The sequence below is a fragment of the Oncorhynchus mykiss genome, chromosome 13 (assembly GCF_057628025.1).
Source record: "Oncorhynchus mykiss isolate SJ-2025 chromosome 13, ASM5762802v1, whole genome shotgun sequence".
NCBI classification, from domain to species: Eukaryota; Metazoa; Chordata; class Actinopteri; order Salmoniformes; family Salmonidae; genus Oncorhynchus; species Oncorhynchus mykiss.
Window position 1 is genome coordinate 10,746,202 of NC_143034.1, and position 71,127 is coordinate 10,817,328.

General features: G+C 43.0%; 2 protein-coding genes across 2 annotated transcripts in view; both read right to left on the bottom strand.

Moving 5' to 3' along the window:
- Positions 1–4,362: 4,362 nt before the first annotated feature.
- Positions 4,363–27,026, bottom strand: LOC110495033 (myosin heavy chain, fast skeletal muscle). The gene is made up of 41 exons (XM_090195009.1): positions 26,850–27,026; positions 25,361–25,406; positions 25,000–25,227; positions 24,552–24,698; positions 24,200–24,356; positions 23,086–23,113; positions 22,713–22,821; positions 22,454–22,546; positions 22,230–22,290; positions 21,897–21,995; positions 21,459–21,562; positions 20,915–21,053; positions 18,906–19,024; positions 18,588–18,737; positions 18,323–18,493; positions 17,800–18,103; positions 17,376–17,440; positions 17,195–17,282; positions 16,961–17,078; positions 16,722–16,845; positions 16,088–16,224; positions 14,684–14,939; positions 14,203–14,445; positions 13,686–13,862; positions 13,444–13,589; positions 13,181–13,271; positions 12,489–12,878; positions 12,241–12,367; positions 11,935–12,053; positions 11,086–11,282; positions 10,767–10,950; positions 10,491–10,656; positions 10,060–10,184; positions 9,590–9,898; positions 9,165–9,368; positions 8,907–9,032; positions 6,756–6,926; positions 5,662–5,766; positions 5,470–5,565; positions 4,969–5,100; positions 4,363–4,495 (listed from the first exon to the last, which is right to left on the bottom strand). The coding sequence occupies exons 3-41, from the start codon at positions 25,213–25,215 to the stop codon at positions 4,475–4,477; spliced, it is 5,814 nt and encodes a 1,937-aa protein (XP_090051135.1). The 5' UTR covers positions 25,216–25,227; positions 25,361–25,406; positions 26,850–27,026; the 3' UTR covers positions 4,363–4,474.
- Positions 27,027–57,717: 30,691 nt separating this feature from the next.
- The window catches only part of LOC149978693 (myosin heavy chain, fast skeletal muscle-like), a 22,769-nt gene continuing 9,359 nt past the window's right edge, over positions 57,718–71,127 (bottom strand). The window contains exons 16-41 of the mRNA XM_090195008.1: positions 70,997–71,127; positions 70,573–70,637; positions 70,392–70,479; positions 70,158–70,275; positions 69,919–70,042; positions 69,285–69,421; positions 67,883–68,138; positions 67,402–67,644; positions 66,897–67,073; positions 66,655–66,800; positions 66,392–66,482; positions 65,700–66,089; positions 65,452–65,578; positions 65,146–65,264; positions 64,297–64,493; positions 63,978–64,161; positions 63,702–63,867; positions 63,271–63,395; positions 62,801–63,109; positions 62,376–62,579; positions 62,118–62,243; positions 59,967–60,137; positions 58,873–58,977; positions 58,681–58,776; positions 58,180–58,311; positions 57,718–57,850 (exon numbers count right to left, since the gene is read on the bottom strand). The exon at positions 70,997–71,127 is cut by the window's right edge and continues 173 nt beyond it. Of these exons, the coding sequence (XP_090051134.1) occupies positions 57,830–57,850; positions 58,180–58,311; positions 58,681–58,776; positions 58,873–58,977; positions 59,967–60,137; positions 62,118–62,243; positions 62,376–62,579; positions 62,801–63,109; positions 63,271–63,395; positions 63,702–63,867; positions 63,978–64,161; positions 64,297–64,493; positions 65,146–65,264; positions 65,452–65,578; positions 65,700–66,089; positions 66,392–66,482; positions 66,655–66,800; positions 66,897–67,073; positions 67,402–67,644; positions 67,883–68,138; positions 69,285–69,421; positions 69,919–70,042; positions 70,158–70,275; positions 70,392–70,479; positions 70,573–70,637; positions 70,997–71,127 (4,048 nt within the window). The 3' untranslated portion in view covers positions 57,718–57,829. The remainder of the gene's footprint in view (positions 57,851–58,179; positions 58,312–58,680; positions 58,777–58,872; positions 58,978–59,966; positions 60,138–62,117; positions 62,244–62,375; positions 62,580–62,800; positions 63,110–63,270; positions 63,396–63,701; positions 63,868–63,977; positions 64,162–64,296; positions 64,494–65,145; positions 65,265–65,451; positions 65,579–65,699; positions 66,090–66,391; positions 66,483–66,654; positions 66,801–66,896; positions 67,074–67,401; positions 67,645–67,882; positions 68,139–69,284; positions 69,422–69,918; positions 70,043–70,157; positions 70,276–70,391; positions 70,480–70,572; positions 70,638–70,996) is intronic.

Sequence of the window (71,127 nt, forward strand, 5' to 3'; positions counted from 1 at the left end):
ACAGATGATGCAATCGCAATCACACTGCACACTGCCCTAACCCATCTGGACATGAGGAATACCTATGTAAGAATGCTGTTCATCATCTACAGCTCAGCATTTAACACCATAGTACCCTCCAAACTCATCATTAAGCTCAAGACCCTGGGTCTTGACCCCGCCCTGTGCAACAGGGGTCCTGGACTTCCTGCCGGGCCGCCCCCAGGTGGGGAGTATTGGTAACAAAATCTCCACCCCGCTGATCCTCAACACTGGGACCCAACAAGGGTGCGTTCTCAGCCCCCTCCTGTACTCCCTGTTCACCCATGACTGCGTGGCCATGCACGCCATCATCTCAATCATCAAGTTTGCAGACGACATTACAGTGGTAGTCTTGATTACCAACAACGACAAGACAGCCTACAGGGAGGAGGTGAGTGCCCTCAGAGTGTGGTGTCAGGAAAATAACCTAACACTCAATGTCAACAAAACAAAGGAGATGATCGTGGACATCAGGAAACAGCAGATGGAGCAGCCCCCTATCAACATCGACGGGACAGTAGTGGAGAGGGTGGAAAGTTTAAGTTCCTCGGCGTACACATCACGGACAAACTGAATTTGTCCAACCACACAGACAGATTGGTGAAGAAGGCGCAGCGGCGCCTCTTCAACCTGAGGAGGCTGAAGAAATTCGGCTTGTCACCAAAAACACTCACAAACTTTTACAGATGCACAATCGAGAGCGTCCTTTCGGCCTGTATCACCGCCTGGTACGGCAACTGCTCCGCCCACTACCGTAAGGCTCTCCAGAGGGTAGTGAGGTCTGCGCAATGCATCACCGGGGGCAAACTACCTGCCCTCCAGGACACCTACACCACCCAATGTCACAGGAAGGCCAAAAAGATCATCAAGGACAACAACCACCCGAGCCACTGCCCGTTCACCCCGCTATCATCCAGAAGGCGAGGTCAGTACAGGAGCATCAAAGCGGGGACCGAGAGACTGAAAAACAGCTTCTATCTCAAGGCCATCAGACTGTTAAACAGCCATCACTAACATTGAGTGTGTCATGCCCTTTCCTTAGGGAGCCATTTTATTTCTCTATTTGGTTAGGTCAGGGTGTGATGTGGGGTGGGCATTCTATGTTTTGTTTTCTAGGTTTCTGTATTTCTATGTTTTGGCCGGGTATGGTTCTCAATCAGGGACAGCTGTCTATCGTTGTCTCTGATTGAGAATCATACTTAGGCTGCCTTTTTTCCCACCTAATGTGTGGGTAATTATTATTTTCCGTGTGTGTTTGTGTACACCTCGGTTGCGTCACGTTGATTGCTGTTTACCTGTTTGTTTTTGTTTGTTAAGGTTTCACTCCTATTAAAAGCTGTGGAACGACATGCACACTGCGCCTTGGTTGATTTATGCCTGGGAGTTTGAGGATAGTGAGCGTGACAGAGTGGCTGCTGCCAACATACTGACTCAACTCTAGCCACATTAATAATGGGAAAATTGATGTAATAAATGTATCACTAGCCTAGTCCTAGTCCATGGAGAATAAGAGCACCTCCTCCCAGCTGCCCACTGCACCGAGGCGAGGAAACACTGTCACCACCGATAAATCCATGATAATTGAGAATTTCAATAAGCTTTTTTCTACGGCTGGCCATGCATTCCACCTGGCTACCCCTATCCCGGTCAACTGCCCTCTACCCCCCACAGCAACTCGCCCAAGCCTCCCCATTTGTCCGTCACCCAAATCCAGATGGCTGATGTTCTGAAAGAGCTGCAAAATTTGGACCCCTACAAATCAGCCGAGCTAGACAATCTGGACCCTCTCTTTCTAAAATGATCTGCCAAAATTGTTGCAACCCCTACTACTAGCCTGTTCAACCTCTCTTTCATATTATCTGAGATCCCCAAAGATTGGAAAGCTGCTGCGATCATTCCCCTCTTCAAAGGGGGAGACACTCTAGACCCAAACTGCCACAGACCTATATCTATCCAACCCTGCCTTTCTAAGGTCATCGAAAGCCAAGTTAACAAACAGATCACCGACTATTTTGAATCCCACCGTACCTTCTCGGCTATGCAATCTGGTGTCCGAGCTGGTCATGGGATGCACCTCAGCCACGCTCAAGGTCCTAAACGATATCATAACCTCCATCGATAAGAGACTATACTGTGCAGCCGTATTCATCGACCTGGCCAAGGCTTTCGACTCTGTCAATCACCACATTCTTATCGGCAGACTCAACGGCCTTGGTTTCTCCAATGACTGCCTCACCTGGTTCACCAAGTACTTCTCTGATAGAGTTCAGTGTGTCAAATCGGAGGGCCTGTTGTCTGGACCTCTGGCAGTCTCTATGGGAGTCTCTTCTCTGTATACATCAATGATGTCGCTCTTGCTGATGGTGATTCTCTGATCCACCTCTACGCAGACGACACCATTCTGTATACTTCTGGCCCTTCTTTGGACACTGTATTAACTAACCTCCAGAAGAGCTTCAATGCCATACAACTCTCCTTCTGTGGCCTCCAACTGCTCTTAAATGCAAGTAAAACTAAATGCATGCTCTTCAACCGATCAGTGCCCACACCCGCCCGCCAGCATCACTACACTGGATGGTTCTGACTTAGAATATGTGGACAACTACAAATACCTCGGTGTCAGGCTAGACTGTAAAGTCTCCTTCTAGACCCACATTAAGCATCGCCAATCCAAAATGAAATCTGTAACCGGCTTCCTATTTCGCAACAAAGCATTTTTCTTCAAACATACCGTAGTAAAACTGACCATCCTACCGATCCTCGACTTCGGCGATGTCATTTACAAAATAGCCTCCAACACTCTACTCAACATATTGGATGCAATCAATCACAGTGCCTTCCGTTTTGTCACCAAAGCCCCATATACTACCCACCACTGCGACCTGTATGCTCTCGTTGGCTGGCCCTCGCTTCAAACTCGTCGCCAAATCCACTGGCTCCAGGTCATCTACAAGTCTCTGCTAGGTAAAGCCCTGCCTTATCTCAGCTCACTGGTCACCATAGCAGCACCCACCCATAGCACGCACTTCAGCAGGTATATTTCACTGGTCACCCCTAAAGCCAATTCCTCCTTAGGCCGCCTTTCCTTCCAGTTCTCTGTTGCGAATGACTGGAACGAACTGCAAAAATCATTGAAGCTGGAGACTCATATCTCCCTCACTAACGTCAAGCACCAACTGTCAGAGCAGCTCACAGATTATTGCACCTGTGCATAGCCCATCTGTAAATAGCCCATCCAACTACCTCATCCCCATGCTGTATTTATTTATTTATTTGGCTCCTTTGCACGTCAGTATCTCTACTTGCACATTCATCTTCTGCACATCTATCACTCCAGTGTTTAATTGCTATATCGTAATTACCTTGCCACTATGGCCTATTTAATTGCCTTACCTCCCTTAATATACCTAATTTGTATATAGACTGATTATATGTATGTTTTGTTTATTCCATGTGTATTATTGACTGTATGTTTTGTTTACTCCATGTGTAATTCTGTGGTATTGACTGTATGTTTGTTTTACTCCATGTGTAACTCTGTGGTATTGACTGTATGTTTGTTTTATTCCATGTGTAATTCTGTGGTATTGACTGTATGTTTGTTTTACTCCATGTGTAACTCTGTGGTATTGACTGTATGTTTGTTTTACTCCATGTGTAACTCTGTGTTGTTGTACGTGTCGAACTGCTTTGCTTTATCTTGGCCAGGTCGCAGTTGTCAATGAGAACTTGTTCTCCACTAGCCTACCTGGTTAAATAAAGGTGAAATAAAATTGCATTTAAAAAAAATTCAATACTCTGGTTTGTTGTTTTCTGAGAACATAGTTCTGAGAATATCCCTACAATTCCAGTGTAAAGAATGTAAAGAGTTAAAACTATAATGTTTATGTTATGGATGGTCAGTCCTTACATCCATAGCTCAGTCTGAGAATTTGATAGAGGTTACATTTCCCTAGCCTCATCCCTCATCCTTCATCCCTCATCCCTCATCCTTCATCCCTCATCCTTCATCCCTCATCCCTCATCCCTCATCCCTCATCCTTCATCCCTCATCCCTCATCCTTCATCCTTCATCCCTCATCCTTCATCCCTCATCCTTCATCCCTCATCCTTAGGCCCTCATCCCTCATCCTTTATCCCTCATCCTTCATCCCTCATCCTTCATCCCTCATCCTTCATCCCTCATCCCTCATCCTTCATCCCTCATCCCTCATCCTTCATCCCTCATCCCTCATCCCTCAAGAAAAGTTACCTCTTTGCTCGCTCCTTTAATTAAAGTACAATATATTATGGTATTAAAAAGTTGTTTGCTGAGTAATAAGTCCACAGTCACAAAGGAAGTGTATGTAGATCCACATGTTTTTAATCAATGCTCAACATTTCACCATGAAAATCATATTTTATGCAACACAGGAAAATGGTAAGACTTTGATCTTCAATACTTTGGTCTTGTTTATTCAGCAACTTCTTTTCCCTGTAAGAAGAAATAAATAATATAATGGATCAGTAATAATAATGAACATGATAAATATATGGATAGAATATAATGGATCAGTAATAATAATGAACATGATAAATATATGGATAGAATATAATGGATCAGTAATAATAATGAACATGATAAATATATGGATAGAATATAATGGATCAGTAATAATAATGAACATGATAAATATATGGATAGAATATAATGGATCAGTAATAACAATGAACATGATAAATATATGGATAGAATATAATGGATCAGTAATAATAATGAACATGATAAATATATGGATAGATCTAACCTTCCTTTTTAGCCTTACCTGGAATGTTATTCTTAGAGATCTTAAATACATTTGTGTGTAAAAGGTCTGTATTGACGTCTGAGAAGACTGAATCATAGGTAGTGTTGATGTGGTCATATCTGAACATGAGTCAGGTACAGGTTTAGCAGCAGTTCTGTACCTTTCCAGAGTCACGGGTCTTGGCTCTGAGCTTGTTGACCTGAGTCTCAGCGATGTCAGCACGCTCCTCAGCCTCCTCCAGCTCATGCTGAACCTTCCTGAACTTAGACATGTGCTGGTTTGCTGCTTCCTCCTGGGTGAGGAAAAGAGAGGGAGAGCAGAAAATCAGCATTTAAAGTTTGAAGCTTCAGGCAACAAATTAATGTTCTGTTTTTAAAGATATTTAAAAAATAAAATACAAGATTTAGGATAACAATGTATACAGGGAGCTAGATGATACAGCAGAGGAAGTGAGTGGCAGAACAGGGGATCAAACCACTGCCTCCAGCACGATCACTAGACCAGCCCCTGGTGCAGCAAATTCATATTCAACTCCACCTCCTTTAAGTTGGTAACGAATAGGAGGCATTACTTGCACTGTCAATTGTCATTGTTGACTCATGTGTTGTTGCTGTAGCAACCCGTCAAACTGTATGGATATGAAGTTTTGTCAGTGACTCACCGCCTCCTCAGAATGCCTCTTGTAGGCCTTCACTTTCATCTGCAGCTTATCTACCAGGTCCTGAAGTCTGCCAACGTTCTTCTTATCCTCCTCAGTCTTTGGGAAAACATCAAAGAATCAGTGTCAGTATAGTTTTATACACAAACCTCTCTGTGTTAGTGTCAAGAGTGTAAAGAATGCACTTTCTCTTACCTGGTAAGTGAGCTCCTTGACTCTGCGCTCATACTTCCGGACTCCCTTGACTGCGTCTACACCTCTTCTCTGCTCAGCCTCCACCTCAGTCTCGAGCTCACGCACCTTTGTGGAACAAATACATGTAGGCATTTGAGGTGGTGAAATAAATCTTTGTAAAACAGAGGTAGAGTCTTTTACCCAGTCAAGGAGGCACAATTGTTGTCTTTCATTATGTTCTTTTCCAAGTGGTTCCCAAAGTGGAATTTACATTTAAATTTGTTCATGAATATTGCTAGCAACAACAGATTTAAACTACCAAGGATCTGTGGAACAAGATTAGAAGGTCCAATACAATGTAATATTATTCATCCACTGTTTATGTTCCTAACCCTTAGATGTACAACAAGGGCCTGGGAGGCTCACAGGGATACTGGTAGGCACATTATTCCAACAATTGTTTAAAAAAAATATATATAATAATAATAATTCTTCTTGTAGTTATAATATATAGGACTCTTTTTTTATTTGACCGATTTTGTCGTGCATGTTGCAGTACCAGTATGGCCAATAGAGGCCGCCACTCGCCTGTTTTAATATTACGAGTTTGCTTGTTTTATTGGGGCTCGCGAAGTTCGCCAAGCTTAAATGAAACAACTAGATAAATACATTTGTATATCTTGACTTTATTTGAAGGTCTTGGCTCCAATTCTTCTCAATTCCATAACATAAGAGTAACATGTTCCCAATGTTTTTGTTTTGAACATAATTGCACTGTAATTTATGCTTTAAAACGGGAAAATATTCCCTCTGATGCCAAGAGAGGGGACTGTCAAATGTTCTTTCCCAGGGGCCAAGACCTGATTATTCCGACCATGCACTGCTGAAGTCATAGTAAATCTGTGTGGATAATATTTATATCTCACTCTAAAGTACGAGTTGGGTTCTGATATTATAAAGGGGTCCCTGATGCTAAAACATTTGGGAACTCCTGATCTAGGTGGGTTAAATGAGAGAAAGTCATTACATAATTCTCCTGTGTATTTTACATTATCAAATACTTTTCCAGCAAACTGTCTTTCAATCCACCCTAATCCACCCTGCTGGTAACTCACCCTGGACTCCAGTTTCTGGAGCTGCTTCTTGCCTCCCTTCATGGCCAGATTCTCAGCCTCATCCAGACGGTGCTGCAGGTCCTTGACTGTGACCTCCAGGTTCTTCTTCATCCTCTCCAGGTGAGAACTGGTGTCCTGCTCCTTCTTCAGCTCCTCAGCCATCATGGCTGCCTGGAAAATTATTTTTTATTTTTTATTTCACATTTATTGAACCAGTTAGGCGAGTTGAGAGTCCTCATTTACAAGTTCTCATTTACAACTGCGACCTGGCCAAGATAAAGCATAGCTGTGCGACACAAACAACACAGAGTTACACATGGGAAAAACAATCGTACAGTCAATAACACAATAGAAAAGTCTTTATACCGTGTGTGCAAATGTAGTAAGATTTAGAAGGTAAAGCAATAAATTGGCCATAGGGGCGAAATATTTACAATTTAGCAATTAAACACTGGAGTGATAGATGTTCAGAAGATGAATATTCAAGTCGAGATACTGGGGTGCAAAGGAGCAAAAAATAAACAACAATATGGGAATGAGGTAGTTGGGTGGGCTATTTACAGATGGGCTGTGTACAGGTGCAGTGTTTGGTAAGCTGCTATGACAGCTGATGCTTAAAGTTAGTGAGGGAGATATAAGACTTCAGCTTCAGTGAATTTTTACAATTCGTTCCAGTCATTGGCAGCAGAGAACTGGAAGGAAAGGCGGCCAAAGGAGGAGTTGGCTTTGGGGATGACCGGTGAAATAACCCTTCTGGAGCGCGTGCTACGGGTGGGTGCTGCAATGGTAACCAGTGAGCTGAGTTAAGGCGGGGCTTTACCTAGCGAAGACTTATAGATGACCTGGAGCCAACCTCTTCGGTTGAAGAGCATGCATTTAGTTTTACTTGCATTTAAGAGCAGTTGGAGGCCACGGAAGGAGAGTTGTATGGCATTGAAGCTCGTCTGGAGGTTTGTTAACACAGTGTCCAAAGAAGGGCCAGAAGTATACAGAATGGTATTGTCTGCGTAGAGGTGGATCAGAGAATCACCAGCAGAAAGAGCGACATCATTGATGTATACAGAGAAAAGAGTCGGCCTGAGAATTGTGGCACCCCCATAGAGACTGCCATAGGTCCGGACAACAGGCCCTCCGATCTGACACACTGAACTCTATCTGAGAAGTAGTTGGTGACCCAGGCGAGGCAGTCATTAGAGAAACCCAGGCTGTTGAGTCTGCCGATAAGAATGTGGTGATTGACAGAGTTGAAAGCCTTGGCCAGGTCGATGAATACGGCTGCACAGTATTGTCTCTTATCGATGGCAGTTATGATATCGTTTAGGACCTTGAGCGTGGCTGAGGTGCACCCATGGCCAGCTCGGAAACCAGATTGTATAGCGGAGAAGGTGCTGTGGGATTCAAAATGGTCGGTGAACTGTTTGTTAACTTGGCTTATGAAGTCCTTAGAAAGGCAGGGTAGAATAGATATAGGTCTGTAGCAGTTTGGGTCTAGAGTGTCTCCCCCTTTGAAGAGGGGGATGACCGTGGGAGCTTTCCAATCTTTAGGCATCTCAGACGATACAAAAGAGAGGTTGAACAGGCCAGTAATAGGGGTTGCAACAATTGTGGCATATAATTTAGAAAGATAGGGTCCAGATTGTCTAGCCCGGGTAATTTGTAGGGGTCCAGATTTTGCAGCTCTTTCAGAACATCAGAAATCTGGATTTGGGTGAAGGAGAAATGGGGGAGGATTGGGCAAGTTGCTGTTGGGGGTGCAGGGCTATAGAATAGGGTAGGGTTAGAAAAATGCTTATTGAAATTCTCGATTATCGTATATTTATCGGTGGTGACATTGTTTTCTAGCCTCAGTGCAGTGGGTAGCTGGGAGGAGAGGCCCTTATTCTCCATGGACTTTACAGTGTCCCAGAACATTTTGGAGTTTGTGCTACAGGATGAAAATTTCTGTTTGAAAAAGCTAGCCTTTGCTTTCCTAACTGCCTGTGTATATTGGTTCCTAACTGGTCGTTTCAACGTGATGCATAAATTGGTGTTTAATTTATGCACCAATTGGCACCAATCATGACATCCCTCTAAGATCTTTGTTGTTCTTAACCAGTTCAGCTACCATTGGACCTTAGGAACAAATCAAGATGATGTAATTCAAGGACTCACGTCAGTGATAGCTTTCTTGGCCTTCTCTTCTGCATTCCTGGCCTCCTGGACGATGTCATCCACCTCTCCCTGCACCTGCACCAGGTCAGTCTCCAGCTTCTTCTTGGTGTTCAGAAGGCTGGTGTTCTGGAAGATTAAACAAGATGATTTGTTTGACTCTCAAGAGAACTTACAATGCTGAAATAAGGAAACTCTTAAAGCAAGATGTGTTGAAACTTGTTGTTTGGTTGAGTTTCATTAGAAATGGCTTTCAGATACCTGGGAGTGCAGCAGTCCAACACGCTCGCTGGCGTCTACCAGCTCAGTCTCAGCCACTTTGCGGCCTCTCTCTGTCTGCTCCAGAGCAACTCTCAGCTCCTCGATTTCAGCCACCATCAGACCGTTTCTGCGCTCCACCATGGCTGCCTGCTCCTTCATGTCTTCTGCGACACGGACGGCGTCATCAAGGTGCAATTGGGCATCCTGGGGTTCACAATGACATACGTTCATTAGGACTTGTGGAAGTAGAGGTGATAGGATGGGTGATAGAAATGTTCAATGGGAAGAATTTACCCAGTATCCCTAACTTTCTACAGCACATTGTTCACTCTATTCAATTCCTCTGTTCTATTATTTTCCACAGATTCACAAACAAATCCCTCTCCATGTTCATGTATTTGAACCTGATGTCCCAGTCCCTTTACCTTGAGCTGTCCCTGGACATTCCTCAGCTGTTTCTGGGCCTCAGCGGCCTGCCTGTTGGAGTGGCTCAGCTGGATCTCCATCTCGTTCAGGTCTCCCTCCATCTTCTTCTTCACCCTCAGGGCATCATTCCTGCTCCTGACCTCAGAGTCCAGGGTGCTCTGCATGGAGTCAACCACCCTCTGGCTGTTCCTCTTGATCTGCTCCATCTCCTCGTCCTTCTCAGCGATTTTCCTGTCCACCTCACCCTTGATCTGGTTCAGCTCCAGCTGCACACGCAGAATCTTGGATTCCTCGTGCTCCAGTGTTCCCTTGACAAACAGAAGCAGTCAGGCCAATTGTGTTCAATACATGTAGGATGTAGGAATTAAATATATATGACTACAAAGAACTCCATTACAGAGAGTATTTCACTATAGCTGGCATTGGTTAGTTAACACTGCTTTCCCCATCAAACAGCTGTAGTTTGTACCTCAGCCTCCTCCAGAGCGGTCTGGATTTCAGACTTCTCTGTCTCCACGGTCTTCTTGGCCTTCTCCAGCTCATGGATGCTCTTGCCAGTCTCTCCGATCTGCTCAGTCAGGTCAGAGATCTCCTCTGCACACACACACGAGAAGATTAGACTTGGGGGGTTTCAGTGGATATTCCAATGTGCTGAATTTGACATTAAATCATATTAACAGTAAATTAATTAATAGCTCTTCATTGGATCTTGCAAATCGAATCGCCGACCACTTATTTGGAATGTTCAAAGGAATACCGATTACAAGTAAAATATATACAAATTACACTGTATATAACAATTCTGAAATGTTGTAAAACTAAAGTTGATGATTACAGTTCCCTCCATTTTCAAAACACTAGTCAAATATGAGCCAAATAGAACTGTTCTCAAATGCTCACGTTGCAGGTTCTTGTTCTCTCTCTTCAGAGTCTCCAGATGATCCAGAGCCTCCTCGTAGGAGTTCTTCATCTTGAAGAGTTCAGTGCTCATAGAGCGAGCCTCCTTCTGAGCTCCTTCCAGCTCAGCCTGGCCCTCCTCATACTTCTGCTTCCACTCTGCCAGAACCTAGGAGAATCCATGGAATTTTCATGAGAAGTCATAGATGAAGCGTTATTAAATTAGAAATAAGAAAGAATTATACAATTGATAAAAAATATAGGTTAATTCATTTTCACCTTGTCAAAGTTCCTCTGCTTCTTGTCGAGGTTGGCGGCCAATGCGTTGGCTCTCTCAACATCAATCATGAGGTCCTCCACCTCTCCCTGCAGCCTCTGCTTGGTCTTCTCCAGGGAGGCGCACTTGGAGTTGGTCGCCTCAATGGTCTCCTCAGCATCCTGCAGACGCTGGGCCAGCTTCTTCCTATAGGACAACAGAGGTCGGTTTTATGGTGTGAAAGATATGTTACAATACATATTGATGTAACATTTTGTCAGAGCCCCCTACCACCCTCACCATCCACACCATATCTGAGTTTTTCTGTTGCGTGCGACTCACTTGGCCTCCTCCAGCTCCTCTGTGCGCTGGATGGCATCAGTTTCATACTTAGTCCTCCACTGAGCCACCTCACTGTTGGCCTTGGACATGCCGCGTTGCAGCTCTGCCTTGGCCTCCTGCTCCTCCTCAAACTGCTCCCTCAGGAGGTCACAGTCATGGCGGGCAGACTGAACACCGTGGGCCAGTGCGTTTTTAGCCTGTGAGAGAGAAAGGCAAAGAATAATTAGCGAGATTGTCAAACAAATTATGGAAAAAAGTCTCTGAGGGTGGAGAGACATTAGGAGTCTCTGAGGGTTGAGAGACAGTAGAAGTCTCTGAGGGTGGAGAGACAGTAGAATTCTCTGAGGGTTGAGAGACAGTAGAAGTCTCTGAGGGTGGAGAGACAGTAGAAGTCTCTGAGGGTGGAGAGACAGTAGGAGTCTCTGAGGGTGGAGAGACAGTAGAAGTCTCTGAGGGTGGAGAGACAGTATAATTCTCTGAGGGTGGAGAGACAGTAGAATTCTCTGAGGGTTGAGAGACAGTAGAAGTCTCTGAGGGTGGAGAGACAGTAGAATTCTCTGAGGGTTGAGAGAGTAGAAGTCTCTGAGGGTGGAGAGACAGTAGAAGTCTCTGAGGGTGGAGAGACAGTAGGAGTCTGAGGGTGGAGAGACAGTAGAAGTCTCTGAGGGTGGAGAGACAGTAGAATTCTCTGAGGGTGGAGAGACAGTAGAAGTCTCTGAGGGTGGAGAGACAGTAGAATTCTCTCAGGGTGGTGAGACGGTTGGAGTCTCAGAGGGTGGCATAGTCACAGTCTATATGAAGATATAGGTATAAACTCTGTGGACTTGGAGTCCTTTTTGGGTCCCTTACCTTGACCTCCTCCTCAACCGCCCTCTTCAGCTCCTCCACCTGCTGGGTGAAGGCCTGTTTGCCTCTGGTCAGCTGAGACACCAGTGCTTCCTTCTCCTCCAACTGGCGACCAAACTCACCTGCAGGGACAGAGGGACATCTTGTTAATAGGGTCACTGTTTTCTAAGATTGAAAATATATTCTGAGGTATCATAGGGCAATGTTAGGTGGTGAATTGTGCAGTATAAATTATGTTGATACAGCCCCCAACACGGTATTGTATTTGCTGAAGGAAAGCATTGGCTTGTTGTTCATTGTTGATGGTACCATTTTCTGTCAGGAGTCTGGCCCTCTGTCCGCTCATGTCGTTGACCTGGCGAACATTCTCATCATTCTTGGTCTTGAGCTCACTCAGCTGGTCCTCAAGAGTACGGCATATCTTCTCCAGATTGCCCTGTTAGTGAAACATGTTCCATCATTACGTTATATATGTGACTCCTGTCAACTTCAGGTCACTTGAATGGTAATGTAGTTGACCCCCCTCAACACTGCTTGATCAAAACATCACTACTCACCTTAGCCTTGGCGACGGCCTCCATGTTGCTAGAGAGGTCATCAATCTCCATCTTGTACTCGCTCTTCTCCTTCTCCAGCTTCTGCTTGACGCGCTGCAGGTTGTCGATCTGCTCCCCGAGCTCAGCCACACTGTCGGCCTGCTTCTTGCGCAGAGCGGCGGCTGTGGCCTCATGCTGCAGGGTGGACTCTTCAAGATCACGACGCAGCTTCTGGAACTCAGCCTCACGCTTCTTGTTCATCTCAATCTGAGCAGCAGTGGCGCCTCCGGCCTCCTCCAGCCTCTCGCTGATCTCCTCAAGTTCCCTGGAGAGATCGGCCCTCTGCTTCTCAACCTTAGCCCTGGCAGCACGCTCAGCCTCAATTTCCTCCTCCAGCTCCTCAATACGGGCCTAGAACAGGGGTAGGAGCAGGGGGATGAACACTACAATACAGTTGAAACAATTGAACCTCACAAAATAATAATAGTATGTATATTTTGCATAAATGTGTTTAATAAAAACCCAGTTACACTAATATATTCAGTAGACAGTGTCCCATGCAGGAACCAGAACCACAATGTTCAGAACCACCATCTTCCAACCTACTCAGCTGTCAGAAGCCACCTGGAAATGTGTGCTACCAGAAGAATGTTTTTCAGGAAATGATTCAAGTCTGTGCTTTTCTGTACTGGAGCTTATATCCTGTACTGTACCTGGAGTTCCTTGATCTTCTTCTGCAGCTGAGCTCCCAGAGACTGCTCATCCTCAACCTTGCTGAGGAGCTGGGTGGTCTCAAACTCCTTCCTAAGAAACACAAACAGGTAAATTGCAGAGTTGGTTTTGGTTCGATAGTGTAAAGGGAGAGTATTATACCATTCACTTTCCTTACTGAATAGAATGCTAATTCATAATTACAATAATTAGTCAAGAACAACCATTATAGCAGGTAATACTGTAGTCATTTGTTTGTGTTTACTTCTTGATTTTCTCATCAGCTTGCTGCTTGTCATTCTCCAGGTCCATTATGGACTCCTGGGCCAGTTTCAGATCTCCCTCCAGCTTTCTCTTGGATCTCTCAAGGTCCATACGGAGCTTCTTCTCTTGCTCCAGAGAACCCTCAAGCTAGAAGATAAAAACACATATATTGTTAAAATCTAAACAACTGAAGATAATTTAATCTTACATACTATCATGGCCAAAATGTCAAACTCCACTCACGTCGTCCACTTGCTGTTCCAGCTTGGTCTTGGCCTTGGTCAGAGTGTTGACTTTGTCCTCCTCTGCCTGCAGGTCATCCAGTGTCTGCTGGTGGGCCTCTTGGAGGGCTTTCTTCTCCTTGGTCAGCTTGGCAACACTCTCATCCATAGACGCCATCTCCTCTGTCAGGTTTTTAACCTGTCAATGGCCACAACATAAATACACTTCACCATAATGGGGAGATTTAGTTTGTTTTATATTGCATTCATTTCATTTAGATAAAAAAATTCATCAAAATTGACTGTACTATAGATTCAACACTAGATGTCAGTGTTCACCCTGCCAGTCTACTGAATGTAAGTCATGAATGAAGGGGAGCAGAACATACAATGAATGTGGGGAGTACCCCACAACTGAAATTCTACTATTGTGTCTTCATTTTTCCTGCTCCCACAATACAACTTGAATTCCAATGCTGTTAAGCTATGTTTTGAGTTGATTATTGTTTGGTTAGACTGTCTATGGCAAGACACAAGACCTTGTTTTCAGTGGCGTGCTTCTCCTTCTCCACTTTGGCCAGGGTGAGCTCCAGGTCATCAATGTCCTTCTTCAGCTCAGAGCACTCATCCTCCAGCTTCCTCTTCTTGGCAGTCAACTCAGCATTGATCTCCTCCTCATCCTCCAGCCTCTCGGTCGTCTCTTTGAGTTTGGCCTCCTGCTGGATCTTGCTCTTGATGAGCCCCTCACACCTTTCCTCAGCATCGTTCAGACTCTCTCCTTCCTGATTTCAGAACAGGAGAAAAAAATTCAGCGACCAAACTTCCTGTATCAAAATATACACTTTAGTCAAAAAGGTCAGAGCAAATTAATAGACATTCATGAAATATATACAATATATAACATGGGCATTAAACATGTGTGAGCCAGCAACATACTTTACAGTGTGTTCATATGTGTGTGTGTGTGTGTGTATTCATGTGTATGTAAATGTGTCCATATGAGGGTAGTTGTTCACTCACAGATGCGACTTGGAGTGACAGGTCGTTCTTCTCCTGTGTCAGGGACACCAACTTCTCCTCCATTTGCTTCTTTGTGGCCAGAGCCTTGGCCAGATCTGTCTTCATCTTCTCATAGTTCTCCTTCATGTTGGCCAGCTCCTTCTCAGTCTCAGCGCTCTGCAGCAGGGGCTTGATCTTGAAGTACAACTTCATCCATGGCCAGGTTTTGACATTCATGAATGAGCGGATGTTGTACTGGATGGCGTAAATTGATTCTCTGGTCGACAGAAAGGATGGAGTGGCATGGTGAGTGACATGGTGAGTGACATGCTTAAAGCTACACTCTGTGACCTGAAGAACAACAAAATGCCCCCCCCCCCACCAATGTTTGTTTACACAGTGAGTGATTAGATGATGGGATTAGATGAACAACAAAACAGAACCACCTGCCACTGTTTGTTTACACGGTGAGTGATTAGATGATGGGATTAGATGAACAACAAAACAGAACCACCTGCCACTGTTTGTTTACACAGTGAGTGATTAGATGATGGGATTAGATGAACAACAAAACAGAACCACCTGCCACTGTTTGTTTACATGGTGAGTGATTAGATGATGGGATTAGATGAACAACAAAACAGAACCACCTGTCACTGTTTGTTTACATGGTGAGTGATTAGATGATGGGATTAGATGAACATCAAAACAGAACCACCTGCCACTGTTTGTTTACATGGTGAGTGATTAGATGATGGGATTAGATGAACAACAAAACAGAACCACCTGCCACTGTTTGTTTACATGGTGAGTGATTAGATGATGGGATTAGATGAACAACAAAACAGAACCACCTGTCTTTGTTTGTTTACACGGTGAGTGATTAGATGATGGGATTAGATGAACAACAAAACAGAACCACCTGCCACTGTTTGTTTACACGGTGAGTGATTAGATGATGGGATTAGATGAACAACAAAACAGAACCACCTGCCACTGTTTGTTTACACGGTGAGTGATTAGATGATGGGATTAGATGAACAACAAAACAGAACCACCTGCCACTGTTTGTTTACAGCTGAGGAAGGGGGCTTCCTAAATTCACAGATAGCGGACTAGATGCTAGGACTGACAGGTTATGCTAAGCTCATGATGCATTTTATATTCTTCAAGAATTAAAAGGTAAATACCACACATTTAAATGACAATTGAACAGCCAAATCCCAAACTGCAGCTATAAAGCTAGAATCCTTAGTTGCTACATCCATTTCTGGACTAAATTAATTAACCCATAAGCTTTAGTAGACCATTAGAAGATGTACTTTCTCATTCTGAACAACTCACAGCATATATAGTATGTAATCATAATGCATTAGATACAGGTGGTTGACAGAAAGCTTTGCCAAGATGTCTACTATTCCTCACCTCCTCTCCATCATCTTGCTAAACTCTCTCCTCATGAGGAATCCACGACTGAGAGCCTGGACCATGCCGACCAGAGAGGCCAGCTTCTCATCTCTCATCTCCTCCAGGACACCCAGCAGACCGGCTTTGAAGAACACCTGAGACACAGGTTAACATGGTCAATGGAACCACAGATAGAAAGGCTTGAATCAAAAGAGGGGAACAACACCACTAGATTGATTTAAACATAAGCTTTGCAACTGTTACAAACAAACCATGGGATAGGTTGTTTCTAAGTTGTTAGTTATTGTACAGTTGTATATTAATAATGTACACAGATGCAGATAACTGCAGCCATACCACTCTAACACAATGTACATGATAATGAGTTTAGATTCTCTTCTATACTTGTGATGAAGGACTGAAGAAAAACACTACAATGTTTTTCCACCTTTTCCATTAGTTAAATGAAGAAGAAAGAACAAAAGGATGGATAGATCACCTGGAGAGATTTTATATGGTAAAGTTGAGAGGTTTAACATTTTAAACATAGTTGACAACATAGTTGTCAAAACACAACTTCTATGATAATTTAAACCCATTAAACCATATAAAATCTCTCCAGTCAGAAGTTGCTGGGGGGTATTTGACTGACCTTGGTGTGTCCAAACTTGTAATCCTCGTGATTCACATCAATGGACCCAAGCAGCTTCTCAGAAGCCTTCTTGTTGTCCATGAACTGGCCCTCAGGGATGACACTGGCATTCAGTACTTTGTACCTGAATAAAGATAGATTATTTACATATGTGCAGTTGTAGGTTGGTTATATTACGTAAAAGGTAAGCTTATCCTTGGAGCAGATCTGTGAGCTTGTGTGCATTTATGTTTGTGTACCTCTGCTTGAAATCAGCATAGATGATTCTGCTGGGGAAGCCCTTTCTGCAGATCCTGATACCCTCCAGTACACCATTACACCTGAGCTGGTGGATAACCAGGAAGTTCTCCATCAGACCTGGTAAAACAAAACAAGTCTCTTTTAATACTAATAAACAGGTTAAAGATTGGGATTGTTGAGGTTACTGATACTGTACTGATAAGATGACATATTTAACTCAATATTTCTTGTACCTGGAGTCTTTGACTCGTTGGGGATCAGGCAGCGCACAAAGTGAGGATGAGTGCTCCTCAAGTTGGTCATCAGCTTATGTAAGTTCTCCTGTAAGAGGGTTACAAACCATTTTCTCAGACATCATTTATGTTAATCAATGCACCTTTTAAAGGACTGAATATGCAGATTTCAAAAGCTCACCCTGAACTGGGAGGACACAGTCTGCATGGAACCACCCTTCTTCTTGCCTCCTTTCTTGGCTTTATCTGTTAAAATGGGGAAAAGTTAAAGATGACTAGAAAAGTACATTTCCTAGAGCGGGTGGAATAAATAGAATAATAAAAAGAGTATGTAAGAAATCTAGAGTGGTCTTGTCTTCAGCAAACACACTAATTATAAACCAGAGAATCTCTGGTTAACTTCACACTTATCTAGAGGCAAATGCTGCCAATGAGATTATGTTAAATAAGACCTACTACATGATTAAATTAACCAAGTCTATGAGTAAATCAACCTAGTAATAAACGTTGAGAAATTGTGATACATTCTAAGACCTGTAAAGAACATTTGGGTCTGAGTTGTAACTAGCGCTTAATTAAATATTGTGACGTGATGCTAGTCTTACCCTCAGGAGGGGGAGGTGGATACAGGGCAGCCAAAATTTTGACTCCTGACTTCCCGTACAGCTGACAAACTGAGTCGTTCAGGGGGTCCTTGTTCTTCTCCAGCCAGCCAGTGATGTTGTAGTCCACAGTTCCGGCGTAGTGCACCAGGGAGAAGTGGGCCTCTGCCTTGCCTTTGGCAGGCTTGGGCTTCTCAAACGCCTTTGTTTTGCCAAGATGCTGGGCGTACAGCTTGTCCTTGAAGGTAGTGTCTGAAGACTTGGGGAACATGCACTCCTCTTCAAGGATGGAGAAGATGCCCAATGGCTTTAAGAAAAGAGATGTATATCAAATTAGTGATATTTCCATTTAGGATCACATTCATTCCTTTAGTAAACATTCTATTTGCAGATTACAGATCAAATAATAGGAAACATATTAAGTTCTCAACAGTCAGATACGTTGTACCACTGTGATAATGTCTCACACAGGGCTCACTATGATCTTTGCTTTTGCGGTCCATTACAATCTTCACAGACATCTTACCTTCTCAATAAGCTCAATGCAGGCAGCCAAGTCCATGCCGAAGTCAATGAAGGCCCAGACAATTCCCTCCTTCTTGTACTCCTCTTGCTCCAGGACGAACATGGTGTGGTTGAAAAACTGTTGCAGTTTCTCATTGGTGAAGTTGATGCACAGCTGCTCCATGCTGTTGTACTGTTGATGAAATTTTAAAAGGGATCATTTCATCATACAAGGTTGTAATCCATCTCAATCAGAACTAATTGTCTTGTTCTGGTCTCATACTCACATCAAAGATCTCAAACCCGGCAATGTCAAGCACACCGATATAGAACTGCCTTGGATTCTTGGTGTCCAACATCTCATTGATACGGATGACCATCCACAAGAACATCCTCTCATAGATGGACTTGGCCAGAGCACTGACTGAGTTATTAACCTGCAATGAAAATACCTCAAATTAATACATTAGCTATTGACCATGTCTGGTGATAAGGTGATAAGACCTTGGGATAAACAGCATCACAATTTTAAAAAAGCAATGCACTCATCCCCAAAATAATTTCGGTGCTCAGAACATTTTAGATGCTGTGTTTGGCAGTCTTACCTGAGCCACAGTCTGTCCTTTGGTCACATACTCGTTGCCAACCTTCACTCTGGGGTAGCACAGAGCTTTCAACATCTCAGCTGAGTTCAGGCCCAGCAGGTAGGCGATTTTATCAGCCACTGGAGAGAGAACCAACAACAACAGACTCAGGGACACTAGATCGCTTGTTTCTGATGTCACACTGACAAAATAGTCTGGATAACTTTTTTTGTGAGTTTTGATTTTCTCCCATATTCATCATTTGAAATAATTTCTGGAGTTTGGAATTTGGTTTCCAAAAACTCTCCTGCATGACTTTTGTAATGGAAATTCTCCACTAAAGGCGAACACTCAATGTAAACTAATCCTTCTTTATTAAGAGTAACATTGTTAGACTAAAATGAAAACAATGCCTTCCAATGAGGAGAAAGTTATCATGTTTGTTTTGTTTCTCAACCTTACAATAGGGGTAAAAGCAGAACATTGTTTGAGAGTGATCCATGTGTATTAGCAGTAGTGATTGAGAGGGTTTTCCTACTAGGAAAGATGTCCTAGTTGAAGGAAACTGATAACTCGTGTTCTTCTGAAAGGCGAAAGAACACTCACTTAATGATGTTGAATGACCTTTGCTCTGACTTTCTGGTGAGGCCTGATCACTCAAAGGCTAGAGACACTGGGTGAGATTTCAGTATAATATGTAAATGCTGGTAAATGCTAGTAAGTAGTGTATTGCTGTTGTTGTTTGACTTCAATACACATCTCACCAGATTTGGTCTGCTGTTCTCTGACTCCCTGACCTTGTAACTCTGCCATGAGGTTGCCGATATGATAGGGGGAGCATAAGCCAATTTGCAAACAGTTGTAATTCTCTTTGACATTTCAAATGGTTTGAACAGTTGTGATTCTCAGGTGAGAGTTTCATCTGCTTGGGGATATTGAAATCGGGACATTATCAAGGGCCATCCACATTGACAGGCATGAGTTCCATGTGTACCATCGTGAGGATAAACTGCTACGCTATCTTAAGAAGAAAACAAAGAGACGCCAGAAGAATGAGTGCTGGGAGGGAGAAGGGGGCGGTCAACCGTTACCTGCAACTGATTTAGGATTGTCCAAAATGGTTTATTTGGGGGTATTAGGTTGATTGTGGGGGTCTGCACACTTTGAAATGTTATTTAGTAATTTAGACTAGAAATTGAGATACTGATGTGTCACTAACATGCCACTGGCGACAGTATAAGACAACAACAAAGTTAATGCTAGAAATATCATATGAATATACTATATAAAGCTCCAGTTCTGCCCTGTCGTGTATTATGTTTCCATAAATGAACTTATGTAATGAAGCATGTGTGTACCTGTATGAAAAGGAAGGTCTTAAGTTAAACCATTCAACTACAATGGTTTTAAAAGTTTTAGACCTTTGGAATAAGGATAAGTTAGATTGTACAACCCAGAATGAAGGGTTTGAAAGGAAAGTGTCATAAAGTGTCAAAGTGTCATAAAGTGTCATAAAGTGTCATAAAGTGTCATAAAGTTAAAGTGTCATAAAGTGTCATAAAGTGTCATAAAGTGTCATAAAGTGTCATAAAGTGTCATAAAGTGTAATTTTATGTGTTGATTGCACTTACTTTTATAGAAGTATTTTGATACAACCTCCTTTCCTAGTTTAAAACCATAATCGAATGCTCACCTTAACATGTTACAATAATTATAACGGAAGTGATAAAAGGAGGGAATGTGCTGGAACGTTTTATGTTTGTGTGTTTTCAGATCAATGCCGCTTTTTCTTATTACCAATTCTGTTGGGTTCGTGCGAGTGACTGATTGTACTCACTATCACTGTATAAGCAATTTGGCAGTACGCCTAAAACGTTGCTCCGGGAACCAAGAGGAGTATCTCAGTTTCAAGGTCTCAGGCTTTGAGAGAAGTAAACCTTGTGAAGGTATTGGTTACATGCAGGAACCACCGTTAATAATGATCATTTACATTACACTTTCATGTGGCACTGTCTATGAGTGGGACTCACCCTCTGTGCCGTCTGGCTCGGCCTGCTCCTCACGTTGCTTCTGCTTGAATTTCAAGTTTCCATGGTGCACTACAGCTCCTGTCAGCTTGTAGATTCCAAGCTTCTCCTCATTAGTGAAGCCCAGGATGGTAATGGCATCCTGGCATTAAAGAGGAAGTACAACAGAGATGAACTGAACGGTAGTTTGGTCAGTTACACTACAGTTCTGTGCTGCTCACTGCAGAACAAATGGGATGGATAGATTTGACTCTTGGCCAACACATTAGTAGATGGCAGCACAAAATGAGTTTTACACAGTTCCACAGGGCACTTAGTGGCGCTCTCTTGTGAATGTCTTACATGTATGTGCCTCAAGGCGAAGTGTGAAGGCATGAAGAGTTCCTTGAGGCACATGCTTAACTAACACAAGGCATTTAGAATCAAACTTAAACATACATGAACATTCCCAGCTGCCACCAAGTTGGAATTTCACACCACATTCAGTGTGTATGGTGGTCCTACCCATTCCCTATCTAGAGATTGGTTAACCCTTTGTTTGACTCACATCTGTGGCATCCAGCTCTTCATTGTCATTAATGCTGGCCACAGTGATCTGACCCTGGCTGCACATGGGGAAGTCGTAGGGGTTGGTGGTGATGAGCGCCAATTCTGTGGACAACAGAGAACAGCTTGTCAGGTAAATCTCTTAGAATTCTTCTGTTCTAACTTTACAGTATCTCTCCCTCCTTGACTCAATAGATGGACTCAATGATACATGTAGTATATAATGAATAGCATAAAGAGGAGACTGAGACTTGTGGACTAGTGCATCACAGTGATTTACTTGATAGATATTTCCCAGAGACCTGACCCGTGTCTAGATGCCTTGTTACCTTGGATGTAATCATTGTAATGGTATTATTAGTGTGGACTATGAATATTTTTAACAAGTTCCACAGATGGGGGTGGGAATAATTTCCCCTAAAACTCTACTTTGTCGTACCAACTATCTCAGGTTTGTGGCCTGTCATCATCTGGAAGAAGATGTGGTAGCCTCTCTCATCAGGCAGCTGGAAGGACACTCTGGACTTCTCCAGCAGGTCTGAGGGTGAAAGAGAGAGTGCGAGTGCGAGTGAGAGAGAGAGAGAGAGAGGGAGAGGGAGAGGGAGAGAGGGAGGGAGAGAGAGAGAGAGAGAGAGAGAGAGAGAGAGAGAGAGAGAGAGAGAGAGAGAGAGAAAAAAAAACACAAGATGAAATCAAATTTGATGATTTGATCTCCTAAAAATAATCTGTGTACATTTACTAAAGCATTGAGAAACAATCAAAACCAACTCACAGGTCTCAATGTCAGCTTTAGCCAGTTTGCCAGCTTGGAAGTGAATCCTGATAAATTTACCCTGTAGTAGAGCATGGGGGTTAGAAATAGGTCAACAAATAAATAAACATTTTACTTTGATAGACCTCTTTAAATGTTACAGTTTGTTGGACAGTTGTTAACATCACTATAGGGAATATTTTTCCAATATAAGGTAACTTCCACAGTATGCCCTTCATACTTACAAAGCGAGACGAGTTGTCGTTCCTCACTGTCTTGGCATTACCGTAAGACTCCAGCAGAGGGTTAGCTGCAATGATCTGATCCTCAAGAGACCCCTGATTGAGACAAACACACGTTTCTCAGAAACTGGAAAAGTGGTAAAGTTTGTTTTTCTCTATGACTTGAACAAATTTCTTGAAACATGATTCACAGCTGGAAAAAAAGTTTGCTCAGAAAACCAAACTGAAATGTGATTAAAAGTCAAACATAAGAACAACCTACCTGCATTTTGTTGGGGTCTGCTTCCTTCTTGCCCCCAGACACTGCAATGGTGGCAAAGTACTGGATGACACGCTTGGTGTTGACAGTCTTTCCTGCACCGGATTCTCCGCTGGTTTATATGACAGAGAAAGAGGGATTTTAGTTACATGTTTGAGTGTCAGATTGGCTTTCACTAAGAAATAGTATAGAAAAATACACTGTTAACCTGTTTTCTGACATAAGTCATTAACAAATAATCCCTTTCATCGACTCGTTATTACACATAACCTGATGCTCTAATCTCTCCATAATGTCATGTATTTCATCACATTAAGTGACACAACTTATTACAATAGAAACACTTTCTCAAGTGACATTTTAGTAAACAACTTACGTAATCAGGACGGACTGGTTCTCCTTATCTGGAACCAAAAAACATATTGCTTATCATACTCAAGCAACATTATGGGTATTATTGCATGCGCATGAATTTAATTTTGGAACATTTTCCATTCATGGAAACTGAAATCTGACATTCCCAGCAAACTGTTCTAACCTAGATGAGAAAACTCTGAAGCATATTTGAATTGGATTTGATTTGATTTTACACCCAACCATCCATCCATCCATCCATCCATCCATCCATCCATCCATCCATCCATTAGCACTTATGGACTTTGAGATCTATGTACACTTATGGACATCCATAGAGCTCAATTTTTATGGATTGTCTATCCACGTGAAAGACGACGACTCGGTCTCGACCTTTAAGTCCAGTGAAATTCTAGTCTTAGTTCCTGGTTCCTGTATGAACTTAAGCATTCTCTCTCTCTCTCTCTCTCTCTCTCTCTCTCTCTCTCTCTCTCTCTCTCTCGGAGGAGGACCTGAGCCCTAGGACCGTGCCTCGGGACTATCTGGCTTGATGACTCCTTGCTGTCCCCAGTCCACCTGGTCGTGCTGCTGCTCCAGTTTCAACTGTTCTGCCTGCGGCTATGGAAACCTGATCTGTTCATCTGATGTGCTACATGCTGTTTTTTGACTCTCCCTATCTCTCTCTCTCTCTACCGCACCTGCTGTCTCGACCTCTGAATGCTCGGCTATGAAAAGCCAACTGACATTTACTCCTGAGGTGCTGACCTATGGCACACTCTACAGCCACTGTGATAATTATTGACCCTGCATGTCATCTATGAACATTTGAACATCTTGTATGGCCTTAATGGCCATATACTCCTATAATCTCCAGCCAGAAAATGACTGGCCACCCCTCAGAGCATGGTTCCTCTCTAGGTTTTTTCTTAGGGTGTCTTGGGTTTCAGGCTTTTCCTTCTACATCTGCATTGCTTGCTGTTTGGGGTTTTAGGCTGCGTTTCTGTATAAGCACTTTCTGACATCTGCTTATGTAAAAATGGCTTTATAAATAAATGTGATTGATTGATCCAACCATCCATCCATCCATCCATCCATCCATCACAACCATCCATCCATCCATCCATGAGATATCGTACCAATCATCATGAACTGAAAGGCGTTGTCAGAGACAGAGAAGATATGGGGTGGAGCCTCCACCCTCTTCTTCCCTCTGTAGGCATTGACAACCTCTTCGTCGTACACAGGGAGCCACTTGTAGGGGTTCACCGTGGCACAGAAGAGCCCAGAGTAGGTCTGGATGAAAGTGATTAAATTAGGGTATTAGTAAAGTCATTATGGACTTTTACCTGGATTTATGTGAGGATGTGGGTGTACTTTGGTATACTGATGTGGGTCTACTGTATTGATATGTTTTGGTTTCTACCATTCATGTATGTGTGTATTTATTATCTTCATGTGTGTGTGTGTTTGTATGTGCAGGTTTCTTACATAGATCATCCATGCTGCATAACGCTCTTTGAGGTTATACAACACAGAGGCTTCATTCAGGTAGGTCATCATGGCCATGTCCTCAATCTTGTCGTACTTAGGGGGGTTCATCTCATAGATGTCTGCATCTTTGAACTCTTTTCCTTCCTGAAACAGTCAGAAATCTAGATTACACACAGATCAAAGTGGACATGACTGAATGATTTTTGCTCATTAAATACATGTTAAATCTTTAAAAAAATGCATATCCACATTTAATCCAACTACTTAGTTATCACCCACTGAAATTACATATCATTTTTAAATAGCAGCATTAAAATGTATGTCTTTGAAGTTTATATTCTGCTTACAAAAAACATTGGAAGTTGGTTTTTGCATTTAGTTGACTTTTCAAGAATTAGAGTGATTGCACAAACTTGAACTTGAATACTTTTCAGATCAGACTTACCTCCTTACTGCCGTCAGGGTTCGTGACTGTTACAGTACACTTCCCGTCGGCCCTGGCAGTGACCAGACCCTTAAGGTACAGCTCCACCTTGTCTGTCACATAGCACGCGTTCTTTGAATCAAAGGGTGCGGCTTGTGCCTCCATCCTCTCCTTCTCAGACTTACGAAGGTATATGGCAGCCTTGCCGTAGACTTGCATCTCAGCGTCCGTACTCATGGTGACGGATAACTAGGAAAGAGATGAAACAAGAAACATGATTGACTCTGTGGTGCTTCCTCCCCAGTCAACAGAGTTAGGTGAGCGGTATCTCTAACAGAATATTCTCATCACTTTTTATGTGAAGACTGAAACCATGTCTCACCTTCTTTTCCCCCTCCTACAGATGAATGTGTACTTCTTGGAGGACCCTGTGAAACATGAGAGTGTTGTGAAAACCCACAAGTCTAAAGCCTTGTCATTGAACCCCTAAAGAAATAGAAAACATTTAACTCAATCATTACATGTCAAATTCAACTACAGGTGCAACTGGTAACTTTCATTTTCTACACATCCAGACATTCTGTCAGGAATTCAAATAAATTCCCCTGAAACCCAGTTACATTCTAGAACACCACCTCACTTTACTACACATTCTGTCAGGAATTCAAATAAATTCCCCTGAAACTCAATTACATTCTAGAACACCAACTCAATTTACTACACATTCTGTCAGGAATTCAAATAAATTCCCCTGAAACCCAGTTACATTCTAGAACACCAACTCAATTTACTACACATTCTGTCAGGAATTCAAATAAATTCCCCTGAAACCCAGTTACATTCTAGAACACCAACTCAATTTACTACACATTCTGTCAGGAATTCAAATAAATTCCCCTGAAACCCAGTTACATTCTAGAACACCAACTCAATTTACTACACATTCTGTCAGGAATTCAAATAAATTCCCCTGAAACCCAGTTACATCTTAGAACACCAACTCAATTTACTACACATTCTGTCCGGAATTCAAATAAATTCCCCTGAAACCCAGTTACATTCTAGAACACCAACTCAATTTACTACACATTCTGTCAGGAATTCAAATAAATTCCCGTGAAACTCAATTACATTCTAGAACACCAACTCAATTTACTACACATTCTGTCAGGAATTCAAATAAATTCCCATAAAACCCAGTTACATTCTAGAACACCAACTCAATTTACTACACATTCTGTCAGGAATTCAAATAAATTCCCCTGAAAACCCAGTTACATTCTAGAACACCAACTCAATTTACTACACATTCTGTCAGGAATTCAAATAAATTCCCATAAAACCCAGTTACATTCTAGAACACCAACTCAATTTACTACACATTCTGTCAGGAATTCAAATAAATTCCCATAAAACCCAGTTACATTCTAGAACACCAACTCAATTTACTACACATTCTGTCAGGAATTCAAATAAATTCCCATAAAACCCAGTTACATTCTAGAACACCAACTCAATTTACTACACATTCTGTCAGGAATTCAAATAAATTCCCATAAAACCCAGTTACATTCTAGAACACCAACTCAATTTACTACACATTCTGTCAGGAATTCAAATAAATTCCCATAAAACCCAGTTACATTCTAGAACACCCTTTCAAGTGCAGGAGCACCACTTCTGACTGTAAATGAAAGTCTCAGATTTTATGTAAAACACATAAATAAAACAACATTATTTGTAATGCCACTTGATTTAATATTGTTAAATCTTACAGAAGTCAATTCAAATAGTGCAGTTAGCTACTGCCTCAGATGCTGAGTGCAAGGACGAGATACATTTAAAAATCTAAGGAGGTGTAGAGGTCTTACCACAGAGGAAGAAGGTATCTGACTTATGGATGCTGGGGCCTCAGCCTCCTTATATCTGGTTGGAAGTGCCAACCAGGCAAAAGTTAATTATGGACCACTCTGGGAAAGGACATGGATTGACTGAGAGACCTCTGTGTGTCTGTGTCTCACTAGCACCTCCCACTTCCAGGAGCACCACTCTCCCATGACATGACTTGTTAATGTTTGTCTCCAAATTGAATTTCAATGAATTAACATAAATGAGATTTCATTACTAATAATATCAATATCAAAAGTTTGATTAATCTAATTGATTCCAATGTGACTACCACTGACTCTCAAATACTGTAGTGGAGTCCATGTTGCCCCAATATCCTGAAATAGTTTTCATTAAATCTAATCTGACCTTATTTAGTTCCATTTTAGTGGCATTAATCCTCATCAACAACTTTATATTTACGTTCACCTGTTATTTATATTGTTTAGCTTGTAAACACATCGGAACTGTCTCCTCACCTCATGCTTGTGATGTAGATGGTCGTTACCTCGTGCTTTGCTCACTTTGATTTATCACCCTGGTGGAACCATATTAAATTAAGATTTAAATCTAGAACAGAAACATTTAGGCTTTCAGTAACAGCTTTTAAAATTGTTAAATATAATGTTTAGGTAAACTATATATAAACATACACACAAGTATGTGAACACCCCTTCAAATGAATGGATTCGGATATTTCAGCCACACCCAATGCTGACAGGTGTATAAATTCGAGCACACCACCATGCAATCTCCATAGACAAACATTGGCAGTAGAATGGCCATACTTGAAGAGCTCAGTGACTTTCAACGTGGCGCTGTCATAGGATGCCACCTTTCCAACAAGTCAGTTCATCAAATTTTTGCCCTGCCTGAGCTTCCCCGAGCAACAGTGAGTGCTGTTATTTTGAAGTGGAAACGTCTAGGAGCGACAACTGCTCAGCCGCGAAGTGGTAGGCCACAAAAGCACACAGAAAGGAACCCGCCGAGAGCTGATGCACATACAAATCGTCTGTCCTCGGTTGCAACACTCACTATCGAGTTCTAAACTGCCTTTGAAAGCAATGTCAGCACAATAACTGTTTGTCGGAAGCTTCATGAAAAGGGGTTTCCATGGCCAAGCAGCCGCACACGAGCCTAAGATCACCATGCCCAATGCCAAGCGCCAGCTGGACTGGTGTAAAGCGCGCCTGGTGTAAAGCTCACCGCCATTGGACTCTGAAGCAGTGGAAATACGTTCTCTGGAGTGGTGAATCACGCAAAACCATCTGGCAGTCTGACGGACAAATCTGGGTTTGGAGGAAAGCTACCTGTCCGAATGTGTAGTGCCAACTATAAAGTTTGGTGGAGTAGGTATAATGGTCTGGGGCTATTTTTCATGGTTCAGGCCCCTAAGTTCCAGTGAAGAGAAATATTAGCGATACAGCATACAGCATATTCTAGACGTCTCTGTGCTCTCAACATTGTGGCAACAGTTTGGGGAAGGCCCTTTCCTGTTTCAGCATGACAATGCCCCCGTGCACAAAGCAAGGCCCATACAGAAATGTTTTTTTTTGAGATCGGTGTGAAAGAACTTGACTGGTCTGCACAGAGCCCTGACCTCAACTCCATTGAACACCTTTGGGATGAATTGGAACACCGACTGTGAGCCAGTTCTAATCGCCCAAAATCAGTGCCGATCTCACTAATGCTCTTGTGGCTGAATGAAAGCAAGTCTCCACAGTAATGTTCTAACATCTAGTGGAAAGCCTTTCCAGAAGAGTGGAAGCTTTTATAGTAGCAAAGGGGGGACCAACTCCATATGAATACCTATGATTTTGGAATGAGATGTTCGACGAGCAGGTGTCCACATACTTTTGGTTATGTAGTTTATCAACAGTATGATAGTTGTTCCACGAAATGAGTCCCTTTAGCATCCCTTTGACATTTTAAGTAGAAATGGTGATCCAATATTGCATTTTAAAAGCCTATTATAGCCTGTTATAGTGAAATGCTTTGATCTCTAATATAAATAGACTTGCTAAAGTGGCAAAATGCATTTAGGAATGTCCCTATGTGCACCCTCTGTGACTTCTAGGAAGATTTTAACCTCCCCAATCATTGTATCATTGCTAGTTGTTTTGTTGCTTTGACAAATACATTTTGGAAGATTATTATTTATTTCATGTGATTAGTGATTCATTTTAAGGTCAACGTGATCTGAACTCTTGTTTTAATATGATGAATCCTTCTCCTTTTTCAATGCCAACATTGAACATCTAATAGTCAAATTTTGGTGTAAAAGCAGGTGGCAACAGCGGGTCGAGAAGAGGCACTTACTATAGTATTATTTTAGTTGAACCTCTTGAGATGGGAAAACGTGTTTTATTAAGTTGAACGTGTTCTCTTTACGACGGAATGTTAAAATTAGGTGAAATAAAACGTTTTCATTCCAAGTTTCACGACGCAAAAGGGACTCAATATGTGGAAGGACCCATGATCCCATTGAAGATTCTCGAGACACTTTTATTTGTCTCACATTTCAGTTGGCTAAAAGGGTCCAGGATTCTTATGACACATATCACCAGTACAGTATTTCAATAATCTTATCCACTCATATTGCTGACAGCGATATAACTGCCTCAAACTTTTATTACACTCTGAAGTTAACTGCTTAGCAGCTGAGCTGGCTTCAACGATGACCTTTATTTATGACCTTTTCTGTTGGACATGAAGTTTCTGAGAGACCACAGAGCATCACTCGGGGCAACATACACATCCCCTGCAAAGGGATAAAAGTAAGCAAATAAACATGGAAAATGATTTCCTCTGGTCTGAAATGGCACCAAGAACACTGTTAGAACTCATCGAAACTTTAGACGTGTGGTATGAAACATTTGGTGTTATAGTTTTGTCCAGTGTGACTCAGTTGGTAGAGAATGGGACTTACAATGCCAGGGCTGTGGGTTCAATTCCTCTAGGGGGACCAGTACAAACATATGAAAATGTATGCACTCACTACTGTAAATCCCTCCGGGATAAGAGCATCTGCTAAATGACTTAAATGAAATGGTAAAATATGATAAGTTAAGGGACTGTCTGTAATGTGAGGAGCCCATATTTACACAGTGTAAATCCACGAAAACAAGAGGCCATCTTAGAAAGTATGTGTTTTATAAAATACTGCCTATTCTAACACAGATATCAGAGAGGGAAGTTATTACACCTTGAGTAGATACAGATATGAAATACTCTACAGTTCTAGAACCTAATAAGTTAGGAACAACAAAACAACAACAAAAAAATTCCATTGGAATTCCGAGAAGAGAGAGAGGGGGGGGGGGGGGGGGTTAAACTCTGATAACACACAGGCACTTAATGAATGGTAGAAGGGGTTTGCTCATTTGTTCTCAAGTACTGAAAATGTGGCAAATTTTGAGGAATAATTTTATAAAGCCACATGTTCACTGAAAACTCAACTTGAAAAAAACAATGTCAGAGCCCTCTTATATCTAGTATTTTATTTAATATTCCCAACACAAGAACAGAGTTTGGTAGGAAGTCATTTTATACAATGTTCCCAACAAAAGAAAATAGTTTGGTAGGAAGTCATTGTATACAATGTTCCCAACAAAATAACAGAGTTTGGTAGGAAGTCATTTTATACAATGTTCCCAACAAAAGAACATAGTTTGGTAGGAAGTCATTGTATACAATGTTCCCAACAAAATAACAGAGTTTGGTAGGAAGTCATTGTATACAATGTTCCCAACAAAATAACAGAGTTTGGTAGGAAGTCATTGTATACAATGTTCCCAACAAAATAACAGAGTTTGGTAGGAAGTCATTGTATACAACGTTCCCAACAAAAGAACAGAGTTCGGTAGGAAGTCATTTTATACAATGTTCCCAACAAAAGAACAGAGTTCGGTAGGAGTGCTTTTAGCTTTGCTGAACTATCATCGTGGAACATTTTACACAGCTATTTTCATGTCTCGCCAGGACTGTTCGTTCGGGTTCAAGTCCTGGCTCTGGTTGGGCCACTCAAGGACATTCAGATACTTGTCCCGAAGCCACTCCTGCGTTGTCTTGGATGTGTGCTTAGGGTCGTTGTCCTGTTGGAAGGTGAACCTTCACCCCAGTCTGAGGTCCTGAGTGCTCTGGAGCAGGTTTTCATCAAGGATCTCTATGTACTTTGCGCCGTTCATCTTTGCCTTGATCCTGACTGGTCTCCCAGTCCCTAACATAATGCTTCACCGTAGGGATGGTGCCAGGTTACCTCCAGACGTGATGCTTTGCATTCAGGCAAAAGAGTTTAACCTTGGTTTCATCAGACCAGAGAATCTTGTTTCTCATGGTCTGAGAGTTTTTAGGTGCCTTTTGGCAAACTCCAAGCGGGCTGTCATGTGCCTTTTACTGAGGAGGGGCTTCCATCTAGCCACTCTACCATAAAGGCCTGATTAGTGGAGTGCTGTAGAGATGGTTGTCCTTCTGAAAGGTTCTCCCATCTCCACAGAGGAACTCTAGAGCTCTGTCAGAGTGACCATCGGGTTCTTGGTCAACTCCCTGACCAATGTCCTTCTAGCTCGATTGCTCAGTTTGGGCAGGAGCCCAGCTCTAGGAAGAGTCTTGCTGGTTCCAAACTTCTTCCATTTAAGAATGATGGAAGCCACTGTGTTCTTGGGGACCTTCAATGCTGCAGACATTTTTTTGGTACCCTCCCCCAGATCTGTGCTTCGACATGATCCTGTCTGAGCTCTACAGACAATTCCTTCAACCTTATGGCTTCATTTTTGTTCTGACACGTACTGTCAACCGTGGGACTTTATATAGACAGGCCTTTCCAAATCTTGTTCAACCAATTGAAATGACCACAGGTGGACTCCAATGAATAATCAATGCAAACAGGATGCACCTGAGCTCAATTTCAAGTCTCATAGCAAAGGGTCTGAATATTTATGTAAGTAAGGTCGTTTTATTTTTATTTCTAATTAGGTTGTTCCTGGTACTTTTGGGTTGTTTGGGGTGATTTGCAAGACCCCTTGGGGGAGTCATTGGGAAAACAAAAACACTGAAAGATATTGGTTATGCCTCATATTCCAAGGTGTATCAGACGTGTGTGTGTGTCCTGTTCTGAACTATTCAGCAGGAAGGTGGGGTTCTAAAAGGTAATAAAATGAACATGTCCATAACAGAGAAGGACGTTATTTTTTATCCACAAGTTTGCTCCTCTATTGGCAGTAACTGGGGACATGGACTGGGATCATACAGCAAAGTGGATGTATATATAGATTGTGTAGGTCTCTGTCTCTCACACCTGACTCTTCTCTTTGTGTCAGAATGGGTTTAAACGCCATCCGTTTCATTCATTTGTTCCCTCTCTAGGGTTATTGTTATTACTTGGATTACCTCATCTGCTGGTATATATTAATATTCATTCATTCTTTATGCCCAGTGTCCACCCAGCACATCAGTACAAGAAGCCTCATATCTGCTGGATACACTAGTTGAGCAGGGTGACATTCTGGAAGGATCCCATCAAGGCCTTTTCATTTCTTGGACTGTGCTCTAGTCTTCACTGCAGCCAGGGTTTATTGTTTGGTATATCTGCCAACGCAGCCTAATTCTGGCACCGATGCCACTGTTAATAGACAAGATATTTACTTGCCATGTTTGTGGGTGGAGAGAACATTAGCACCATGCAGACGAAACATTTATGATATTGATTTTAATGTGCATAAATGATTAATGATTTAATTAATCTTGCATGATCTATGACCTGCGTTTTTGTATTTGAGGGACATGTTTAGCTCCAAACTTGCTCTGGGCAGAAGTTACCCTCCCGGATAATACTGGCCTTAGATCAGTGTCAGAGGAATATGTACAGCTGTCATACCCAACTAGACAACTGTGCATTTGGCTACAAAGACCTCATCTGACTTCACAACCATGGGCCTTCTCACAATGCAGATCAGGGGTCATTTCAAGTCAATTCAGGAAGTGAACTGAAATGATGTCTATTTTAAAGCATTGTGACATTTTGGAATTTTGTTTACTTCCTGATTGAACTGAATTCTATTTCTTCCACTCCAGCACTAACATACTGGACCTGCTTTCAAGTAATTGAGAGCTAAATTGAAGATCATGATTAGTTGTAAATCAAATGTTATTGGTCACGCAGCACATATTTTACATATGTTATTACAGGTGCAGCGAAATACTTATGTTCCTATCAGTGCAGTAATACCTAACAATACAATACAGGAAAATCCCCCCAAATAAAGGAATTAAATATAGATCAAAGGATTGTGTAACGATTGTCGTCGGGAGAAGAAGGAGAGGACCAAGGTGCAGCGTGGTACGTGTTCATGATCTTTTAATTACACTGAACACTAGAACAAAAATAACAAAACGGAACAAACGAAACAGTCCTGTCTGGTGCAGAGACAGAGACAGAAAACAACTACGTGAGTACGGTTCTCAATCAGAGACAACGATTGACAGCTGCCTCTGATTGGGAACCATACCACGCCAAACACAGAAATACAAAACCTAGAATACACAACATAGAATGCCCACCCCAACTCACGCCCTGACCAAAATAAACAGAGACATAAAAAGGAACTAAGGTCAGGACGTGACAGTACCCCCCCCCCCCCCAAAGGTGCAGACTCCGGCCGCAAAGCCTAAACCCATAGGGCAGGGTCTGGGTGGGCATCTGTCCATGGTGGCGGTTCTGGCGCGGGACGTGGACCCCACTCCACCATAGTCTTGGCCCACTTAAGTGGCGCCTTTGGAGCGGTGACCCTCGCTGCCGACCTCGGACTGGGGACCCTTGCAGCAGGCCCCGAATAGAAGGGCGACTCAGGCAGCTCCTGACTGACCGGCGGCTCTGGCAGCTCCTGATAGACGGGCGGCTCTGGCAGCTCCTGACAGACGGGCGGCTCTGGCACCTCTGGACAGACGGGCGGCTCTGGCAGCTCCGGACAGACGGGCGGCTCTGGCAGCTCCGGACAGACGGGCGGCTCTGGCAGCTCCGGACAGACGGGCGGCTCTGGCAGCTCCGGACAGACGGGCGGCTCTGGCAGCTCCGGACAGACGGGCGGCTCTGGCACCTCCGGACAGACGGGCGGCTCTGGCAGCTCCGGACAGACGGGCGGCTCTGGCAGCTCCGGACAGACGGGCGGCTCTGGCAGCTCCGGACAGACGGGCGGCTCTGGCAGCTCCGGACAGACGGGCGGCTCTGGCAGCTCCGGACAGACGGGCGGCTCTGGCAGCTCCGGACAGACGGGCGGCTCTGGCAGCTCCGGACAGAGGGGCGGCTCTGGCAGCTCCGGACAGAGGGGCGGCTCTGGCAGCTCCGGACAGAGGGGCGGCTCTGGCAGCTCCGGACAGACGGGCGGCTCTGGCAGCTCCGGACAGATGGGAGAACCTGGAGGGAGGAGACGGAGAGACAGCCTGGTGCGTGGCGCTGCCACAGGACCCACCAGACTGGGGAGACCTATAGGATGCCTGGTGCGTGGAGGAGGCACTGGATGGACTGGGCTGTGGGGGAGCACTGGAGCTCTGGTGTGCAGCCTTGGCACCACTCCTCCAGGCTGGATGACCATTTTAGCCTGGACCCTCCAGAGTGCAAGCACAGGTTGAACCGGGCTGTGGGTGAGCACTGGAGATCTGGTGCATATCACTCGCACCTCTCCCTTAGGCTCAATATCCACATTCGCCCGGCACTGGCGGAGCACAGGAATAGGACGCACTGCACCCTCCCAGCGCCCCGGAGACACAGCATGCAGAGCCGGCTCAGGATACCCTGGGCCGAAACGGCGTACCGGAGACCAAACACGCTGGACCGGCACAATACGCCCTGGCTGGATGCCCACTCTCGCATGGCACTTGCGGGGGGCTGGCCTATAGCGCACCGGGCTATGAGCGGTACTGGCAACACTGTGCGCTTGACCGCATAACACGGTGCCTGACCAGTACTGCGCTTCTTTCAGTAAGCACGGGGAGTTGGCTCAGGCCTCTTGCACTGTCTTACCTCATACCGCTGGTTCACCTCTTCTGCTGCCTCTGCTCTCCTGGCTGCCTCCACCTGTTCCCATGGGAGGCGATCCCTCCCATGTGTAGGATCCCTTCCCGTCCAGAATCTCCTCCCATGTCCATTCCTCCTTCTTACCACGCTGCTTGATCCTTTTGTGGTGGGTAGTTCTGTAACGATTGTCGTCGGGAGAAGAAGGAGAGGACCAAGGTGCAGCGTGGTACGTGTTCATGACCTTTTAATTACACTGAACACTAGAACAAAAATAACAAAACGGAACAAACGAAACAGCCCTGTCTGGTACAGAGACAGAAAACAACTACCCACAAACCATAGTGGGAAAACAGGCTGCCTAAGTATGGTTCTCAATCAGAGACAACGATCGACAGCTGCCTCTGATTGGGAACCATACCAGGCCAAACACAGAAATACAAAACCTAGAATACACAACATAGAATGCCCACCCCAACTCACGCCCTGACCAGACTAAAACAGAGGCATAAAAAGCAGCTAAGGTCAGGACGTGACTGATTGATTGTATTAAGATGTTTTGATTGGTCAGAATGCAATGAGGAGATTGAGATTAAGAATCCAGGTTCAGTATTTATTACACAGCGGAACAGGAACACAGAGCACATGAGGGTTTGATTAAGGTTTAGGAGTCGGAGTTGGGGTTGGGGGTTGTAAAGGCCAATAGGAAGGTTAGGTTGTGGAAATGTAGAAACATAAAATTGTAATTTAAAACTTTAGACAAACAACTGCCTCTGAGACATTAGCTTGTCATTTAGTGGGTTAGGCCAAAAGTCTACCCTTTTGCAGTGTGACTTCTCAAGGAAATGTACCACGTGTACAAATGATGTTGGGACTTTATTAGATATGCAGTGAAATGAAGTGTGACATTTATCCTAACTGAGTGCAGTGAACCACTTCTTCATTCTCCGATGGGGATTCCATTTATGACACTGAAGGGGTTGGTGAACAAAAGCTCCAACAGGGTATCTCATGACTCCTAACTTTAAATGAGAAGGTAGAGACTCATCAAAGAACAGTAGCATGGATGAAGTGAATTTCTTTTCCCCATCCACCATACAGGTCAATCGACGTACACCAACCACTCCATCGATATATCTTCATGTTAAATCCTCTGCCTTTATTTCTTGTGCCACCCCAGAAATAACCAGCCGACTACGACAATCCGTAGAGGAAAAATTCCACTCCTATATATGCTTCTTCCGCTCCAACACATTCCAGATTTTCCAGATTTTCCAGATTTTCCTGGCGATGGTAAACGGATTTCCCAAGTAGCATTGATCTAAAATACCTCACTCCGACTAAAAAACGAGTCTCGCGATTACCTTTGTTTTCCACCACAGCTTTGCTTCTCTTGTTACCCTTCTTCTTCGCCATGGTAACCAACTCATTCTCACTTTCTGTACTATTAGCTTCACTCGACTCACAAGCATTTTCAAACAAAACCTCAATTTCCGCCATCTCCAATTCTCTTCTGGTGGTGTAAAGGGGTTGACACAATTTGAATGTGCACTTTACTCACCACTTCTACATGGGGAATGAAAGGGGTGTAAACAGGCAGTGGAGAGATGATTAGGAAGTGGGAACAGGTGTGGAGGGAAGGGGCGTGGCCTAGGGTAATTAGGAGCAATTGGGAGTCCTGTAGGGGTGGCATGACCCTTCACAACAAGATTGTTTATTATATTGACAATATATTTTGGTGACCACTCTAATAATGGAAATGGGAGGAGGTGATATTAGGTGTGACCCTTTTAGCCAATGAGAAGGCAGATACTGTGTGTTAACAACAGATAGATAGAGGACTCATATTTGTATCTGTGCCATTATAGTGTCTCTGACCGCATGGGCAGTGCCATTGAGGCTATCTCCATTTTAGAGTGGTCAATTCTATTCTTCTTCATTGACTGATGGCTCCCAACTCATAGGAATCCCAACCTGATTTCTAGTAATTAAGGGCTAAATTGAAGGTTATGATCATTTGATTTAGCTGAACCCACTGTGTTAGTGCTGGGGTGGAATAAAATGTGGATGGGCTGTCCAGAACAGGAGTTGAAGCCTCCTGATATACTGTTATTAACTGACAGATGTCATTAAGCAGTTGAGTAAACTGTCATTGTAAAACTGTTAATGTACATTTGTATTTTAGCAGGGAGAGTAACTGCTGATCCAATACATTTTGCTCTGTAAAATGACCCGCGAAGTAGTTTGCCTGAGACACCCCAGAGCCTTGGCTCACGTCAGCATTTCATTTTACACGATTCAATCCATTAAAATGTCAAAGCCACTAAAGTCTATATCTGGATTTGAAATGTCACATGCTGTGGCATGGACCTACAAAACATCCAATCTTGGCTCGGTTAATTCAGATCTTATTTTCCAGGTCACATATCTCACTATAAATCTATGACGGTGTCAGCAATGTGAGGACTTCATGGTCGACTAATAAGGTCAAAATAATGTGCTGGCCTGTATCGGATCTCTCTGTGCTCCCCCTTTCAGCATGCAGTGTAATGTCAATGTAATATTAATCTAATACATTTATAAAGATAAACACTTGGATCAAATGGGGAGCTGTTGTGTTTTTCAGCAAGCTTTACAGATCTTTGGACTAACAAGTCCACAGTTATTACCCCCTGCCTAGTGACCTTCTCCAAACATGACCATGATCCAAAACTGGGTGTCAGAAATACATGCAGCCTAAAGTAGTTTAGGATTGCTTTATGACCCTGCCTCATAGAGATGGTATCAAACCTGCTGAGCTGTTCATGAAACTCCAAGTTGATCCCATACAGTCGATGGCAGTGTTACAGGAAGCAAACTAAAGCAACAGATCATTTACAAGCCCAATATGTCCATGTTCAGAAACAGGCGAGTCAGAAATACATCCAGCTTCCACAGCAATACAGTGCCTTCGGAAAGTATTCAGACCCCTTCCCTTTTTCCACATTTTGTTACGTTACAGTCTTATTCTAAAATGTATTAAAATCAAGTAAATTCCTCATCAATCTACACACAATATCCCATAATGACAAAGTGGAAACAGGTTTTTTGAAATTTTACCAAATGTATTAAAAATAATACCTTATTTACACAAGTATTCAGACCCTTTGCAATGAGACTCGAAATTGAGCTCAGATGCATCCTGTTTCCATTTATCATCCTTGAGATGTTTCTACAACTTGATTGGAGTCCACCTGTGGTAAATTTAATTGATTGAACATGATTTGGAAAGGCACACACCTGTCTATATAAGGTCTCACAGTTGACAGTGCACGTCAGAGCAAAAACCAAGCCATGAGGACGAAGTAATAGTCTGTAGAGCTCAAATCTGGGGAAGGGTACCAAAAAATGTCTTCAGCATTTTAGGTCCCCAAAACCACATTGGCCTCCATCATTCTTAAATGGATGAAGTTTGGAACCAGCAAGACTCTTCCTACAGTTGGCCGGCCTGCCAAACTGAGCAATTGGAGGAGAAGGGCCTTGGTCAGGGAGGTGACCAAGAAACCGATGGACACTCTGACAGAGCTCTAGAGTTCCTCTGTGGAGATGAGAGAACCATCCAGAAGGACAAACATCTCTGCAGCACTCCACCAATCAGGCCTTTATGGTAGAGTGGCCTAGACGGAAGGCATACGAAAGCCTCTTAGACCACGAGAAACAAGATTCTCTGGTCTGACAAAACTGAGATTGAACTCTTTGGCCTGATTGCAAAGCGTCACGTCTGGAGGAAACCTGGCACCATTCCTACAGTGAAGCATGGTGGTGGCAGCAGCAAGCTGTGGGGATGTTTTCAGTGTTAGGGACTGGGACACTGGTCAGGTTTGTATGGAAAGATGAACGGAGCAAATAATACATTTTTTACCTTTATTTACCTAGGCAAGTCAGTTAAGAGAAATTCTTATTTTCAATGACAGCCTAGGAACAGTGGGTTAACTGCCTTGTTCAGGGGCAGAATGACAGATTTGTACCTTGTCAGCTCGAGGAGTCGATCTTGCAACCTTTCAGTTACTAGCCTAACCACTAGGCTACTCTGCCACCCCCAAGCGTACAGAGAGATCCTTGATGAAACCTGCTCCAGAGTGCTCAGGACCTCAGACTGGGGTGAAGGTTCACCTTCCAACAGACAGCTACCCTAAGCACACAGCCAAGATGCGGGAGTGGCTTTGGGACAAGTCTCTGAATGTCCTTGAGTGGCCCAGTCAAAGACCGGACATGAACCCGATCAAACATCTCTGGATGTAGAATAATAGTGAAGACATCAAAACTATGAAATAACACATATGGAATAATTTAGCAACCAAAAAAGGGTTAAACATATATTTGAGATTCTTCAAAGTAGCCACCCTTTGCCTTGATTACAGCTTTGCACACGCTTTACATTCTCTCAACTAGCTTCACCTGGAATGTTTTTCCAACAGTCTTCAGAGAGTTCACACATATGCTGAGCAATTGTTGGCTGCTTTTCCTTCACTCTGCGGTCCAACTCATCCCAAACTAACTAAATTGGGTTGAGGTTAGGTGATTGTGGAGGCCAGGTCATCTGATGCAGCACTGCATCACGCTCCTTCTTGGTCAAATAGCTCTTAAACAGCCTGCGGGTGTGTTGGATCATTGTCCTTTTGAAAAACAAATGATAGTCCCACTAAGTGCAACCAGATGGGATACCGTAATCTGTTTCACCTGTCTTTGTGATTGTCTCCACACCCCTCCAGGTCTCGTCCATCTTCCCCAATATCCCCTGTGTATTTATACCTGTTTTCTCTGTGCGTCTGTTGCCAGTTCGTCTTGTTTGTTCAAGTCAATCAGCATTTTGTGTCTCAGCTCCTGCTTTTCCCAGTCTCTCTTTTCTTGTCCTCCTGTTTTTGAACCTTGCTTGTCCTGACTCTGAGCCCGCCAGCCTACCACTCTGCCTGCCCCTGACCCTGCCTGCCGACCTGTACCTTTGCCCCCCTCTGGATTAGTGACCTCTGCCTTACCCTGACCCTGAGCCTGCCTGCCACCCGGTACTGTTGCCCCACCTCTGGTTTGGTCAGATGAAACCTCTGGTTTTCCCCACCTCCCTGTCTGCCTTGACCTGTCTATTGCCTGCCCCTGACCCTGAGCCTGCCTGCCACCCGGTACTGTTGCCCCACCTCTGGTTTACAGACCCCTGTCTGCCTTGACCTGTCTATTGCCTGCCCCTGTTGGATTATGGTTTAATCAACGTGGTCTGCATCTGGATCTTACCTTCATACCTGATAGTAGTAGTCAAAAATTATACAAAGTAACACAATAAAATAACAATAACGAGGTTATATAGAAGGGTTACCGGTACCGAGTCAATGTGCGGTGATACAGGTTAGTAGAGGTCATTTGTACATGTAGGAATGTGTAAAGTGACTATGCACAGATAATAGACAGAGCGTAGCAGCAGTGTAAAAACAAATGGGGGGGTGTCAATGTAAATAGTCCGGGCGGTCATTTGATGAATTGTTCAGCAGTCTTATGGCCCGGGTTAGAAGCTGTTAAGGAGCCTTTTGGTCCTAGACTTGGCGCTCCGGTAACGCTTGTAGTGCGGTAGCGGAGAGAACACTCTATGACTTGGGTGACTGGAGTCTTTGACAATTTTTTGGGCCTTCCTCTGACACCGCCTAGTATATAGGTCCTGGATGGCAGTAAGCTTGGCTCCAAGATGTACTGGGCCATACGCACTACCCTCTGCCATACCAATCGGTTAGGATGCTCTCGATGGTGCAGCTGTAGAACTTTTGGAGGATCTGAGGACCCATGCCAAATATTTTCTCCTGAGGGGTAAAAGGTGTTGTCATGCCCTTTTCACGACTGTCTTGGTATGTTTGGACCATGATAGTTTGTTGGTGATGTGGACACCAAGGAACTTGGCTCTCGACTCGCTCCACTACAGCCCTGTCAAGGTTAAAGGGGACCTGTTCAGCCCACCTTTTCCTGTAGTTCACGATCAGCTCCTTTGTCTTGCTCACATTGAGGGAGAGGTTGTTGTCCTGGCAACACACTGCCAGGTCTCTGACCTCCTCCCTATAGGCTGTCTCATCGTTATCGATGATCAGGCCTACCACTGTTGTGTCATCAGCAAACTTAATGATGGGGTTGGAGTCCTATTTGTCCACGCAGTCATGGGTGAACAGGGAGTACAGGAGGGGACGAAGCACACACTTCTGAGGGGCCCCAGTGTTAAGGATCAGCATGGCAGATGTGTTGTTGACTACCCTTACCACCTGGGGGTGGGCCGTCAAAAAGTCCAGGATCCAGTTCCAGAGAGAGGTGTTTAGTGTGGAGTGTGATTGCGATTGCGTCGTCTATTGGGGCAGTATGCGAATTGGAGTGGGTCAAGGGTTTCCGGGATGATGGTGTTGATGTGAGCCATGACCAGTCTTTCACAGCACTTTATGTCTATCGACGTGAGTGCAACGGGGCGGTAATCATTTAGGCAGGTTACCTTCACTTCCTTGGGCACAGGGACTATGGTGGTCTGCTTGAAACATGTAGGTATTACAGACTCAGTCAGGGAGAGTTTGAAAATGTCAGTGGGTGAATCCCGGAACCTATTTCAGTCTGTGCTAGCAAAACAGTCCTGTAGCGTATCATCCGCGTCATCTGACCACTTCCGTATTGAGCGAGTCACTGGTACTTCCTGCTTTAGTTCTTGCTTGTAAGCAGGAATCAGGAGGATATAATTATGGTCAGATTTGCCAAATGGAGGTCGAGAGAGAGCTTTGTATGCGTCTCAGTGTGTGGAGTAAAGGTGGTCTAGAGTTGTTTTCCTCTGGTTGCACATGTGACACACTGGTAGAAATGAGTTAAAACAGATTTTAGTTTGCCTGCAGTAAAGTCCCCGGCCACTAGGAGTGCCGCTTCTGGATGAGCATTTTCTTGTTTGCTTATGGCCTTATGCAGCATGTTGAGTGCGATGTTAGTGCCAGCATCGGTTTGTGGTGGTAAATAGATGGCTACGAATAATAGTGTGGTCTACAGCTTACCATGAGGTGCTCTACCTCAGGCGAGCAATACCTCAAGACTTCTTTAATATTAGACATTGCGCACCAGCTGTTATTGACAAATAGACACACACCCCCGCCCCTCGTCTTAGACGTAGCTTCTCTGTCCTGCCGATGCACAGTAAACCGAGCCAGCTCTATATTATCCGTGTCGTCGTTCAGCCATGACTCGGTGAAACATGATATGTGACCGACCTGCTCAAATCAAATGAAGCAAAATCTGAAATTGTGTTTTTTACATTGGACAAAAGTAGATACTCAGAGCTACAAAATGGTATACCATAAACTGCATTTTTTTTTTTAGGAACAATGGGAAAGTAATTCTGCTTTCAATGTTGATTAACTTGTAATCTCACTTTTGTGAAAATGGCCTTTGAATGTTTTGGTACCTACTGAAGAGCTCTCCTTTGTCTACACCCATTCAGCATTGTTCACACCCTCTTAAGCTAGCCCCACCCACCTGTTTAAGAATGCACTGCTAAACAGTGAGTAGTGTAGTAAAGATTAAGAATACAAGTGGTAAAAGTAGTAGCCTACAATAAGGAAACATTCCCAGTAAACAGAAAGTGTCCAGATAAAAACATTTTATAAATATTAGATGATGCTTACCCAGACACACTTGTCTAAATTGATGGGTCATGTGAAAGAAATGCTTTAACCCCCCAGCAACATCTTGCCAGGTGGACGGGTCTCTACAGAAGGTGTAAATGGTACAGCCAAATGGTTACTTCCATAGTAGCAATATCAGAAATCGATAGTGTCAATATAAATAAAACAATATACAGTATGTACAAGAACAATATCAATAACCATATCAGTGATAGATGAGGTAGTTATATGCATACAATCAGGGGTAAAGTGGCTGAGCAGCAGGAGAGTGTTAGGAGAGTCATTTGAATAGAGGCACTGCAGATAGTGCTGATGACTGGTCTGTCCGAACCACACATGAACAAGGGAATCTATATTTGACTAAACTCCCTGATCTTCTCAAAAACATACATTTTTCCTAGCTGTGTCCAGTCCAAGTGGTGCTCGTACAGGCAGACCATCTATGGAAGGATGTTAGCGTTGCGCAGCAAATGAAAGCTGGTCCTGACTAGGTCCGAACGCTCCTTGGTGACAATAACACCAGGCTCCAGAGCATCAAAGCTGTAAAACAGGAAATAACAAAAAATAATGTAGAAGACATTACAACCTTCCACAACATCAATTCACCTCCCAAGTTTAGATAAGAAGAAGAACCTCATACAATGCAATGAAAATGATATTCACCTGAAGTGCTGGTACTGCTTGAACTGTGGCAGCGGCCTGAAGTACAGAGTCAGGTGTTGTTGCCAGCCATATCTTTCCACCAGTACCGTACCATCCTCCAGTCCAACCAGGATGTTGATCCCTGTCACAGTGCTGTCCTTCACAACACCAGAATGATTATTTATCCTGTATTTATCCTAATTATCCTAGCTACACTTTGTAGTCAATTTTGACACTAGAGTAAATGTTCCTGACTCATATCATGCCACATAGGCCGTTTCCCAAAGGAGAAGTTGGTTTTCAAGGGCAGTCGACCGACTATTAACTGCTGCTTTGGTAATATCCTTGACCTCTATAGCAGCTGTTATATCTGGGATGACTGAAGACCTGATGATAGGAGCCTCTGCTTCATAGTCCTGTAATTTATCCCACGAACAGGGCCATGTACCAAAAAGTCATAATATATCAAACAGTCATAATAAAAGTCAACTTTAATATTGCAACTTCATAAATAATGTTGTACTCAACTTGTTGGATCAGAATCAGGGTTGTGTTCATTAGGTACAACGTAACAAAACATTAAGAAGACACACATAGAGACACACAACACACCTCTCGTAATGTTCCATTCAGCCATTACCCAGAACCACATACCTGATTTTTAACAGGGTCGTTAAATGTCACATATGATCCAACTTAATTTAATTATTTCTCAATTATGCTTTAAAATCCGAATTTAGAAATTGTATGTTGACCATCTTAGAGAATGTTTTGTGTAGTTGGTGTTCTGTTTTCGTGTTGTTTGTGAAAAATAAATATTAACCCCCCCCCAAAAAACTAACTAATGTCAAATATATGTCAACAATCCTTCCTCCAAAGGACCCTCTATGGATTAAATGTTGTGATCATCTCCAACATCGTGGTCTTGTTTTTGTTCTAGTTTCTTGAGGAATCACCCCTAATACCTACATACCCGGCATACAGACAGTGACTTTCTAAGCAACCTTCTTTCTGAACTAGTTAATGCTTCCTCTTCTTTCTGAACTAGTTAATGCTTCCTCTTCTTTCAGAACTAGTTAATGCTTCCTCTTCTTTCAGAACTAGTTAATGCTTCCTCTTCTTTCTGAACTAGTTAATGCTTCCTCTTCTTTCTGAACTAGTTAATGCTTCCTCTTCTTTCTGAACTAGTTAATGCTTCCTCTTCTTTCTGAACTAGTTAATGCTTCCTCTTCTTTCTGAACTAGTTAATGCTTCCTCTTCTTTCTGAACTAGTTAATGCTTCCTCTTCTTTCTGAACTAGTTAATGCTTCCTCTTCTTTCTGAACTAGTTAATGCTTCCTCTTCTTTCTGAACTAGTTAATGCTTCCTCTTCTTTCAGAACTAGTTAATGCTTCCTCTTCTTTCTGAACTAGTTAATGCTTCCTCTTCTTTCTGAACTAGTTAATGCTTCCTCTTCTTTCTGAACTAGTTAATGCTTCCTCTTCTTTCTGAACTAGTTAATGCTTCCTCTTCTTTCTGAACTAGTTAATGCTTCCTCTTCTTTCTGAACTAGTTAATGCTTCCTCTTCTTTCTGAACTAGTTAATGCTTCCTCTTCTTTCAGAACTAGTTAATGCTTCCTCTTCTTTCTGAACTAGTTAATGCTTCCTCTTCTTTCTGAACTAGTTAATGCTTCCTCTTCTTTCTGAACTAGTTAATGCTTCCTCTTCTTTCTGAACTAGTTAATGCTTCCTCTTCTTTCAGAACTAGTTAATGCTTCCTCTTCTTTCTGAACTAGTTAATGCTTCCTCTTCTTTCTGAACTAGTTAATGCTTCCTCTTCTTTCAGAACTAGTTAATGCTTCCTCTTCTTTCAGAACTAGTTAATGCTTCCTCTTCTTTCAGAACTAGTTAATGCTTCCTCTTCTTTCTGAACTAGTTAATGCTTCCTCTTCTTTCTGAACTAGTTAATGCTTCCTCTTCTTTCTGAACTAGTTAATGCTTCCTCTTCTTTCTGAACTAGTTAATGCTTCCTCTTCTTTCAGAACTAGTTAATGCTTCCTCTTCTTTCAGAACTAGTTAATGCTTCCTCTTCTTTCTGAACTAGTTAATGCTTCCTCTTCTTTCTGAACTAGTTAATGCTTCCTCTTCTTTCAGAACTAGTTAATGCTTCCTCTTCTTTCTGAACTAGTTAATGCTTCCTCTTCTTTCTGAACTAGTTAATGCTTCCTCTTCTTTCTGAACTAGTTAATGCTTCCTCTTCTTTCAGAACTAGTTAATGCTTCCTCTTCTTTCTGAACTAGTTAATGCTTCCTCTTCTTTCTGAACTAGTTAATGCTTCCTCTTCTTTCAGAACTAGTTAATGCTTCCTCTTCTTTCAGAACTAGTTAATGCTTCCTCTTCTTTCAGAACTAGTTAATGCTTCCTCTTCTTTCTGAACTAGTTAATGCTTCCTCTTCTTTCTGAACCAGTTAATGCTTCCTCTTCTTTCTGAACTAGTTAATGCTTCCTCTTCTTTCTGAACTAGTTAATGCTTCCTCTTCTTTCTGAACTAGTTAATGCTTCCTCTTCTTTCTGAACTAGTTAATGCTTCCTCTTCTTTCTGAACTAGTTAATGCTTCCTCTTCTTTCTGAACTAGTTAATGCTTCCTCTTCTTTCTGAACTATTTAATGCTTCCTCTTCTTTCTGAACTAGTTAATGCTTCCTCTTCTTTCAGAACTAGTTAATGCTTCCTCTTCTTTCAGAACTAGTTAATGCTTCCTCTTCTTTCTGAACTAGTTAATGCTTCCTCTTCTTTCAGAACTAGTTAATGCTTCCTCTTCTTTCTGAACTAGTTAATGCTTCCTCTTCTTTCTGAACTAGTTAATGCTTCCTCTTCTTTCTGAACTAGTTAATGCTTCCTCTTCTTTCTGAACTAGTTAATGCTTCCTCTTCTTTCTGAACTAGTTAATGCTTCCTCTTCTTTCTGAACTAGTTAATGCTTCCTCTTCTTTCAGAACTAGTTAATGCTTCCTCTTCTTTCTGAACTAGTTAATGCTTCCTCTTCTTTCGAACTAGTTAATGCTTCCTCTTCTTTCTGAACTAGTTAAAGCTTCCTCTTCTTTCAGAACATATTCAACACTAATTATGTTCAAAATCACAACATGGAAGTGACATCAGTGTGGAACCAATGTGTCTGACACTTGCCCTCACACTCCATGGCCCGAGGCAGGACATTTCTCTTTAGGTCAGATAGGATCATGATTCTAGAGTCTCTTTTTGCTTGCAGTGCATCAAGCAGTAGTTGTGAGCCACGTCAGATTGCTATACTATATGATGTAGTCAGCCGATATGTTAATAAACATCAAATCTGAGATCTAGCATGCATCTTCAATGTAGTCAGCAAGGAGGGTGGCCATTGGGTTTCAGAAACACAGATTTCACAAAACCTGCAACTAAAGTAATCTGACAGAGTAGGTAACTGCTCACTGCTCCATGACTGCCTTCTGACACCATGTATCTAGTCTGTGTTGGCTGACTGTTGGGCCTTCATTCCAACCTCTCCCGCCACTGTGGATTCTATTTATATCCATCTCATAAAACTGTGACGCCTCCGCTCTGCTGACGAAGCCATCTAGCATCTAAATCATTGCAATTTGAACCCTCTGGTAAACCTGGATAAGTGTAATATTACCGAATACATTAAAATACTTTTTTCCTAATCGGGTATAGACTTGTTATTGCTTGTGTAGCAGATGGGGAGCTGAAACTCAGTCCCCAGCCTGCAGTGTCTCCACCTGTGCTGCTGAACTGTTCGCTTTTTGGTGGTGCGACTGGTCAAGACTCTTCAGGAGGTCATGTATTTGTGAGATAGAGGTCATTTGTTTGTGAGATAGAGGTCATGTGTTTGTGAGATAGAGGTCATGTGTTTGTGAGATAGAGGTCATGTGTTTGTGAGATAGAGGTCATGTGTTTGTGAGGTAGAGGTCATGTGTTTGTGAGATAGAGGTCATGTATTTGTGAGATAGAGATCATGTGTTTGTGAGATAGAGGTCCTGTGTTTGTGAGATAGAGGTCATGTGTTTGTGAGATAGAGGTCATGTGTTTGTGAGATAGAGGTCCTGTGTTTGTGAGATAGAGGTCATGTGTTTGTGAGATAGAGGTCATGTGTTTGTGAGATAGAGGTCATGTGTTTGTGAGATAGAGGTCATGTGTTTGTGAGATAGAGGTCCTGTGTTTGTGAGATAGAGGTCATGTGTTTGTGAGATAGAGGTCATGTGTTTGTGAGATAAAGGTCCTGAGTTTGTGAGATAGAGGTCATGTGTTTGTGAGATAGAGGTCATGTGTTTGTGAGATAGAGGTAATGTGTTTGTGAGATAGAGGTCCTGAGTTTGTGAGATAGAGGTCATGTGTTTGTGAGATAGAGGTCATGTGTTTGTGAGAAGGAGGTCCTGAGTTTGAGCCTCGGTATGTTCCGAATAAGGAGGAAGTGGTGATCGCTAAGCAAGCAGCATGACGTCCTTTACACCTGGTTCAAGTGAACATTGACAGCACAATTAATACAAATATTCTGTTGCACAAGTAAATCTTATCCCCACACACAGTGAGGAAGACGGTTGGGGAAACAAAGAAATATCCAAGGGCCGAAAGTTGGAGAATAACAGAACTTGGTCGCGTCTTCGGGTCACCAAGTCTCCAAATCTACAATGAGACGCCACGTCCATGCCGATAGGCTCTTTGGAAGGGTTGCCAGGAAAAATGAAATGCTGTTTGGCCTCGCCCACCAGTAGTGGGTCTGGTGTTGAAAGAAAGATGCAGAACAGAACCTCATACCTACTGTTCAATGTGGTAGTACTACCATACCCTGTTGAAAGAAAGTTAAATATTTTGTCTTGCCCATTCCCTCTCTGAATGGCACACGTACACTGTCCATGTCACAAGGCTTAACATTCTTCTTTAACCTGTCTCCTCCCCTTCATCTACACCGATTGAAGTGGATTTAACAAGTGACATCAATAAGGGATTATAGCTTTCACCTGGTCAGTCTGTTGTGGAAAGAGCACGTGTTCCTAATGTTTTGTACACTCAATGTATATGTTATGTACTACCAGTATATTATACTTACAACATGCATTAAGTGGCAAATATCAACACACTAGGCTCGTCCATACTGAGAAGGCATGATCTAATGAAGGCTATGGGGAACGTGCATCAAGATGGCAGAACAGATGTCACATCATTGTTTCAGCTCCATCCACAGAGTTGAATACTACAGTCTGTGACATGGTTCAATGTGCCAATATTCTGAGTCTGAAAAGACGATTCTGTTCCTCAATAGTGTGCAGGGAATTCATACTAGAGGAAAAGCCTGAATGACATCCTGGCATTATAAAATATAACTGCATTAATCTAACTGCACTGTCCAATTTACAGTAGCTATTACAGTGAAATAATACCATGATATTGTTTGAAGAGAGTGCACAATTTTGAATATGAAAAGTTATTAATAAACAAAATAGGCACATTTAGGCAGTCTTGATACAACATTTTGAACAGAAATGCAATGGTTCCTTGGATGAGTCTAAAACGTTGCACATACAACATTCACATTTCCACAAACTTCAAAGTGTTTCCTTTGAAATGGTACCAAGAATATGCATATCCTTGCTTCAGGGCCTGAGCTACAGGCAGTTAGATTTGGGGATGTCATTTTAGGCGAATGTTGAAAAAAAGGGGCGTATCCTTAAGACGTTTTAAGTAACATAAATTACAAACAATCAATTCAATGTAATGCAACAAAGGTAATTCAGCCCTGAAAGGCAATCATTTCTGGCAGGCATGGGACACAGTTAAAAGGCAATAATCATACAGTTAAGATAAACATTTTGAAAGATGTTCCATTGTGTTTCCTTCTAAACACACGTATCTACTGCAGTGATCCCTCTACAGAGCACACACACACACCACGTTAGTCCATAAATACTTCCTGCCAGACAGCCCAGGGGAAGCCCTTGCTAAGTACAGCCGTTGATCCCCAATTTCCTAAAACACTCACACACGTCGTCTATAAATATGCTAGTCAACCAACTGTCAGGGAAAGCCCTCACTACATGCCAACTTAACAACAGTCAGGGTGGAGAGGTTAACTGTGGTATTATTAACTGTTTGTTTAGGTAATGCTTTAGACTCCTCTGATTCCCCAAATGCTTTAGGCTCCTGCGATTCCCCAGTGCTTTAGGCTCCTGCGATTCCCCAGTGCTTTAGGCTCCTCCCATTCCCCCAATGCTTTAGGCTCCTCCCATTCCCCAATGCTTTAGGCTCCTCTGATTCTTCAATGCTTTAGACTCCTCTGATTCCCCAATGCTTTAGGCTCCTGCGATTCCCCAATACTTTAGACTCCTCTGATTCCCCTCCAGGATCTCTTACAGGCACCTCTACTAACTTTTGCAGTGGCAGGCAAAAGAAAGGCCCCTTTTGTAGCTTTTTCTAGTCTGGGCGTTTAGCGCCCTCTATTGGAGAAGAGTTATACTAAATGTTGTTTATGGATTTGCAATAATTAGCAAGGCCCATGAGGCGGGTCGTGTTCATTAAGGCATCAAAAACATATTAAAACATTTTACACTGGAAAACAAAACATTAACCCTTCGCCTACAATTTCCCCGGAAATCTAACATGAAACAAATAATCAAAATCCATCAATTTAAGCGAGAGATATTTTATCCGTTTTTTTTTGCATGGGCTGCATGTCTCAATCCAACGCATCCGCCGATATCGCCCTTCTGAAACTGCTGTGAAAATGGTTAGAACTAGAGCGATGTTTGTCAGACTTCCCGAACACAATGGCGTTTTCCGTCAACAAGCCTCACAAGACTCGTCTGAAGTCGGTGCAGCGTCTTTTTTCCAACTTCTGTCTGTAGCGTGAGAACGGTTTGGGCTACACTTATATGACCCCTCTGTGGACAGATGTGTTCTCTGGTTTGCTCTATGACGCCCACAAGCCTCACAAGACTCGTCTGAAGGTCCCCGGTACCAGTAAGAAAATAATAATGTGTTATGGAGATAGGCACTAAACTGAACTAAGGGAATAAATAGGGTACTAGAGGGAAACTAGCAATGTCTATTTGCTGACACAAAAAAAGCAACGTTTGTAGAAAAAAATATATATGTAGATGAATGTCCTGCTTAGACAAACTATAAAGGGAAATAAATGGCTACAGTTAACTCTTTTTTTAGTTATTTAATGAAATGTTGTTTTTAGGAAAGGGGTGTTTTTTAATGTACCAGGGTAACTGCCCCTCTCTAAACAAGTGGATTCATTATCTTAAGGCTTTCTTACTTGCATATTTAAGAAACAGCTATAGATCTAACATTGAAATATATCTACAACTTTTTCAAAATGTGAAAAGATTTGATCAACTTACCACAAAATCATTTTAATGAAATATCTCCAAAAGTTGTGATGAGACAAAGGACATTTTTGTTGAGTAAGAGCAGTGGAAGCCAGGGAAAGTGTTGGGAATTTTTTTATGGTGACATCTTGTGGTCTTAAAGTGAATTTCCTGATCTTTCTTATATCTCTCATATATAGGACAGACACTTCAGAAACAAACTAATTTTAGATTATTGGGCGGGATTATTTGTTGTTCCATGTAGTGAATCTGTTATTGAGTATGTTTCAATTGAATAATAGCAGTAATACCAAATTCAATGTTTCATCCAATAATTTTCCTTTATATTTTTTTGATACAGGATCGGTTGCCCTTCCACGGGATGGTTGAGCTAACGAAGGCTAATGCGATTAGCATGTGGTTGTAAGTAACAAGAACATTTCCCAGGACATAGACATGTCTGGTATTGGCAGAAAGTTAAAATTCTTGTTCATCTAACTGCACTGTCACATTAACAGTAGCTATTACAATTAAATAATACCATGATATTGTTTGAGGAGAGTTCACAATTTTGAACAATGAAAGTTATTAATAAACAAATTAGGCAGATTTGGGAAGTCATAAAACAAAATACAATGCTTCATTGGATCAGTCTAAAACTTTGCACATACACTGATGCCATCCAGTGGACAAAATCTAAATTGCACCTGGGCTGGAATAATACATTATGACGTTTCTCTTGCATTTCAAAGATGATGGTACATAAAAAATACAAAAGAACGGTTGTTTTCTCTTTGTATTATCTTTTACCAGATCTCTTGTGTTATATTCTACTACATTCATTTCATATTTCCACAAGCGTCAAAGTGTTTCCTTTCAAATGGTACCAAGAATATGCATATCCTTGTTTCAGGGCCTGAGCTACAGTCAGTTAGATTTGGGTATGTCATTTTAGGCAAACATTTAAAAAAAGGCGTTAATCCTCTATGGGATCTGTGTCCCCCCACGGGACGGTTGAGATAACGTGCACTAATGTGATTAGCATGATGTTGTAAGTAACAAGAACATTTCCCAAAACATAGACATGTCTTATATGACCAGAACGCTTAAATTATTGTTAACCTAACTACACTGTCCAATTTACAGTAGCTATTTCAGTGAAAATAATACCAGGCTATTGTTGGAGGAGAATGCACAACAACAAAACACTTTTATCATGGCAACTGGTTTGATACATTCACCTCTGAAGGTTTATAATAGTCTTACATTCTGTAATCTTGTGCTGATATGTCATCCTGAGGTTCCCAGAGTTAAAATGTAGCATGGTTTTGTTCGATAAAGTCCATTTTTATATTCAAATGTAGGAACTGGGTTCTACAGTTTCAGCCCCATGCAGTGTCAATCTAAAACTTTGCACATACACTGCTGCCATCTCGTGGCCCAAATCTAAATTGCGCCTAGACTCCAAAGTGTAACAATGGCTTTTCTCTTGCATTTCAAAAATGATGGAACATCTTTTACCAGATCTAATGTGTTATATTCGCCTACATTTATTTCACAATTCCACAGACTTCAAAGTGTTTTATTTCAAATGGTATCAATAATATTTCTATTTTAACGAGGCTAATCTGAAAACAAGGCTCCCTAAATTTGATCAGCATATCGATTGCGCCACCCGGACTGGCAAAACCCTGGATCATTGTTATTCTATCTTCCGCGACGCATATAAGGCCATCCCCTGCCCTCCTTTCGGAAAAGCTGACCACGACACCATATTGTTGCTCCCAGCCTATAGACAGAAACTAAAACAGGAAGCACCCGTGCTCAGGTCTGGTCAACGCTGGTCCGACCAATCGGATTCCACGCTTCAAGAATGCTTCGATCACGTGGTCTGGGATATGTTCCGCATAGCGTCGAACAACAACATTGATGAATATGCTGATTCGGTGAGCGAGTTTATTACCAAGTGCATCGGTGATGTTGCACCCACAGCATCTATTAAAACATTTCCCAACCAGAAACCGTGGATTGATGGCAGCATTCGCGCAAAACTGAAAGCTCAAACCACTGATTTTAACTTGTGGTGACAGGGGGCAGTATTTTCACGTCCGGATTAAATGCATGCCCAAATTCAACTGCCTGCTACTTATCCCCAGAAGATAAGATATGCATATTATTAGTAGATTGGGATAGAAATCACTGATGTTTCTAAAACTGTTTGAATCATGTCTGTGAGTATATCAGAACTTATTTAGCAGGCGAAACCCCAAGGACAAACCATTCAGATTTTTGTTTTTTGAGGTCACTCTCTTTTCAATGGATTTTCATTGGGAATCCAGATTTCTTAATGACCTTCTTGCAGTTCCTACCGCTTCCACTGGATGTCATCAGTCTTTAGAAATTGGTTGAGGTTTTTCCTTTGTGTAAGGAAGAAGTAGCCCTGTTCAGAACGAGGGTCACTTGAAGTGTACTGTTAGATACATGCGCGTGACCAGAAAGCTAGCTACAGTTTGTTTTCCTCCGGTATTGAACACAGATCATCTCATCTTCAATTTTAGTGATTATTTACGTAAAAAAATACCTAAAGTTATATTACAAAAGTCGTTTGAAATGTTTTGGCAAAGTTTACAGATGGCTGGATGGTTCCGACCTAGAATATGTGGACATCTATAAGTACCTAGGTGTCTGGCTAGACTGTAAACTCTCCTTCCAGACTCATATCAAACATCTCCAATCTAAAATCAAATCTAGAGTCGGCTTTCTATTCCGCAACAAAGCCTCCTTCACTCACTCCGCCAAACTTACCCTAGTAAAACTGACTATCCTACCGATACTCGACTTCGGCGATGTCATCTACAAAATAGCTTCCAAAACTCTACTCAGCAAACTGGATGCAGTTTATCACAGTGCCATCCGTTTAGTTACTAAAGCACTTTATACCACCCACCACTGCGACCTGTATGCTCTAGTCGGCTGGCCCTCGCTACATATTCGTCGCCAGACCCACTGGCTCCAGGTCATCTACAAGTCCATGCTAGGTAAAGCTCCGCCTTATCTCAGTTCACTGGTCACGATGGCAACACTCACCCGTAGCACGCGCTCCAGCAGGTGTATCTCGCTGATCATCCTTAAAGCCAACACCTCATTTGGCCGTCTTTCCTTCCAGTTCTCTGCTGCCTGTGACTGGAACGAATTGCAAAAATCGCTGAAGTTGGAGACTTTTATCTCCCTCACCAACTTTAAACATCTGCTATCTGAGCAGCTAACCGATCGCTGCAGCTGTACATTGTCCGTCAGTAAATAGCCCACCCAATTTACCTACCTCATCTCCATACTGTTTTTATTTATTTACTTTTCTGCTCTTTTGCACACCAGTATCTCTACCTGCACATGACCATCTGATCATTTATCACTCCAGTGTTAATCTGCTAAATTGTAATTATTCGCCTACCTCCTCATGCCTTTTGCACACAATGTATATAGACTCTTTTTTCTTTTTTTTCTACTGTGTTATTGACTTGTTTATTGTTTACTCCATGTGTAACTCTGTGTTGTCTGTTCACACTGCTATGCTTTATCTTGGCCAGGTCGCAGTTGTAAATGAGAACTTGTTCTCAACTAGCCTACCTGGTTAAATAAAGGTGAAATAAAAAAATAAAAAAAATAAAACAGGTAACTTGAGATATTTAGTCACGTTGCTCAAGTTGGAACCGGTGTTTTTCTGGATCGAATGCCCCAAATAAATGGAAATTTTGGATATATTTCGACGGAATTAATCGAACAAAAGGACCATTTGTGATGTTTATTGGACATATTGGAGTGCTAACAGAAGAAGCTCATCAAAGGTAAGGCATGAATTATATTTTAATTTCTGCGTTTTGTGTCGAGCCTGCAGGGTTGAAAAATGCTTTTCTTTCTTTGTTTACTACGGTGTTATCCTCAGAAAGTAGCATCTTTTGCTTTCGCTGGATTCACAACAAGTGTAGCTTTAATTTGCAATCTTGCATGTGTGATTTAATGAAAGTTTGATTTTTAAAGTAATTTATTTGAATTTTGCGCTCTGCATTTTCCCTGTCTTTTGGCCAGGTGGGACGCTAGTGTCCCACATATCCCAGAGAGGTTTTAATCAGGGCAAGGTGACCGGAAACATAACCGAATACAAACAGTGTAGATATTCCCTCCTCAAGGCAATCGAACAAGCTAAGCGTCAGTATAGAGACAAAGCGGAGTCGCAATTCAACGGCTCAGACACGAGAGGTATGTGGCAGGGTCTACAGTCAATCACGGACTACAAAAGAAAAACCAGCCCGTCGCGGACCACGATGTCTTGCTCCCAGACAAGCTAAACAACTTCTTTGCTCGCTTTGTGGACAATACAGTGCCACTGACACGGCCCACTACCAAAACCTGCGGGCTCTCCTTCATTGCAGCTAACGTGAGTAAAACATGTTAAACGTGTTAACCCTCGCTAGGCTGCAGGCCCAGACAGCATCCCCAGCCTCGTCCTCAGAGCATGCGCAGACCAGCTGGCTGGTGTGTTTACGGACATATTCAATCAATCCTTATCCCAGTCTGCTGTTCCCACATGCTTCAAGAGGGCCACCATTGTTCCTGTTCCCAAGAAAGCTAAGGTAACTGAGCTAAATGACTACTGCCCCGTAGCACTCTTTTCCGTCATCATGAAGTGCTTTGAGAGACGAATCAAGGACCATATCACCTCCATCCTACCTGACACCCTAGACCCACTCCAATTTGCTTACCGCCCCAATAGGTCCACAGATGACGCAATCGCAATCACACTGCACACTGCCCTAACCCATCTGGACAAGAGGAATACCTATGTAAGAATGCTGTTCATCGACTACAGCTCAGAATTTAACACCATAGTACCCTCCAAACTCATCATTAAGCTTGAGACCCTGGGTCTCGACCCCGCCCTGTTCAACAGGGTCCTGGACTTCCTGCCGGGCCGCCCCCAGGTGGTGAGTATTGGTAACAAAATCTTCACCCCGCTGAGAGGGTGCGTTCTCAGCCCTCTCCTGTACTCCCTGTTCACCCATGACTGCATGGCCATGCACGCCGCCATCTCAATCATCAAGTTTGCAGACGACATTACAGTGGTAGTCTTGATTACCAACAACGACGAGACGGCCTACAGGGAGGAGGTGAGGGCCCTTGGAGTTTGGTGTCAGGAAAATAACCTCACACTCAATGTCAACCAAACAAAGGAGATGATCGTGGACTTCAGGAAATAGCAGATAGAGCAGCCCCTTATCCACATCGACGGGACAGTAGTGGAGAGGGTGGAAAGTTTTAAGATCCTCGGTGTACACATCACAGACAAACTGAATTGCTCCAACCACACAGACAGCGTGGTGAAGAAGGCGCAGCAGCGCCTCTTCAACCTCAGGAGGCTGAAGAAATGTGGTTTGTCACCAAAAACACTCACAAACTTTTACAGATGCACAATCGAGAGCGTCCTTTTGGGCTGTATCACCACCTGGTACGGCAATTGCTCCGCCCACAACCGTAAGGCTCTCCAGAGGGTAGTGAGGTCTGCGCATTGCATCACCGGGGGCAAACTACCTGCCCTCCAGGACACCTACACCACCCAATGTCACAGGAAGGCCAAAAAGATCATCAAGGACAACAACCACCCGAGCCACTGCCTGTTCACCCCGTTATCATCCACAAGGTGAGGTCAGTACAGGAGCATCAAAGCGGGGACCGAGAGACTGAAAAACAGCTTCTATCTCAAGGCCATCAGACTGTTAAACAGCCATCATTAACATTGAGTGTGTCACGCCCTGACCTTAGAGATCCATTTTATTTCTCTATTTGGTTAGGTCAGGGTGGGATGTGGGGTGGATATTCTATGTTTTGTTTTCTAGGTTTCTGTATTTCTATGTTTTGGCCAGGTATGGTTCTCAATCAGGGACAGCTGTCTATCGTTGTCTCTGATTGAGAATCATACTTAGGCTGCCTTTTTTCCCACCTAATGTGTGGGTAATTATTATTTTCCGTGTGTGTTTGTGTACACCTCGGTTGCGTCACGTTGATTGCTGTTTACCTGTTTGTTTTTGTTTGTTAAAGGTTTCACTCCTATTAAAAGCTGTGGAACGACATGCACACTGCGCCTTGGTTGATTCATGCCTGGGAGTTTGAGGATAGTGAGCGTGACAGAGTGGCTGCTGCCAACATACTGACTCAACTCTAGCCACATTAATAATGGGAAAATTGATGTAATAAATGTATCACTAGCCTAGTCCTAGTCCATGGAGAATAAGAGCACCTCCTCCCAGCTGCCCACTGCACCGAGGCGAGGAAACACTGTCACCACCGATAAATCCACGATAATTGAGAATTTCAATAAGCTTTTTTCTACGGCTGGCCATGCATTCCACCTGGCTACCCCTATCCCGGTCAACTGCCCTCTACCCCCCACTGCAACTCGCCCAAGCCTCCCCATTTCTCCGTCACCCAAATCCAGATGGCTGATGTTCTGAAAGAGCTGCAAAATTTGGACCCCTACAAATCAGACGAGCTAGACAATCTGGACCCTCTCTTTCTAAAATGATCTGCCGAAATTGTTGCAACCCCTACTACTAGCCTGTTCAACCTCTCTTTCATATTATCTGAGATCCCCAAAGATTGGAAAGCTGCTGCGATCATTCCCCTCTTCAAAGGGGGAGACACTCTAGACCCAAACTGCCACAGACCTATATCTATCCAACCCTGCCTTTCTAAGGTCTTCGAAAGCCAAGTTAACAAACAGTTCACCGACCATTTTGAATCCCACAGCACCTTCTCCGCTATACAATCTGGTTTCAGAGCTGGTCATGGGTGCACCTCAGCCACGCTCAAGGTCCTAAACGATATCATAACCTCCATCGATAAGAGACAATACTGTGCAGCCGTATTCATCGATCTAACCAAGGCTTTCGACTCTGTCAATCACCACATTCTTATCGGCAGACTCAACGGCCTTGGTTTCTCCAATGACTGCCTCACCTGGTTCATCCCTCATCCTTCATCCCTCATCCCTCATCCTTCATCCCTCATCCCTCATCCTTCATCCCTCATCCCTCATCCCTCAAGAAAAGTTACCTCTTTGCTCGCTCCTTTAATTAAAGTACAATATATTATGGTATTAAAAAGTTGTTTGCTGAGTAATAAGTCCACAGTCACAAAGGAAGTGTATGTAGATCCACATGTTTTTAATCAATGCTCAACATTTCACCATGAAAATCATATTTTATGCAACACAGGAAAATGGTAAGACTTTGATCTTCAATACTTTGGTCTTGTTTATTCAGCAACTTCTTTTCCCTGTAAGAAGAAATAAATAATATAATGGATCAGTAATAATAATGAACATGATAAATATATGGATAGAATATAATGGATCAGTAATAATAATGAACATGATAAATATATGGATAGAATATAATGGATCAGTAATAACAATGAACATGATAAATATATGGATAGATCTAACCTTCCTTTTTAGCCTTACCTGGAATGTTCTTCTTAGAGATCTTAAATACATTTGTGTGTAAAAGGTCTGTATTTACTTCTGAGAAGACTGAATCATAGGTGGTGTTGATGTGGTCATATCTGAACATGAGTCAGGTACAGGTTTAGCAGCAGTTCTGTACCTTTCCAGAGTCACGGGTCTTGGCTCTGAGCTTGTTGACCTGAGTCTCAGCGATGTCAGCACGCTCCTCAGCCTCCTCCAGCTCATGCTGAACCTTCCTGAACTTAGACATGTGCTGGTTTGCTGCTTCCTCCTGGGTGAGGAAAAGAGAGGGAGAGCAGAAAATCAGCATTTAAAGTTTGAAGCTTCAGGCAACAAATTAATGTTCTGTTTTTAAAGATATTTAAAAAATAAAATACAAGATTTAGGATAACAATGTATACAGGGAGCTAGATGATACAGCAGAGGAAGTGAGTGGCAGAACAGGGGATCAAACCACTGCCTCCAGCACGATCACTAGACCAGCCCCTGGTGCAGCAAATTCATATTCAACTCCACCTCCTTTAAGTTGGTAACGAATAGGAGGCATTACTTGCACTGTCAATTGTCATTGTTGACTCATGTGTTGTTGCTGTAGCAACCCGTCAAACTGTATGGACATGAAGTTTTGTCAGTGACTCACCGCTTCCTCAGAATGCCTCTTGTAGGCCTTCACTTTCATCTGCAGCTTATCTACCAGGTCCTGAAGTCTGCTAACGTTCTTCTTATCCTCCTCAGTCTTTGGGAAAACATCAAAGAATCAGTGTCAGTATAGTTTTATACACAAACCTCTCTGTGTTAGTGTCAAGAGTGTAAAGAATGCACTTTCTCTTACCTGGTAAGTGAGCTCCTTGACTCTGCGCTCATACTTCCGGACTCCCTTGACTGCGTCTACACCTCTTCTCTGCTCAGCCTCCACCTCAGTCTCGAGCTCACGCACCTTTGTGGAACAAATACATGTAGGCATTTGAGGTGGTGAAATAAATCTTTGTAAAACAGAGGTAGAGTCTTTTACCCAGTCAAGGAGGCACAATTGTTGTCTTTCATTATGTTCTTTTCCAAGTGGTTCCCAAAGTGGAATTTACATTTAAATTTGTTCATGAATATTGCTAGCAACAACAGATTTAAACTACCAAGGATCTGTGGAACAAGATTAGAAGGTCCAATACAATGTAATATTATTCATCCACTGTTTATGTTCCTAACCCTTAGATGTACAACAAGGGCCTGGGAGGCTCACAGGGATACTGGTAGGCACATTATTCCAACAATTGTTTAAAAAAAATATATATAATAATAATAATTCTTCTTGTAGTTATAATATATAGGACTCTTTTTTTATTTGACCGATTTTGTCGTGCATGTTGCAGTACCAGTATGGCCAATAGAGGCCGCCACTCGCCTGTTTTAATATTACGAGTTTGCTTGTTTTATTGGGGCTCGCGAAGTTCGCCAAGCTTAAATGAAACAACTAGATAAATACATTTGTATATCTTGACTTTATTTGAAGGTCTTGGCTCCAATTCTTCTCAATTCCATAACATAAGAGTAACATGTTCCCAATGTTTTTGTTTTGAACATAATTGCACTGTAATTTATGCTTTAAAACGGGAAAATATTCCCTCTGATGCCAAGAGAGGGGACTGTCAAATGTTCTTTCCCAGGGGCCAAGACCTGATTATTCCGACCATGCACTGCTGAAGTCATAGTAAATCTGTGTGGATAATATTTATATCTCACTCTAAAGTACGAGTTGGGTTCTGATATTATAAAGGGGTCCCTGATGCTAAAACATTTGGGAACTCCTGATCTAGGTGGGTTAAATGAGAGAAAGTCATTACATAATTCTCCTGTGTATTTTACATTATCAAATACTTTTCCAGCAAACTGTCTTTCAATCCACCCTAATCCACCCTGCTGGTAACTCACCCTGGACTCCAGTTTCTGGAGCTGCTTCTTGCCTCCCTTCATGGCCAGATTCTCAGCCTCATCCAGGCGGTGCTGCAGGTCCTTGACTGTGACCTCCAGGTTCTTCTTCATCCTCTCCAGGTGAGAACTGGTGTCCTGCTCCTTCTTCAGCTCCTCAGCCATCATGGCTGCCTGGAAAATAATTTTTTATTTTTTATTTCACATTTATTGAACCAGTTAGGCGAGTTGAGAGTCCTCATTTACAAGTTCTCATTTACAACTGCGACCTGGCCAAGATAAAGCATAGCTGTGCGACACAAACAACACAGAGTTACACATGGGAAAAACAATCGTACAGTCAATAACACAATAGAAAAGTCTTTATACCGTGTGTGCAAATGTAGTAAGATTTAGAAGGTAAAGCAATAAATTGGCCATAGGGGCGAAATATTTACAATTTAGCAATTAAACACTGGAGTGATAGATGTTCAGAAGATGAATATTCAAGTCGAGATACTGGGGTGCAAAGGAGCAAAAAATAAACAACAATATGGGAATGAGGTAGTTGGGTGGGCTATTTACAGATGGGCTGTGTACAGGTGCAGTGTTTGGTAAGCTGCTATGACAGCTGATGCTTAAAGTTAGTGAGGGAGATATAAGACTTCAGCTTCAGTGAATTTTTACAATTCGTTCCAGTCATTGGCAGCAGAGAACTGGAAGGAAAGGCGGCCAAAGGAGGAGTTGGCTTTGGGGATGACCGGTGAAATAACCCTTCTGGAGCGCGTGCTACGGGTGGGTGCTGCAATGGTAACCAGTGAGCTGAGTTAAGGCGGGGCTTTACCTAGCGAAGACTTATAGATGACCTGGAGCCAACCTCTTCGGTTGAAGAGCATGCATTTAGTTTTACTTGCATTTAAGAGCAGTTGGAGGCCACGGAAGGAGAGTTGTATGGCATTGAAGCTCGTCTGGAGGTTTGTTAACACAGTGTCCAAAGAAGGGCCAGAAGTATACAGAATGGTATTGTCTGCGTAGAGGTGGATCAGAGAATCACCAGCAGAAAGAGCGACATCATTGATGTATACAGAGAAAAGAGTCGGCCTGAGAATTGTGGCACCCCCATAGAGACTGCCATAGGTCCGGACAACAGGCCCTCCGATCTGACACACTGAACTCTATCTGAGAAGTAGTTGGTGACCCAGGCGAGGCAGTCATTAGAGAAACCCAGGCTGTTGAGTCTGCCGATAAGAATGTGGTGATTGACAGAGTTGAAAGCCTTGGCCAGGTCGATGAATACGGCTGCACAGTATTGTCTCTTATCGATGGCAGTTATGATATCGTTTAGGACCTTGAGCGTGGCTGAGGTGCACCCATGGCCAGCTCGGAAACCAGATTGTATAGCGGAGAAGGTGCTGTGGGATTCAAAATGGTCGGTGAACTGTTTGTTAACTTGGCTTATGAAGTCCTTAGAAAGGCAGGGTAGAATAGATATAGGTCTGTAGCAGTTTGGGTCTAGAGTGTCTCCCCCTTTGAAGAGGGGGATGACCGTGGGAGCTTTCCAATCTTTAGGCATCTCAGACGATACAAAAGAGAGGTTGAACAGGCCAGTAATAGGGGTTGCAACAATTGTGGCATATAATTTAGAAAGATAGGGTCCAGATTGTCTAGCCCGGGTAATTTGTAGGGGTCCAGATTTTGCAGCTCTTTCAGAACATCAGAAATCTGGATTTGGGTGAAGGAGAAATGGGGGAGGATTGGGCAAGTTGCTGTTGGGGGTGCAGGGCTATAGAATAGGGTAGGGTTAGAAAAATGCTTATTGAAATTCTCGATTATCGTATATTTATCGGTGGTGACATTGTTTTCTAGCCTCAGTGCAGTGGGTAGCTGGGAGGAGAGGCCCTTATTCTCCATGGACTTTACAGTGTCCCAGAACATTTTGGAGTTTGTGCTACAGGATGAACATTTATGTTTGAAAAAGCTAGCCTTTGCTTTCCTAACTGCCTGTGTATATTGGTTCCTAACTGGTCGTTTCAACGTGATGCATAAATTGGTGTTTAATTTATGCACCAATTGGCACCAATCATGACATCCCTCTAAGATCTTTGTTGTTCTTAACCAGTTCAGCTACCATTGGACCTTAGGAACAAATCAAGATGATGTAATTCAAGGACTCACGTCAGTGATAGCTTTCTTGGCCTTCTCTTCTGCATTCCTGGCCTCCTGGACGATGTCATCCACCTCTCCCTGCACCTGCACCAGGTCAGTCTCCAGCTTCTTCTTGGTGTTCAGAAGGCTGGTGTTCTGGAAGATTAAACAAGATGATTTGTTTGACTCTCAAGAGAACTTACAATGCTGAAATAAGGAAACTCTTAAAGCAAGATGTGTTGAAACTTGTTGTTTGGTTGAGTTTCATTAGAAATGGCTTTCAGATACCTGGGAGTGCAGCAGTCCAACACGCTCGCTGGCGTCTACCAGCTCAGTCTCAGCCACTTTGCGGCCTCTCTCTGTCTGCTCCAGAGCAACTCTCAGCTCCTCGATTTCAGCCACCATCAGACCGTTTCTGCGCTCCACCATGGCTGCCTGCTCCTTCATGTCTTCTGCGACACGGACGGCGTCATCAAGGTGCAATTGGGCATCCTGGGGTTCACAATGACATACGTTCATTAGGACTTGTGGAAGTAGAGGTGATAGGATGGGTGATAGAAATGTTCAATGGGAAGAATTTACCCAGTATCCCTAACTTTCTACAGCACATTGTTCACTCTATTCAATTCCTCTGTTCTATTATTTTCCACAGATTCACAAACAAATCCCTCTCCATGTTCATGTATTTGAACCTGATGTCCCAGTCCCTTTACCTTGAGCTGTCCCTGGACATTCCTCAGCTGTTTCTGGGCCTCAGTGGCCTGCCTGTTGGAGTGGCTCAGCTGGATCTCCATCTCGTTCAGGTCTCCCTCCATCTTCTTCTTCACCCTCAGGGCATCATTCCTGCTCCTGACCTCAGAGTCCAGGGTGCTCTGCATGGAGTCAACCACCCTCTGGCTGTTCCTCTTGATCTGCTCCATCTCCTCGTCCTTCTCAGCGATTTTCCTGTCCACCTCACCCTTGATCTGGTTCAGCTCCAGCTGCACACGCAGAATCTTGGATTCCTCGTGCTCCAGTGTTCCCTTGACAAACAGAAGCAGTCAGGCCAATTGTGTTCAATACATGTAGGATGTAGGAATTAAATATATATGACTACAAAGAACTCCATTACAGAGAGTATTTCACTATAGCTGGCATTGGTTAGTTAACACTGCTTTCCCCATCAAACAGCTGTAGTTTGTACCTCAGCCTCCTCCAGAGCGGTCTGGATTTCAGACTTCTCTGTCTCCACGGTCTTCTTGGCCTTCTCCAGCTCATGGATGCTCTTGCCAGTCTCTCCGATCTGCTCAGTCAGGTCAGAGATCTCCTCTGCACACACACACGAGAAGATTAGACTTGGGGGGTTTCAGTGGATATTCCAATGTGCTGAATTTGACATTAAATCATATTAACAGTAAATTAATTAATAGCTCTTCATTGGATCTTGCAAATCGAATCGCCGACCACTTATTTGGAATGTTCAAAGGAATACCGATTACAAGTAAAATATATACAAATTACACTGTATATAACAATTCTGAAATGTTGTAAAACTAAAGTTGATGATTACAGTTCCCTCCATTTTCAAAACACTAGTCAAATATGAGCCAAATAGAACTGTTCTCAAATGCTCACGTTGCAGGTTCTTGTTCTCTCTCTTCAGAGTCTCCAGATGATCCAGAGCCTCCTCGTAGGAGTTCTTCATCTTGAAGAGTTCAGTGCTCATAGAGCGAGCCTCCTTCTGAGCTCCTTCCAGCTCAGCCTGGCCCTCCTCATACTTCTGCTTCCACTCTGCCAGAACCTAGGAGAATCCATGGAATTTTCATGAGAAGTCATAGATGAAGCGTTATTAAATTAGAAATAAGAAAGAATTATACAATTGATAAAAAATATAGGTTAATTCATTTTCACCTTGTCAAAGTTCCTCTGCTTCTTGTCGAGGTTGGCGGCCAATGCGTTGGCTCTCTCAACATCAATCATGAGGTCCTCCACCTCTCCCTGCAGCCTCTGCTTGGTCTTCTCCAGGGAGGCGCACTTGGAGTTGGTCGCCTCAATGGTCTCCTCAGCATCCTGCAGACGCTGGGCCAGCTTCTTCCTATAGGACAACAGAGGTCGGTTTTATGGTGTGAAAGATATGTTACAATACATATTGATGTAACATTTTGTCAGAGCCCCCTACCACCCTCACCATCCACACCATATCTGAGTTTTTCTGTTGCGTGCGACTCACTTGGCCTCCTCCAGCTCCTCTGTGCGCTGGATGGCATCAGTTTCATACTTAGTCCTCCACTGAGCCACCTCACTGTTGGCCTTGGACATGCCGCGTTGCAGCTCTGCCTTGGCCTCCTGCTCCTCCTCAAACTGCTCCCTCAGGAGGTCACAGTCATGGCGGGCAGACTGAACACCGTGGGCCAGTGCGTTTTTAGCCTGTGAGAGAGAAAGGCAAAGAATAATTAGCGAGATTGTCAAACAAATTATGGAAAAAAGTCTCTGAGGGTGGAGAGACATTAGGAGTCTCTGAGGGTTGAGAGACAGTAGAAGTCTCTGAGGGTGGAGAGACAGTAGAATTCTCTGAGGGTTGAGAGACAGTAGAAGTCTCTGAGGGTGGAGAGACAGTAGAAGTCTCTGAGGGTGGAGAGACAGTAGGAGTCTCTGAGGGTGGAGAGACAGTAGAAGTCTCTGAGGGTGGAGAGACAGTATAATTCTCTGAGGGTGGAGAGACAGTAGAATTCTCTGAGGGTTGAGAGACAGTAGAAGTCTCTGAGGGTGGAGAGACAGTAGAATTCTCTGAGGGTTGAGAGAGTAGAAGTCTCTGAGGGTGGAGAGACAGTAGAAGTCTCTGAGGGTGGAGAGACAGTAGGAGTCTGAGGGTGGAGAGACAGTAGAAGTCTCTGAGGGTGGAGAGACAGTAGAATTCTCTGAGGGTGGAGAGACAGTAGAAGTCTCTGAGGGTGGAGAGACAGTAGAATTCTCTCAGGGTGGTGAGACGGTTGGAGTCTCAGAGGGTGGCATAGTCACAGTCTATATGAAGATATAGGTATAAACTCTGTGGACTTGGAGTCCTTTTTGGGTCCCTTACCTTGACCTCCTCCTCAACCGCCCTCTTCAGCTCCTCCACCTGCTGGGTGAAGGCCTGTTTGCCTCTGGTCAGCTGAGACACCAGTGCTTCCTTCTCCTCCAACTGGCGACCAAACTCACCTGCAGGGACAGAGGGACATCTTGTTAATAGGGTCACTGTTTTCTAAGATTGAAAATATATTCTGAGGTATCATAGGGCAATGTTAGGTGGTGAATTGTGCAGTATAAATTATGTTGATACAGCCCCCAACACGGTATTGTATTTGCTGAAGGAAAGCATTGGCTTGTTGTTCATTGTTGATGGTACCATTTTCTGTCAGGAGTCTGGCCCTCTGTCCGCTCATGTCGTTGACCTGGCGAACATTCTCATCATTCTTGGTCTTGAGCTCACTCAGCTGGTCCTCAAGAGTACGGCATATCTTCTCCAGATTGCCCTGTTAGTGAAACATGTTCCATCATTACGTTATATATGTGACTCCTGTCAACTTCAGGTCACTTGAATGGTAATGTAGTTGACCCCCCTCAACACTGCTTGATCAAAACATCACTACTCACCTTAGCCTTGGCGACGGCCTCCATGTTGCTAGAGAGGTCATCAATCTCCATCTTGTACTCGCTCTTCTCCTTCTCCAGCTTCTGCTTGACGCGCTGCAGGTTGTCGATCTGCTCCCCGAGCTCAGCCACACTGTCGGCCTGCTTCTTGCGCAGAGCGGCGGCTGTGGCCTCATGCTGCAGGGTGGACTCTTCAAGATCACGACGCAGCTTCTGGAACTCAGCCTCACGCTTCTTGTTCATCTCAATCTGAGCAGCAGTGGCGCCTCCGGCCTCCTCCAGCCTCTCGCTGATCTCCTCAAGTTCCCTGGAGAGATCGGCCCTCTGCTTCTCAACCTTAGCCCTGGCAGCACGCTCAGCCTCAATTTCCTCCTCCAGCTCCTCAATACGGGCCTAGAACAGGGGTAGGAGCAGGGGGATGAACACTACAATACAGTTGAAACAATTGAACCTCACAAAATAATAATAGTATGTATATTTTGCATAAATGTGTTTAATAAAAACCCAGTTACACTAATATATTCAGTAGACAGTGTCCCATGCAGGAACCAGAACCACAATGTTCAGAACCACCATCTTCCAACCTACTCAGCTGTCAGAAGCCACCTGGAAATGTGTGCTACCAGAAGAATGTTTTTCAGGAAATGATTCAAGTCTGTGCTTTTCTGTACTGGAGCTTATATCCTGTACTGTACCTGGAGTTCCTTGATCTTCTTCTGCAGCTGAGCTCCCAGAGACTGCTCATCCTCAACCTTGCTGAGGAGCTGGGTGGTCTCAAACTCCTTCCTAAGAAACACAAACAGGTAAATTGCAGAGTTGGTTTTGGTTCGATAGTGTAAAGGGAGAGTATTATACCATTCACTTTCCTTACTGAATCAAATGCTAATTCATAATTACAATAATTAGTCAAGAACAACCATTATAGCAGCTAATAGTGTAGTCATTTGTTTGTGTTTACTTCTTGATTTTCTCATCAGCTTGCTGCTTGTCATTCTCCAGGTCCATTATGGACTCCTGGGCCAGTTTCAGATCTCCCTCCAGCTTTCTCTTGGATCTCTCAAGGTCCATACGGAGCTTCTTCTCTTGCTCCAGAGAACCCTCAAGCTAGAAGATAAAAACACATATATTGTTAAAATCTAAACAACTGAAGATAATTTAATCTTACATACTATCATGGCCAAAATGTCAAACTCCACTCACGTCGTCCACTTGCTGTTCCAGCTTGGTCTTGGCCTTGGTCAGAGTGTTAACTTTGTCCTCCTCTGCCTGCAGGTCATCCAGTGTCTGCTGGTGGGCCTCTTGGAGGGCTTTCTTCTCCTTGGTCAGCTTGGCAACACTCTCATCCATAGACGCCATCTCCTCTGTCAGGTTTTTAACCTGTAAATGGCCACAACATAATTATACTTCACCATAAAGGGAAGATTTAGTTTAATATATGTTGCATTCATTTCATTTAGATAAAAAAATTCATCAAAATTGACTGTACTATAGATTCAACACTAGATGTCAGTGTTCACCCTGCCAGTGTACTGAATGGAAGGGGAGCAGAACATGCAATGAATGTTGGAAGTACCCCACAACTGAAATTACCCTGTTGTGTCGTAATATTTCCTGCACCCACAATACAACTTGAATTCCATTTCTGTTATGCTATGTTTTGAGTTGATTATTGTTTGGTTAGACTGTCTATGGCAAGACACAAGACCTTGTTTTCAGTGGCGTGCTTCTCCTTCTCCACTTTGGCCAGGGTGAGCTCCAGGTCATCAATGTCCTTCTTCAGCTCAGAGCACTCATCCTCCAGCTTCCTCTTCTTGGCAGTCAACTCAGCATTGATCTCCTCCTCATCCTCCAGCCTCTCGGTCGTCTCTTTGAGTTTGGCCTCCTGCTGGATCTTGCTCTTGATGAGCCCCTCACACCTTTCCTCAGCATCGTTCAGACTCTCTCCTTCCTGATTTCAGAACAGGAGAAAAAAATTCAGCGACCAAACTTCCTGTATCAAAATATACACTTTAGTCAAAAAGGTCAGAGCAAATTAATAGACATTCATGAAATATATACAATATATAACATGGGCATTAAACATGTGTGAGCCAGCAACATACTTTACAGTGTGTTCATATGTGTGTGTGTGTGTGTGTATTCATGTGTATGTAAATGTGTCCATATGAGGGTAGTTGTTCACTCACAGATGCGACTTGGAGTGACAGGTCGTTCTTCTCCTGTGTCAGGGACACCAACTTCTCCTCCATTTGCTTCTTTGTGGCCAGAGCCTTGGCCAGATCTGTCTTCATCTTCTCATAGTTCTCCTTCATGTTGGCCAGCTCCTTCTCAGTCTCAGCGCTCTGCAGCAGGGGCTTGATCTTGAAGTACAACTTCATCCATGGCCAGGTTTTGACATTCATGAATGAGCGGATGTTGTACTGGATGGCGTAAATTGATTCTCTGGTCGACAGAAAGGATGGAGTGGCATGGTGAGTGACATGGTGAGTGACATGCTTAAAGCTACACTCTGTGACCTGAAGAACAACAAAATGGCCCCCCCCACCAATGTTTGTTTACACAGTGAGTGATTAGATGATGGGATTAGATGAACAACAAAACAGAACCACCTGCCACTGTTTGTTTACACGGTGAGTGATTAGATGATGGGATTAGATGAACAACAAAACAGAACCACCTGCCACTGTTTGTTTACACAGTGAGTGATTAGATGATGGGATTAGATGAACAACAAAACAGAACCACCTGTCACTGTTTGTTTACATGGTGAGTGATTAGATGATGGGATTAGATGAACAACAAAACAGAACCACCTGTCTTTGTTTGTTTACATGGTGAGTGATTAGATGATGGGATTAGATGAACAACAAAACAGAACCACCTGTCACTGTTTGTTTACATGGTGAGTGATTAGATGATGGGATTAGATGAACAACAAAACAGAACCACCTGTCTTTGTTTGTTTACATGGTGAGTGATTAGATGATGGGATTAGATGAACAACAAAACAGAACCACCTGCCACTGTTTGTTTACACGGTGAGTGATTAGATGATGGGATTAGATGAACAACAAAACAGAACCACCTGCCACTGTTTGTTTACACGGTGAGTGATTAGATGATGGGATTAGATGAACAACAAAACAGAACCACCTGCCACTGTTTGTTTACATGGTGAGTGATTAGATGATGGGATTAGATGAACAACAAAACAGAACCACCTGCCACTGTTTGTTTACAGCTGAGGAAGGGGGCTTCCTAAATTCACAGATAGCGGACTAGATGCTAGGACTGACAGGTTATGCTAAGCTCATGATGCATTTTATATTCTTCAAGAATTAAAAGGTAAATACCACACATTTAAATGACAATTGAACAGCCAAATCCCAAACTGCAGCTATAAAGCTAGAATCCTTAGTTGCTACATCCATTTCTGGACTAAATTAATTAACCCATAAGCTTTAGTAGACCATTAGAAGATGTACTTTCTCATTCTGAACAACTCACAGCATATATAGTATGTAATCATAATGCATTAGATACAGGTGGTTGACAGAAAGCTTTGCCAAGATGTCTACTATTCCTCACCTCCTCTCCATCATCTTGCTAAACTCTCTCCTCATGAGGAATCCACGACTGAGAGCCTGGACCATGCCGACCAGAGAGGCCAGCTTCTCATCTCTCATCTCCTCCAGGACACCCAGCAGACCGGCTTTGAAGAACACCTGAGACACAGGTTAACATGGTCAATGGAACCACAGATAGAAAGGCTTGAATCAAAAGAGGGGAACAACACCACTAGATTGATTTAAACATAAGCTTTGCAACTGTTACAAACAAACCATGGGATAGGTTGTTTCTAAGTTGTTAGTTATTGTACAGTTGTATATTAATAATGTACACAGATGCAGATAACTGCAGCCATACCACTCTAACACAATGTACATGATAATGAGTTTAGATTCTCTTCTATACTTGTGATGAAGGACTGAAGAAAAACACTACAATGTTTTTCCACCTTTTCCATTAGTTAAATGAAGAAGAAAGAACAAAAGGATGGATAGATCACCTGGAGAGATTTTATATGGTAAAGTTGAGAGGTTTAACATTTTAAACATAGTTGACAACATAGTTGTCAAAACACAACTTCTATGATAATTTAAACCCATTAAACCATATAAAATCTCTCCAGTCAGAAGTTGCTGGGGGGTATTTGACTGACCTTGGTGTGTCCAAACTTGTAATCCTCGTGATTCACATCAATGGACCCAAGCAGCTTCTCAGAAGCCTTCTTGTTGTCCATGAACTGGCCCTCAGGGATGACACTGGCATTCAGTACTTTGTACCTGAATAAAGATAGATTATTTACATATGTGCAGTTGTAGGTTGGTTATATTACGTAAAAGGTAAGCTTATCCTTGGAGGAGATCTGTGAGCTTGTGTGCATTTATGTTTGTGTACCTCTGCTTGAAATCAGCATAGATGATTCTGCTGGGGAAGCCCTTTCTGCAGATCCTGATACCCTCCAGTACACCATTACACCTGAGCTGGTGGATAACCAGGAAGTTCTCCATCAGACCTGGTAAAACAAAACAAGTCTCTTTTAATACTAATAAACAGGTTAAAGATTGGGATTGTTGAGGTTACTGATACTGTACTGATAAGATGACATATTTAACTCAATATTTCTTGTACCTGGAGTCTTTGACTCGTTGGGGATCAGGCAGCGCACAAAGTGAGGATGAGTGCTCCTCAAGTTGGTCATCAGCTTATGTAAGTTCTCCTGTAAGAGGGTTACAAACCATTTTCTCAGACATCATTTATGTTAATCAATGCACCTTTTAAAGGACTGAATATGCAGATTTCAAAAGCTCACCCTGAACTGGGAGGACACAGTCTGCATGGAACCACCCTTCTTCTTGCCTCCTTTCTTGGCTTTATCTGTTTAAATGGGGGAAAGTAAAAGATAACTAGAAAAGTACATTTCCTAGAGCGGGTGGAATAAATAGAATAATAAAAAGAGTATGTAAGAAATCTAGAGTGGTCTTGTCTTCAGCAAACACACTAATTATAAACCAGAGAATCTCTGGTTAACTTCACACTTATCTAGAGGCAAATGCTGCCAATGAGATTATGTTAAATAAGACCTACTACATGATTAAATTAACCAAGTCTATGAGTAAATCAACCTAGTAATAAACGTTGAGAAATTGTGATACATTCTAAGACCTGTAAAGAACATTTGGGTCTGAGTTGTAACTAGCGCTTAATTAAATATTGTGACGTGATGCTAGTCTTACCCTCAGGAGGGGGAGGTGGATACAGGGCAGCCAAAATTTTGACTCCTGACTTCCCGTACAGCTGACAAACTGAGTCGTTCAGGGGGTCCTTGTTCTTCTCCAGCCAGCCAGTGATGTTGTAGTCCACAGTT

Coding starts and splice junctions, on each gene's coding strand:
- LOC110495033 (XM_090195009.1), bottom strand. CDS start 25,215: ATGAGTACGGACGCTGAGATGCAAGTCTACGGCAAGGCTGCCATATAC. Junction 9,369..9,589: donor ATGTCCAGGGACAGCTCAAG/GTAAAGGGACTG, acceptor TGTGAACCCCAG/GATGCCCAATTGCACCTTGA. Junction 5,566..5,661: donor TCAAGGAGCTCACTTACCAG/GTAAGAGAAAGT, acceptor GTTTTCCCAAAG/ACTGAGGAGGATAAGAAGAA.